The sequence below is a fragment of the Sorex fumeus genome, unplaced genomic scaffold (genome assembly GCF_029834395.1).
Source record: "Sorex fumeus unplaced genomic scaffold, SorFum_2.1 ptg000063l, whole genome shotgun sequence".
NCBI lineage: Eukaryota > Metazoa > Chordata > Mammalia > Eulipotyphla > Soricidae > Sorex > Sorex fumeus.
In genome coordinates this window covers 11,919,043-11,991,131 of record NW_026606120.1, presented here as the reverse complement: position 1 = coordinate 11,991,131, position 72,089 = coordinate 11,919,043, and the positions used below count along the sequence as shown (strand labels likewise).

Below are 72,089 nucleotides of genomic sequence, written 5' to 3'. Positions count from 1 at the left end.
ATGACCTCTTGTTACCAGATATGAAAAAGGACTTTCCAGGTGCCGTGTTGCACACTCAGGTAAACAGACTGGAAGCGTGATGTAGTCTCAGGAGAATAACACGGAGGTAGAGGAGAAACCTCGGATGCTTCTTGACTGAAATTCATATTGTGTGGAAGATCTCTTCTGAGCAAGTCACCTCAATGGTGTGTTGGTTCTACAAATGTTATATAAAATCACAAATACAGAGCTTTACAGAAATTGGACAGATCAGAATTAAAACATTGGTACATGTATAGTTTGTAGGCTGGTGTTAAATCAAATGTCAACCCCCAGAGCAACTGGTTAATCTGACCAAAGGAATCAAGTTGCTGTAAAAAATGCATTTCTTAAGTTTTTGCTACTTGATTTCTACTTTTCCAGAGGCATTATATGCAAAGGATGGCATGGATCTCACACAGATACAAACTTTCTCACTCAACGTGCATGTGATCAAAGGTAAGACATTCTTCAAAATCTCTTTCAACAACAAGTCAAGGATGATGCTGAACTGAAACAGCCTCAGCCATGGAACCAGGCAGCTCTCAGGTTTACATTCTAACATCAGAAAAGTCTGGTCCTTCTGTAATGGTTCTGGCAAAACAGACAATGATAATGCACATTCCTGGGTGTCAGGGAAAAGAGGAAGCCAGGGCAATAGATGAGTGTGCCCATCATTTAAGGTTAGGCCATTTGAGAGAGCCAGTTCCTCAGAGGTTCCACCTCCAATACCTCAAAAATCTTCATTTTTAGGTCACCAGGTGGCTTATGAGTCCAGTGGGGTTTGGTGCCTTATAGTTGTGACCTGGGCCTCAGAGCCTGCTCCCAGAAGTCTGACTGCATGGGGGTCCTCTGCAAAACTCCTTTCCAGTGAGGCTGGAGAATCTTCCTGAAAGTGCTGGGGATATCTCCAGGTGCAGTCTCCCTAATATATCCCCTGAAAGGACTGCTCTAGCTGACTATGGTTCTGATAGAAGATGTTAATCTTCAGATACCAATTGCAGATCAGAAGAAGAAGCCACAGTGGGGTTCCCTGGGTGCCCCATGATAGTTTCGAAGGCTGTTCAGGGGAACCAAAAGGAAAAATCTGAGTTTTAGAAGGATCAGAGGTCATTATTTTGTCCAAAGTATTGGAAGGTCTGAAAATTTTGCCAACTGCAATTTAATAATGCTATGGGTGTATTTGACTAAACAAGGGGAGTTAGAGTGGTAAGAAGGGTAAAAATATGAAACTGGGTAAGAGGCACCAACAGTCAGAGCACCTGGTCAATGAAAGGATGGGGAGGATGGGGGAGGGGATCCCCAGGGAGAACCACCTGTTCTGAACGGCTTTTGACCACAGAAGAGGCAGTTCATTTATTTTAAAAAGCTTCAGTTTGGTGAGAAAGGATATAGAATCATGACAATTTTGTATCCCTACCATGGATTACCAATGGTCCATCATCGAATAATCTGTGGGTCAATTTAAAGTGTCTAGGGAAATACATTTAGCCTCCCTTAGATGCTATTTTCAAAAGGGCATACAAATAAGCTAGGTACTTTTTGTGTCCTTACTAATTCCTCATCAATATTTGTCCACACATGTTATATTATCATTGAACCAATTGTCTAATTCAAGGACAGTGGTTCAGAGTGAAAACTTTAAAGTCTCTAGGGCTTATTGTTTAGTCCATAGAAGAGTTTTCTCATATCATCACACAAATAGTTATTGAGTATCCAATCACGTTGTCCCTACACTGGGATCAATTGCTGGCCCTCTGTGGAGACATTTTTGAAGTTATCATTTGGAGAAGAGTCTTCAAAAGTGTTCTATTACAGAGGTTTAACTGCTCTTGGTTCCTTTAAAAAGCAGCATTACATTTGGAAATTCCAGCAAGGTGGTCTTTAGCTCCCAGGCCCAATTTTGAAACACCCTGGAATCTTAGTAACAACCAAAGAAGTCTATAAAAGTACAACATTCAACAAGTCCTGAACATAAGGGCCATCTTAATGCTTGTCTCCAGCATTCTTAAGGCATGTGATACTTCAAAAAGAAGTCTAACAGTGGACAGGAGGCAGTTTTGTCTTTGCTAGGACAAAATTGGGCTTGTTGGACTACAGTTGCCAGCAATGGCAGTATTAATAGTGTCCTCTTATAGTTATCCAAAGAAGAAAGGGTCAGTTTGTACATTCATTCATGTCCCTGAACATGGGCATCATTGGTCTGCACCAAACTGATCTGATAACAGTTCTCTCATTGGGCCCTGGGCTTCTCTTATTTCAACTGAGCCTTACCTCCTTAGCCAATGGATAAACCAACTCTTTTCCTCTCCATATTATCACTGCCACTTTGCCACATAATAGGCAAACTGTGAGCAGGGGCTTGCTTGGACCTATCTCTTATCACCATATATTGGGGACAGGGATTGAACACTTGGTTTCAGGCAAAGTCACTGCCTAACCCTCATCTTTTGAGCAAAATCAATGCCAAAATCAACTGGGAATGAAAGGACTCTGTTTTGCCTTCTGGAGACTGAGCTGCCCCAACCAAACACCAGAGCTTTCTCAGTTGAGTACTGAAAATCATGTGTCCTCACAAGGCTGAACCAAGAAGATTTGGAATACTTGAACAGACCTAACACTATAAAGAAAATTGAAATGATAATCAAAAGTCTCCCTCCAAAACAAAATCTCAGGGACAAATGGATTCACTAGTGAATTCTTTAAAGCTTTAAAGAGGATCTACTTCAAATCCTTCTCAAACTTTTCCAGGAAATTGAAGAAACAGAAACACTCCCAAACAGTTTCTATGAGGCAAATATCACTCTTACCAAGAAGAGACAAAGACACTGAGAGAGAGAGAGACAGAGAAAGACAGAGAATTACAGGCTGCTATCCCTGATGTACAAAGATGAAAAGACCCTCAACAAAATACTAGCAAAAAGAATCCAACAATTCATCAAAAAGATCATATACCATGGCCAAGTAGGATTCACCCTGGGAATGCAAGGATGGGCTAACACACACAAGTCAAGCAACATAATACATCATATCAATAAAAGACAAAAACCATATGATTATATAAATATATGCTGAGAAAGCATTTGAAAGATCCAGTACCCATTCATGATAAAACTCTCAACAAAATGGGAAGTGAAGGAACTCTCATCAGTATAGTCAAAGCCATCTACCACAAGCATTACTATCAATGGAGAAAAACTAAAAGCCCTTCCTCTAAGATTGGTGATAAGAAAAGGTTGCTCACTCTCTCCACTTCTATTCAATATAGTACTGGAAGTACTTGTCATAGCAACTAGGTAAGGAAAAGATGTAAAGGGCATCCAGATAGGAAATGAAGAAGTCAAGCTCTCACTATTTGCAGATAATATGATACTAAAGTTAGAAACTCCTGAAGACTCTGAAAAAAGCTCCTAGAAGCAATAGGTTTGTATAGTGAAGTAACAGGCTACAAAATCAATACCCGAAAGTCCATGGTTTTCCTGTAGCTCTGTCCTCCTGTTGTTCATTGATTTGCTCGAGTGGGCCCAGTAACGTCTCCATTGTGAGACTCGTTGTTACTGTGTTTGCCATATCGAATACATCACGGGTAGTTTGCCAGCTTTGCTGTGTGGGCAAGATACTCTTGGTAGCTTGCCGGGCTCTCTGAAGGGGGTGGAGGAATCAAACCGGGGTCAGTCAGGTTGGCCGTGTGCAAGGCAATCGCCCTACCTGCTGTGCTATGGCTCCAGCCCATGGTTTTCCTATATACAAATAATAAAAGAGAAGAAAGATATTTTTTTTAAAAAATCCCATTCACAATTGTGCCTCAGAAAATTGTGCTTCAGAATCTGCTTAATTAAAGGTGAAGGACATGTACAAAGAAAATTACCAAACACTACTTCAAGAATTAAAAGAGGACACAAGGAAATGGCAACTATCTTCTGCTCATGGATCAGGAGGAATAACATTGACAAAATGACAATCCTCCTCACCCCCAAGCATTATACAGATTCAACTCAGTCCCTATAAAGATATCCATGACATTTTCAAAGATATAGATGAAACAGTCCTGAAATTCATATGGAATAAACCCCCCATGAATAACTAAAACAATCCTTGAGAAAAAAGTTTGGAGGCATCACCCAACTTCAAACTATACTACAACGTAGTAGTAATTAAAACAGCATGGCATTTTAATAAAAACCGACCTGCAGATCAATGGAATAGAGTTAAATATCCTGATACAGACCCTCAAGTATATAACCATTTAATCTTTGAAAAAGTAGCAAGAAATGTGAGGTGGAGCAAGGAAAGATTCTTCAGCAAGTAGTGCTGGGAAAACTGAGATTTGGAGATGACAGCTGGAGTAGAGCCACTGCTGACTGGATTCTGCGGGACATCAAAAGATCGCGCAGTACTTTCCATGTAGTACCACTTGTATGTAAGTTTCATGACTTCATCTTTTCTAACCACTACATAGTACTCCATTGTGTAAATGTACCAAAGTTTCTTTAACCAGTCATCTCGTCTTGGGCACTCAGTTTTTTTCCAGATTCTGGTGAGTCAGAAAGAGAGGGATAGACATAGAAAGATTGCATTCATCTGGGGAACATAAAGTAACAAAATAGGAGACTAACACCCAAGAATAGCAGAGATAAATACCAGGAATTTTGCTCCATGGCTTGGAGGCCAGCCACACATGCTAGGGGAAAAGGCAGCTCAGATAGAGAAGGGAGCACCAAATAAAGGGTGTTGGGAGGATCCTCCCAGGATGGGAGAAGCATGCTGAAAGTAGACTATAGACCTAACCTGATTGCCACTCAATGTTTCTTTTGCAAACCACAACACCCAAAAGGAGAGAGAGAACAGAGGGGAATGCCCTGCCACAGAGGCAGGGTGGATGGGGGGAATGGGGGGTGGGAGGGATACTGGTATCCGTGGTGGTGAGAAATGGGCACTGGTGGAGGGATGGGTATTTGATCATTATATAATTGAAACCCAAGCAAAAAATTTGTACCTCATGGTGTACCTGTACCTCATGGTGTCTCACTAATAAAAATTTTAAAAAATTAAAAAAAAAATCGCGTGGCCGCCCACCTATGAGATGGTCAGACTTCTTCGTCAAGACCCTGAACAATCGGTTTGAGGCTCTTCGTGTTCCTAGAAAGAGCAGATGCCATTGGGCTACACTAGCACGTGACAGGGACAAATGGAGATGTTACTGGTGCCTGCTCGAGCAAATCGATGAGTTAACGGGATGTCAAGTGATCAAGTGATCAAGTATAAGACTATTATCCAAGAGCAGTATAATCAAGGCCAGGAGGATTGGCCCATGGTTGGAAGCCTGCCTCAAGTTCTGGGGAAGAAGGAAGTTGGGATAGAGAAGGGACCACTATGATAATGATAGTTGGAAACAATCACTCTGGATAAGAACTGCATACTGAAATTAGGTAATGGAACAAACATGCTAACCTCTCTTTGTATCTGTATTACAAACCATAATGCCCAAAATGGGGGAGGGAAGGAGACAGGGAGCTGGGAGGGAGAGAGAGAGGGGAGAGAGAGAGAGAGAGAGAGAGAGAGAGAGAGAGAGAGAGAGAGAGAGAGAGAGAGAGAGAAGAAAATGCTTGCCATAGAGGCAGGCTAGGAGTGGAAGGTGGCTGGAGGAAACCTGGGGACTTTGGTGGTGGGAAATATACACTGGTGAAGTGACAGGTGTTGGAACATTATATCACTGAAACCCAATCATGAACAACTTTGTAACTATGTATCTCACTATGATTCATTTAAAACATAAATTAAAAAAATTAAAATGATAAAAAGAGACAAATTTGCCATTGAGTATGGCATTCACTCATGGTGCTGATGGTTGCCCTTTATCAGATTGAGAAAGTTCTGTTTAGGGGATGGATAAATAATACAGTGAGTATGGTGCTTGCTTCGCATGTGGTTGACCTGGGTTTGACCCCTGGCACCTCAGCACCTCATATGGCCCCCAGGGTACACTAGGAGTACTTCCTGAGTTCAGAGGCAGGAATAATTGAGCATTACTGGATGTGAACCTCACCCCAAAGAGTTCTGTTTATTCCTAGCTTGATAAGGATTTTATGCATTTTAAATCTTATGTGACTAAATGATAAATGTAAAATATGAAAACCAAAAACTTTTATGGTCAGTGGGAAGGTGCTTGGGTCATGCGGCTGACCAGAATTTTATCCCTGGCACCCCACATGATTCCCCAGCGATGCCAGGAGTAAGTCCTGAGTGCAGAGTCAGGAGTAAGCTCTGAGCACTGCTGGTTGTGGCCCTCCCCCCAAATCAAACCAAAACAATGTTTTAGAAAAATAATATGAAATATTCAGAATCTAAGATTAGGCATTCTTAGGGTTCTTAGATTATGCAAAAGTATGGTTCATTTAAAGGAAAAATATCAATAACTTGAACTTCATCAAAAGTGAAAACTGTTGCTCTGCAAGAGGCCTTTAAGAGAAAGAAAGCACATTCACACACTGGGAGAAAAGACTTGAAAATATAATCTCTTGCAAAAGGTTTGTATATAAAATATAAAAAAATAAGAACTCTTACATTTCAACTGTACCAATAAGATTGGAAAGTGAGCAAAAGACAGAAATCGACATTTCACCAAAGGATATCTACAAAGATAAAATAAGCATATGAAAGATGTTCAATATCAAGTGTCACTAAAGAAAAAGCAGTTTAGGACCACAATAAGTTGTAAGTACATTTATTTCAAAATGATTGAAATAAAAATAGTGACAGTACTAAATGTTACCAAGGATGAGATGCTGTATCACTCACACGATGTTGGTGTGACATAAAAAGGTACAACAATTAATGGTCTTGGGCATTTATCCTAGAAAAATGAAAATAGAAACAGGGTCAGAGCATTAGTACAGGGGGTAAGAATTTTCCCACATCCAGCCAAGTCAGGTTTGATCCCCAGCATCCAATATGACCCCCTGAGCACAGCTGGGAGTGATTTCTGAGTGCAGAGCCAGGATTCACCCCTAAGGACCAATGAGTATGGTTCAAATCCCCCCTCAAAAAAAGAAAGAAAAAAGAACACACATTCATGTTTACATAAAACCTATACATGAAGGTTCATCACAGTTTTATTCACAATAGCTCAACACTGGAAACTATCCATATGTTTTTCCACAAATGAATGGGTGAACAAATGGATATAATACAACAGTGGAGTACCATACAACAATAAAACAGAAAAATCTAAGGGTACAAGTCACAATTGAGAGGAATCTCAAAGAAACTATGCTGAATGAAAAAAAAACTATGCTAACCACAGAAAGATACAGGCTTTATAGTTTCATTTTCGTGGCATTTATAAAATAACAGAATTACATGGAGAGAACAGATTAGTGTTAGAGGCTCTGGCGGGAGGGTCCATAAAGATAATACAGTGAATAGGGCACTTGGCTTGCTGGCAGCCAACCCAGATTCAACCCCAGCACCCCATATGGACCCCTAAGCCCACCAGAAATGATCTCTGAGCACCGAGACAGTAGTATGTCCTGAGCACTGCAAGGTTTGCTCCCCTCCACCCCAAAAAAGGATGGGGCAGGAAGTGGACGTAGCATAAATAGGCCACTCAAGGGAGTCTGGTAATCAAGCACCTTGATTGTGCTTGTAGTTACACATAGCTACACAAGATGAAATAGATCTTCAGATTAAAAAAAAACAGATGTTAATTTCTTATGTTGATGTCATATTTGATGTTGACTATAGCCAGAATTCAACGTTGGGGGAAGTAGTATAAAACCCACAATGAACTTCTCTGTAACTTCCTGTGAATATAAAATTATTTTAAATTTAAATCTACAGTAAGATGTGGATACTTGGATTAAACTACACATAAAGCACATGAAACCTTGATGAACAGTTACCACAGCAAGGGATGGAAGAGCACACAGATAGACCGGGGATGGGATTCATCCACCAAGAAGAAATTCCACTGCAGAGCAACAGCTCTAACTGGGCAAAGATTTCTAAGAGAAGATATAAATCTTTAATGGGGTTAGGCTGTGCCAAACACTGGTACCACTATACTACCAAACTATACTAACAACACTGGAGCCGGACACAAGAAACTACAGGTATAAAAAGATGACAAATCACTACCATTTTGGTGACCTCTAGCATCCTATGGATGCCACACTGTACCCCAGTTTCCTTAGTAAGAAATTGCCTGCAGGTGGCATCTTGGTGTGCTCTTGCAAGCTGGCTGGTGCACTCAAACTGGAACACACTTCCATAGTAACAGACAGAGAGCAAATTCCTGAGGTGAGTTTCACTTACCCCAGTAAGGGACTGAAGAGACAGTATAACTGCTTAAGCCTATCAGGCAAACAGACACAGCTCGCAACAACCAGTTCATGGATCTTGGCAGACCAATTCCAAGCTACAGTTCACTAGTAATAACCCTAACCAGCAGCTTTGCCTATCTGCAGAGCTAAGTTAGGTGTGCAAACTCGCCAGGGAACTTGGTAGGTCATGGATTTGCCTGATTTGGACCCAACTAGTGAAGGGTTTTCTCAATTCTGGAGTCAAGTTTGCTCACACCCATCATGATGCTGAATTACAGTCCCATCTCCATCCCCATGTGACCAAAAGGGTGGGTGAAAACACTTTTAAAGCTGTGGCCATCTGTGTCCCAGAGAAGAGAAAGGTGTTGGTTCAACAGAACCAACAGTTTCAGAGTAAATCCAGTGGCTCTGTCGAGGCAGGAAATACAGTGTGAGTAGGCTTGAGTTAAGATAGCAAACAAATAGCTTTACTTGTTTGAGAGCCTTTGTTCCCACTGTGCCTCAGCTGGGAATCTAATTCATTACCCTTCTTATTACTATCACCTTCAGTCTGACCAGGGAACCAATTCACATAGAAAACTGCAGTCAATGAAATGTACAGTGACCCCTGAGCCCAGACTAGAGCCTGCAGCTCTACTGTTTACAGATCAAGACTAGTGGAATGCCCTGACCAGGGAATTCAATACATATTCAGGCCGATTCAGACTTTCAAGCAATATATTATGTAGTATTTGAATCCCAACCTGCTGTCCTGCTGATCAGGGAAGCTAAATTATAGCCTCATCTACTATTGGACATAGTAGTAGGTGCTGACCATCTTGAAAGCTTGACCACAGAATCCAAGAAACCACAGAACTCATCCTGTGGGCAGAAACCAACCCAGCCATTGTATCCAGCTGTTCTCAGTCAACCCCCATCCTTGCCCTCTGAGCCTAAACAGTTGCCTTGCCCCCACATAAACCACAATAACAGTTTTATATTCTGTTATAAAGTGATAGTAGTCAAGATAGTGTGGTACTGGAATAAAGACAGACCAGTGGAATAATAAAAAAAAAACCCAGAGAATCAAGATATAGATACTCAGGTATATGGACAGCTAATCTTTGGCAAAGAGCTAAAAACACGAAGTGATGCAAGAAATTCTAGCAACATAATGTGGAGAAAACTAGTCAGCTATATGTAAAAAAACCCCTCAAACCTCTACATGACACCATTACAAAAGTTAATTCAAAATGTGTTAAAAAGCCTCACATCAAACCTGAGTCTAAAAATAATACTGAGAAAAATACAGACAGAAACCCTTCATGACATTGAATCTAGATGCATCTTCAATGATCCAATACCACTCAAATTGTAATGCTCCCTGCCAGACACAAAATCCCCTTGTACCCAGCAAGTGTGTGGGAACAGGGTTCCCAAAAAACAGAAAGAAAAGAAATGATGACTAGAATAAAGCCACCCCACAGACTGGGAAAAAATATTTGCCTGAGTCCATGGCTCCCTGTCAGGTAGTGGGGATTAACTCCTGTGCCACATAGAATTAAGTGGGTGTCAGGTGAGGCTTGATGACTGTGTAGTGGGGCTAGTGGGACATGAGGTCCCACCAGTTTACAAGTAACATGTAGATATGTAAACTGTAACTGTAACTGTAGAGGATTCTGGCAGACTTTATTTAGTCCTAGATTTCCCAGCCGTTCCTGGGGTGGCAGAGGTGGACCTGGGGAAAGCAGCATTTCCATTCCTGGCTGCCGGCTCTCTTCTCTCCGCTTCATGTTAGTCACCCAGGGACTCCACTGGTGGGGGGTGAGGCAACAGGTCAGACAAAGCCCGTTTGGGCCCAGCACCAGAGGGAATGGCCCTGGAGGCTTGCGACACGGTGGCCTGGATGTGATCTCCAGCACCACAGGATATGAGCGCCACATCCACTGAACCACCTGCTTAACCAAGGACCATCAGTGGGGTTCACAGGACTCATCCTGAGCATTACTGTGGAGGAGGGGGAGGGAGAAGGAGAGGAAAGGGGGAGAGGGAGAGGGAAAGGGAGAGTTGGAGGAGGAGAGGGAGTTGGAGAGGGAGAGGGCGGGAGGGAGAGGGTTGAAGGGGGAGAGAGAGGGAGGGAGGGAGAGAGAATGGCTAAAGCAATAAAAAATATAAAGTTCCAATTGCCTATAAGAGATTCGTTTTAGACTTAAAAGACCAAGAGACTGGAGAGATAGTCCAGTGGGTAGGGTGCTTGCCTTGCACGATCCTCCGAGTCCTCCAGGAGTGATCCTTGAAAGCAGAGCCAGGAGTAAGCCCTGAGCACCACCAGGTGTGGCCCCCAAACAACAAAACAAAAAGAAAGTATTTTAAACAAACACAGGAGAAAGAAAGGAGGGAGGGACCCAATAAGAAAATATTGGAATAGTTTCTTGTAAAGTTCCTTGGCATGAGTCCTGGTAATGATTTTTTTTTTTTTTTGGATAAGACATCTAACGCACAAGAAACAACATATAAATGTGTGGAATGGAATCAAACAAAAATGCTTCCGGACAGCTTGTTCACTTTTCAACAAAGTGAAAAGACAATCTATAAAGTGGAAAAAAATAATTGAAAACCATATATTTGATAAGGGACTGGAATATGAGATACAGAGAGAGGCCAGGGAGATGGGAAATAGCTTAAGTGTCTGAAGCTCATGCCTGCTATGTGGTGGCTCCAGGGTAGTCTTGGGAGCTCAAGATTCTTGGGCATCATGAGGGCAGCGTCAGATTAGTATACAACCGAGTGTGGAGAACAGCTCCCTTGAGTACTGCTTGCAAGCGAGACCTCCAAATAAATATATACAACTAGATATAAATTATGTATATAATTCAGACAGTGCAACAGCTGAAAAAGAAAAAAAAGAAAGAAAATACCAGTTTAAAATGGGAGAGACCTGCATTGGAAATTTTCCTAAGCAATGTGTGTGTGTGTGTGTGTGTGTGTGTGTGTGTGTGTGTGTGTAAAACTAACAGATATTTGAGGTGTTCAATATCACTAGTCAAAAGGAAATGCAAGTTAAAATCACAGATGGATGAATACACTACACGCTATTATCTAGACCAAAAAAAGAGACAAACCTCAAATGAACAAATCCAACTACCAGTTTTCAGAGATATAGAAAGCTTACTAAGTAACATTATGGTGATATTCAAAATCCATATGGCATAAAACCATCAGCCAGATGACCAAATCTTAAAAATACATTCTCAAGAAAAAAATATTTTTAACTAAAAGAGAATTATAGCTAAAATCAACAAATCTCACTGTGGTGAACTTCGTTTGAATACTGATTCAAATACTAAAGCCTTATTAGGTGATTCTAGATTCAAGGGCTGCCTACATTTGGAGCCAGAGATAGTACGGTAGGTAGGACACTTGCCTTGCACATGGCCAAGCTGGGTTCCATTTCTAGCATCCCATGTAATCCTCCAAATCTACCAGAAGCAATTCCTGAGCATTGACCTAAGAGTAACCCCTAGGCACCTCTAAGTGTGGCAAAAAAAATCAAAGAAAAATAATTACTGACATTTATGCATGGTGATATTGTGATAATGTTCTGAAAAACACCTAGAGCTTTGACATGTTATGTTTACACACTATAGCACTGTCCTCCCACTGTTCATCGATTTGCTCAAGCGGGCACCAGTAGTGTCTCACAACAACTTGTGAGACTTGTCGTTACTGTTCTTGGCATTTCAACGTAACATATAAAATAGGAAAAGATGTGGGGGTATTCACTCCTGGAAATATATCCCAGAGAGGCAAAAAAGTATAGTCGAAATGGCAGCTGCACTTGCATGTTCATTGCAGCACAGTTTACAATAGCCGGAATCTGGAAAAAACCCGAGTGCCCGAAAACAGATGACTGGTTGAAGAAACTTTGGTACATCTACACAATGGAATACTATGCAGCTGTTAGAAAAGATGAAGTCATGAAATTTGCATATAAGTGGATCAACCTGTAAAGTATCATGTTAAGTGAAATGAGTCAGAAAGAGAGGGACAGACATAGAAGGCCTGCACTCATTTGCGGAATATAAAGTAACAGAAAGGGAGACTAACACTAAAGAGTAGTAAAGAGGATTGCTCCACAGCTTGGAAGCCGGCCTCACACACTGGGGGAAAAGACAGTTCAGATAGATAAGGGACCACCAAGTAATGGGAACTTGGAGGGCCCGCTTGGGATGGGAGATGCGTTCTGAAAATAGACTACAGACTGAACACGCTGGCCGCTCAATACCTCTATTGCAAACCACAACACACAAAATGAGAGAGAGAGAGAGCAAAAGGGTATGCCCTGCCACAGAAGCGGGGCAGGGTGGGGGGGGGATGAGGTGGGGATGGGGGGAGGCACACTGGCATCATTGTTGGTGGAGAATGGGCACTGGTGGAGGGATGGGTACTGATCATTGTATGACTGAAACATAACCATAAAAGTTTGTAAGTCTGTAACTGCAACTCGCGGGGATCCATTGCAAAAAAAAAAAAAAAGATGTGGGGTATTATACTATATCATGAGTTCATTATTTGGTTTACTTTTGAACATTTGATACTTTCTGTGGTAAAATTATTTTAAAAAATAAACAATAGTGGGCCGGAACAATAGTATAGTGAGTAGAGCACTTGCCTTGCATGTGGACATCCGGCTTTGATCTTGGAACTCCATAAGGTCCTTCGGTCCACCAGGAGTAAGCACTGAGCACTGCCAGGTGTGCCCCCGAAAATAAATAAACAATAGCAAAGATTATTAAGATTTTTGAAAGCCTTTTAATAATATGCCTAATGTGTAAGAATTCATTTTGATCCCTGTTACTCCTTCAGTCCCCACGTCCACCGAATCACCAAATTCTGTTTCTGATTTGCGACTTCTTTCTATCTGGGCACAAGCTCTGACTATTATACATAGTTCAACACTACTTTTACTGACCTTCAAAACTATAGCCACAGTGCTACTGTTTCTATCACAAATTTGGTCATTCCCATTCTCTGCTTAATCCCACTAATACTTTCACTGATTTCTCAATCTATTTCTTTCTTTTTTTTTCTTTTTTTCTTTTTTTTCTTTTTGTGTCACACCCGGCAATGCACAGGGGTTACTCCTGGTTCATGCACTCAGGAATTACTCCTGGCGGTGCTCGAGGGACCATATGGGCTGCTGGGAATCGAACCTAGGTCGGCTGTGTGCAAGGCAAACGCCCCACCGGCTGTGCTATTGCTCCAGTCCCTCTCAATTTATTTTAACCTGTGAGTTGCACCAGCTTCATTTTTGGGATGTTATCCCTTGCCTTTATAAACTCCAGTCACTTCTTGAACTTGTTATATTTATTCTCAACTCAGAGCATCACACATGCTTTCACCGCTGCCTGGAATAACTCCCTTACATGCACCATGTCCTTCAGATCTCAACTTAAATGCCCCTCTCATGGACTACTTTCCCATTATTCTTGTCTAGGTGAGGTCAAATACCTCATCAAAACAACCTGTCACAACTGAATTTGTTTTCATTATTGAAGTAATCTATTTTCAGTCTTTCCTGCTATAACATATTCTTAAGTTTAGTTAAATTTTATCTCCAACTGGCCTGGCATATAGTAGAAATAATAAATGTTTGTTAAGATATTAATGATTGCCTTGAAATGAATTTAAAATAACAGCAGTCTGGGAAGAAAGGGATTCTCATTGTTGGTAGGAATGATGATTGCCTTGAAATGAATTTAAAATAACAGCAGTCTGGGAAGAAAGGGACTCTCATTGTTGGTAAGAATGATGACTACCAACTCATTTTTGGTAGTCTTTTAAATAGAAAACAATATGGGCTTTCCTCAAAAAACTAGAAATTGAGCTTCCATATGACCCAGAAATACCAATCTGGGAATATGCCCTGAGGCCCCAAAAACCCACAGCAGAAATGCCACCTGCACTTCTGTATTCATTGCAGCACTACTCACAATAGCCAGAATCTGGAAACAAACCCAAGAAAAGATGACTAAATAAAGAAACTATGGCACATCTACACAATGGAATACTATGCAGCTGTTAGGAAAAAATGAAGCCAAGAAATGTGCTTATAAATGAATGGACATGGAGAGTTATCATGCTGAGTGAAATGAGTAAGAGGAGGACAGACTTAGAATGACTGCACTCATTTGTGGGATATTAAAAAAAAAACACAGTATGTGACTATTACCCACAGACAATAGAAATGAGGGCCAGAGAATGAGGACTGGCCCTTGGTTGGAAACTTGCCACAGTGAAGGGGCAGGGGAGAGTGCAGTTAGGATAGAGAAGGGACCACTATGACAATGACAGTTGGAAATGTTCACTCTAGACAAGAACTGACTGCTAAAAGTAGGTAAAGATATATTCATGATAACCTTACAGTACCTGTACCGCAAACTGTAGTGACCAAAAGGAGAAAGAGAAAGGGGGGGGAGGGAGAGAGAGAGAGAGAGAGAGAGAGAGAAGTGTTAGAAGGAGGGAAGCTGGGGACATTGGTGATAGAAAATGTACACTGGTGAAGGAACGGGTGTTGGAATATTGTATAACTGAAACCCAATCATAGACAACTTTATAACTGTTTATCTCACAGTGATTTAATAAAAAATTTTAAAAATAATAGCAGTCATATTTGACCAAATATTTGTAAAGTTTCCATGTAAATATGTTTAAACAAGCAAAATAAGAAAAATGAATTCATTTTGAATCTAGGTTATAGTGGTCAGACTATCAGGGGTTAAGGTTCCTGCCTTGCATGGGATAACATCTGTTAGATCCCAGCATCACATACAGTCCCTGTGAGCACTGCCAGGAATGACCATTGAGCACTAAGGAGTAGCCTCTGAGCACCACCAGATGTGGTATGCCCAAATACATGTTACAATTCTTACTCCAGAGGTACTTATAAACAAAGTAACTTAATATGTCATCTTCCTTTCAAAGGAAAGGCATACCCAAGTGAAAGAAGTCCTGATACAAGTTCCCAATATGTTCCTTAGAAAGATAACTCAGATCTCTGAAGGAGTAATTAAAAGTAAAGTAAAGTAAAGGCCCTCCCGTTGATCATCAATTTGCTCGAGCAGGCCCAGTAACGTCTCCATTGGAGACTTTGTTGTTACTGTGTTTGGCATATCGAATACATCACGGGGAGCTTGCCAGCCTCTGCCGTGCGGGCGAGATACTTTCGGTAGCTTGCCGGGCTCTCCGAGAGGGACGGAGGAATCGAACTCGGGTCGGCCATGTTGGCTGCGTGCAAGGCAAACGCCCTCTTCCTTTCCATGTAATTATTTAAAGCCGCATATATGTCACTATATAAACATACATATATGTGTATAAACACACACATATATATGTATGTATATACACATATATGTCTCAATGCTTTAAAAAAAATAAACCTCTTTAGAGAAGGCTCAGTGACCAGGGGCACATGCCCTGCATTTGTAAGGACTGCTCCTTAGTGCTCTGTGCCCTCCTGAGCAACACTGGTCGCAGCCCTGTAAATCACCCACGCACCTCCATGTCGACCTGGCAGCCTCCAGCACTGCTGAACCATCCAGCCAGCTGCCTGAGTATCTCCAAGAGTGGCTCTGCAGTCCTCTGAGTAGTATTTAGGAAGCTCCCCCAAAGTTAAAATAAATATAAAATTAATGAAAATGATGACAAACTCACAAATTGAATGATTTAAACTGTTATATTTTAGTGCATAGGGAAAATTGCATACATTTAAATAAATGTCACATAAAGATGCTAGCATATTGGGCTGCAATAGAAAATATCATTTTTACAACTCTGACTCACTAGTAAGTTTAGTTCTTCTGTGAATCAATGCACAGTTCGCTTAAATCAACTCTATCAAGGAACATCAAGTATGTTTAAAATTTGCATATTATTGCTTAATAACTTCTTAATAAGACTTTGAGTTTCTACTTGACTTGCACATAATGTTTTTTTCAATATATTAATTACTACAGTAGCTTTTCTTCTCAACTCTGGTGGAATAGATTTCACATCAAAATATTCAGATAACTTAGATCTCGAGTTATACAGTACGTTTATTACAGTTTCAATGTCTCCATTTTCACCACTGCTTTGTCCTAGAGGTATTGCCTCGGATTCATACATCTTTTGCAGTCTATGTTCTGCTGCCGCAGCTAGAGCAAGGCTTCGTTTTAAGTGCTCTCTGGCGGCTATAATGTCTTTTCTATATTGTGGCTGGAGGCTCTCAGAAACAGGGACCCGTCGCACCTGTGAACGAATATCTGAAATTTTTTTCAAAATCTCTTCATTTCTCAACCTCTGAGACTCAGGTGACATGTAAGTTCCTGAAAGCTGAGGAACATCTTCCAGCTCTGCGGCAGTATCCACATCAAGGGTGCTCCCTGAAGAGACAGTCTCTACAATTGTGGTTGATTCAATAACACTTCGTGTAGAACTTGGCTCTGGCTCTGGCTCTGGCTCTTCCTTTTCAATAAATGGCTCATCGGTACGTAAAACAACAGAGACATTGTTTGGTCTAACAGACCAGAACGCTGTGGTTTTACGTCTTTTCTTCCCTGTTTGCCATGGGAAGCCTGGTGTAAAGGGAGTTGTAGCATGACGACTGGTTGATTTCTCTTTCTCTGTTGAAACATCTCCATGTCTAGTTGCAGTATTTAATTTGGATATTTTAGGGTTTAGCGACTGAGCAGTAATTGAAGACGCTGATTCTTTGACAGAAGTTATCTCTTTAGTGGGAACACTTAATAACATGTTCTGTAAAACTTCTACATAATGATTCAAGTTTTGTTCTTCATCAGGTGTCACAGTTATGCCTTAAGGGAAACAATCAAACAATAAGTAATGTTTATAATCATATGACACATCAATAGAATATACTAGCCCAGATTTACTTCTTATATTATCATTTAAAAGTTGGAATAATAAACCAAGAAATATTGCACCCAATCCAGTCAACTCTTGCTTAAAACAAATTTTCAGTCTTTTAAAACAGATGAACAAGTTTAGTGGAACAAGTTATTAAAAAAGTATGCATTATCATCATGCTAAGTGAAATAAGTCAGAGAGATGGACAGACACAGAATGGCTGCACTTTTTTGTGGAATATAAAATAACCAAAGACAGTAGAGACAAGGGCCAGGAAGATTGCTCTAAGATTGAAAGCCGGTCTCATGAGCTGGGGCAGCTGAGATAGAGAAGGGGTCACTAAGTCAATGATGGTTGGAGGGATTGCTCAGGATGGGAGATTGTGTTGAAAGTAGACTAAGGACCAAACATGATGGACTCTCAGTATCTGTATTGCAAACCATAATTCCCAAAAGTAAAGAGAGAGCAAGAAGAAAACTGCCATAAAGGCAGAGGGTGGGATGTGGGGGGGGCGTGGCAGGAGGGATACTGGGGAAAGTGGTTGTGGAAAATGTATACTGGTGGAGGGATGGGTGTTTGATCATTGTATGACTGAAATTCAATCATGAAAGCTTTGAAGTTGTATCTCACGGTGATTCAATAAAAAATGGTATGCATCAGTACAATTATTAGTATATCATTCTGCTTTTGCTCTGTCATATAACTCATGTTTCACTAGACAACTTATTTTTTTTACTAGACAACTTATTAAAACAAATCTTGATTATGTTCTCCAACACAATAGTATGTTGAAATAGGTTCACACTCTTAAGAGCCACTTGATAGTAGGAGCATTTTTATGAGTTTTGTGAGCCAGATATTAAACACAGACATCATTAAAAGTTATCTTACAGGGTAATGCTTAAACCACATTTGATCCTAGGCTATAGGAAGGAGGACAGGAAAGGAAAGAAACTGAGGAGAAAGTAAGAAAAGGCGGACAGGAAGTAACAAGGGCAGGGGCAAGGGTCCTGAGCACATGAGAGGTATAGAGGCAGAATAACTGTACATTCAAATTACAGTGCCAACAATACTGAAAGTATAAGAGCCAACCTACAAAAATAAAACTTGAAAGCATGCTGGTCAAAGAAAGCAGGTGGGGGAGGGGGGTGGGGGGGTGGGAGGAAACTTGAGGACATAGGGGGATTGGTGCTAGTATTTGTATGCCTAAAACTCAACAATGAATAATTTTGCAAATCAGAGTTTCTTAATAAATTTTTTTGTTAACTTCTGTAGGATGTGAGAGACAGTACAGTGGATGAAACACCAACATTGCACACAACCAGCCTGGGTTCAAACCCCAGCCCCACATAGTGATCCATCACCACCTGAGTGATCCCTGAGTGCAGTCGGAACAAGCCCTGAGGACCACTGGGTGTGGCCCCCAAACCAAAAACAACAAAATCAAACCAAGATAACTTATATGAATTTTCAATTAAACTAAATTCAAAACAATGTAATATTGAAAACATACCATTTTACTCAATTTTTTTCTTTTGTAATTTTTAAAACTTTATTTAAACCCCGTGATTTACAAAGTTGTTAACAATACAGTTGTTTTGGGTTCAATATTCCAACATCAGTTCCATTTACTGTGGCTTACCTCCACCAATGTCCCTAGTTTCCGACCCCCTGCCCAAGCCTGCTTCCTTAGCAGGAACTAATTCATTTACTTTATATTTACATATCTCATAATGGTGTTGCTAAAGTCATGGTCTGAAGATTTACTGAGCTGTTAGGTGTGAGTTGGGCCCTCTGTGCTGTTTTCACTCATTGAGCTTAGTGGGCTTATACTCAATTTTCTCATCTAATTTTCTTGTTTCTCCTGGGCTGTCAATTCTGTGAAGTATGGATGTGTTGCATGGCCATATACGTGGCTGTTTGCTTCAAGGGCTTTGAAGCTGGGATGGTCAGCTGCAGGTGTCTCTCTAAAAATAGTGTTGAAGCTGGGCTGATTCTCTGTCAACGGCAGGAGCTATATACGGGTGGGCAGAGTTCTGGCCCTTTGGCAGGGCAGGGATTGGGTCTGTCCCCATCCCTCTAGGGTCCAGAGATCTTGGCCTTGTGGTGGCTGGGACTTGATGAGATTACTCAGTTGCTGGTGTCTCTGAAATCAGTCAATGAAGCTGGGCTGATTCTCTGGCAACAGTGGGAGATAAATCTATTTTACTTAATTTTATTATTACCTACTGAGGCTAATTATATCTACTGTATCTGTATGATAGGAAATAAGATCAAGATACCTGATATCTCATTATCTAATTATTATATAAATTTTAGAAATGTCGGTCAGTGGAAATAGACGAGGAAAGTATGAAAACTGGCAATCAAAAGGTAAAATTACGTGCAAATAACATAATTATAAATCTTCCCAAAAATCATTTGGAAAGTTATTATGAGTAAGAGGGAACCAGAGAGATAGGTCAATGAACTGGAGCACAAGCCCTACATACAGGAAATGAGTGTTCCATCCCCAACAACACAGTCCCCCAGGCACCACCACAATTAACCCTTAACCCAGCTGGGAGTAGTCCCTGAGCACTTTGAGGTCTAGCCCAAAACACAAACAAACAAGAGTAAAAGAATTCAATATAAAGTAGCAAGTATTAAATAAATACACAAAAATCAATATACAACTTAAAAACCACTTAGAAGAGAAACAACAAAGAAGAAGCTATTTTGGTAAGAAAAAAACTAACATAAAAACTTTTATGGGGCTGGAGCAATAGCACAGTGGGTAGGGTAATTGCCTTGCACGTGGCCAACCCAGGTTCGATTCCCAGCATCCCATATGGTCCCCTGAGCACTGCCAGGAGTAATTCCTGAGTGCAAACCAGGAGTAACCCCTGTGCATCGCTGGGTGTGACCCAAAAAACAGCAAAAAAAAAAAAACCTTTTACAACAAAATTTTAATACAGAATCTTATCAGGACATCTTTTTATGACATCTTATTATCTCATTCCTACTTTGGACAAACTTGCAGGCTATTGAATGTAGCCTGCCCACAGGGCAGAGTCTGGCAAACTCCCCGTGGCGTACCAAATATGCCAAATACCAGTAACAATGATGGGTCTCATTCTCCTAAAGAACCTTGAATATAATCTCAGGGCTAGGATGAAAGAGATGTTACTGGGGCCTGCTCGAGGCAATCGAAAAATAACAGGATGATGAAATGAAATGAAAAATAGTATGATGAATACAGACATCTAGAGATCAGTGCTAATCCCCAGACCTAAAATGTTAACTAATAAGAAGTGGAGAGATCTTCATGCATATAATTAGTTAAGGATCTTAACAGAGAGAATTATCAGAGGGAACCCATATCTTAATGAGTTCTAAAACCAACAACAAATATTCTTGTAAGACAGAGACACACAGATGTGAAGGAAAGAGGAGATTATAATGATGTGGCCACAAGACAAGGAATGCTGGCAGATTCCAAATGCAAGAAAAATACTGTCTCCTGAAGCTTCCATCGGAAACGTAGCTATGCTCAAAACCTTCATTTTAGCTATGTAAACTTGCTTTTAAACTTTTGGTGTGAGGGAATAAATTGAGACACCAAGTTTTTTTATTATGTGAATAATTATTGATACTACTTTCAAAATTATCTTATTTTTATTGTAAATGGCCTCCTAATTTATTAGTAGTAATAGTTACGAGTTGAAACAAATGAAACCTCTCTCTATCTTGAGTTGTTTTTCCATATGCAATTAGGTCTACTTCGGTATTTTCTGCTCTGTTCAATTGATCTATCTTTTCACATGCAGTACATATTTTAATAGTAAGGACCTTATGTTTTTTTAATCTAGTAAGGCCAGATCCTATTTTTATGTTTTTAATTATTTTTTCCAAATTTACTTTCATGCTATAGAAGTGGGCTGGAGTGATAGCACAGCGGTAGGGCGATTGCCTTGCATGTGGCTGTCCCAGCAGAGCCAGGTTTGAGTCCTCCGCCCCTCTCGGAGAGCCCAGCAAGCTACCGAGAGTATCTCGCCCACATGGCAAAAAAACTTTGAGACACCAAGACACAATACCAGCTACTAAAGCAGTCTTGCAAAAATGGCCAAACCTAAATATAGAGAACTTATATAGACAATAAAAAATTTAAAGTATCCAGAATAAAGCCACATATATATGCAAAAAATGATATAGAATATAATAAAAAATCCTCTGGGAAAAATGTAAGCTTCAACAAATGGGGATAAAATGCCCTCAAAAAAAAAAAAAAGGATTCAACAAGACTGTGTCTGTCTGTCCGCCCGTTGTTCATCGACTTGCTCGAGCAGGCACCAGTAACGTCTCCATTGTGAGACTTGTTGTCACTATTTTTGGCATATAGAATATGCCAAGGGGAGCTTGTCAGGCTCTGCTGTGTGGGTGGGATACTCTTGGTAGCTTGCCGGGCTCTCCGAGAGGGAGGGATGGAGGAATTGAACCTGGGTCGGCCACATGCCAGGCAAATGCCCTACCCGCTGTTTAAATGTCAGTGTCTTTCTGTTAATTTATACATTTATTATGCTCCTATAGCAAACACAAATACTACTGTCCTCCTGTTGTTCATCGATTTGCTCGAGCGGGCCCAGTAACGTCTCCATTATGAGACTTGTTATTACCGTGTTTGGCATATTGAATACGTCACGGGTAGCTTGCCAGGCTTTGCCATGCGGGCGAGATACTCTCGGTAGCTTGCCGGGCTCTCTGAGAGGGGCGGAGGACTCAAACCTGGCTCTGCTGGGACAGCCGCATGCAAGGCAATCGCCCTACCGCTGTGCTATCACTCCAGCCCACTTCTATAGCATGAAAGTAAATTTGGAAAAAATAATTAAAAACATAAAAATAGGATCTGGCCTTACTAGATTAAAAAAACATAAAGTCCTTACTATTAAAATATGTACTGCATGTGAAAAGATAGATCAATTGAACAGAGCAGAAAATACCGAAGTAGACCTAATTGCATATGGAAAAACAACTCAAGATAGAGAGAGGTTTCATTTGTTTCAACTCGTAACTATTACTACTAATAAATTAGGAGGCCATTTACAATAAAAATAAGATAATTTTGAAAGTAGTATCAATAATTATTCACATAATAAAAAGTACACAAACATTATGTACTGGAAAACACAATACCAGCTACTAAAGCAGTCTTGCAAAAATGGCCAAACCTAAATCTAACCGATCTCTCTAGATCTAACTGGCAAAATTAAAAAAAAAAATGTTGCACAGCAAAAGAAGATATAAAGTACACCAGGGGAATGTAATCAGCAAGACTTAGATCATGGAAAACTGTAGGACATATGGCTCAGCTACTTCAGTTATTGAGACGCAAAGAGAAAAATAAGAAAGAGGAAGAACTACAGACTAAGATTGAAAAGGGGCTAGAGAGATAGTACAGGGGGTAGGGCATTTACGTTGCATGTGGCTGACTCAAGTTCAATTCCTGACTACTCAGGTAGTCCCCTGAGTACCATCATGAGTAGTTTCTGAGAGCAGAGCAGGAGTAACCCCTAAGCATTGCCAGGTGTGACCACAACGTCAAAAAAATAAATGAAACTGAATGTACACTTATCAATGAAATGCATGTATGATTCTTATTCATTCAAACCCCTAGTTATTGAGCAAACTTGAAGAGAGACTGGCCAGAGATTTGACAATAATAAAAGATGCTATGTTTTTTAGATATTAAATTCACAACATTGTGAATTTTTTTAAAGTTATATTTTAGTGATTTATTTATTGAAATATTTATTGACAAAATTACATGGTGTCTGGAATTTAGTTCTAAAGAATTCAAGCCCAAGAAATTGGGACAAGACATGAGGAAGTAAATGGGAAAAGAATATGAATGAGACATTAATTAAGCATGACTATGTGTTAATAATAGTTGAACTGGGCCAGAGCAATAATTCAATGGACTAAGCACATGTTTTGCATATAGGAAGCCCAGATTCAATCTCCTGAACTGCAAGTCCTCCTGAGCAAAGAGTTAGGAGTGGTCTCTAAATGTCACTGTGTGTAGCCCAGAAAAAAAAATAGTTGAAGTTGTCTATAACTCTATGAACCATTATTATTATTATACTGGTATATATGTTTAAGTTTTCATAATAAAAATTTTTCAAAGATATCTTCTAAAAAAATTTAATTCTGGGCAACTATTCATCAATAAATCTAAAATCTACAAAGACTGAAATACTATTAAAATACAGTATTTAGATTACTGCCTGCAAAATACTCCATTTTAGTAATTTATCTTATCTCTTCTTGAAATAGAATAACTAGGCTATAATTAGGTTAGTGTCAGAGACCAGGAAAAGGAGATATTATTGGTAGTTTATTCCTAAAAGAACCCAAAGCACTCATTATTATATTATGTGGTTACTCAGGTAACACAAAAAAGCCTGCTCATGGGATAGACACAGAAAGATTGCATTCATCTGGGGAACATAAAGCAACAAAATGGGAGACTAACACCCAGGAGTGGCTGAGATTAGTACCAGAATTTTGCTCCATGACTTGGAGGCCAGCCACATGTGCGAGGGGAAAAGGAAGCTCAGGTAGAGAAGAGAGCACCAAATAAAGGGTGTTGTGAGTATCCTCCCAGGGTGGGAGAAGCATGCTGAAAGTAGAATATAGACCAAACATGATTGCCACTCAATGCCTCTCTCGCAAAACACAGGACCCAAAAGAAGAGAGAGAGAGAACAAGGGGGAATGCCCTGCCACAGAGGCAAGGTGGGATGGGGGTATGGGGGGTGGGAGGGATGCTGGGACCCGTGGTGGTAGAGGATGGGCACCGGTGGAGGGATGGGTACTTGATCATTGTATAACTGAAACCCAAGCACAAAAATTTTTAAGTCTATAACTGCTCCTCATGGTGTTTCACTAATAAAAAAAAAAGCCTGCTCATGACTGGCTAACAACAGCACCCTGCCTTCCATCTAGCCCTTTAGTCTCTATCATACTACTGTCAAATTTTCCCTCCTCCAAATACTTCCCACCTCCTGTTTTGTCCCCTAAAACATTTACATACTTCATATTGACTTAGTTCAGGACTGATTTGCAAATTAATTCAATTATTACAAAAATATCTGCAGGCAAGGAAATAAAGGTGGTCTAGTCTCATATACCCCAAGAGATATAGCCCCGATTACTGTAAAACCAAGCTTTTCTTTGTTCTTTAAAAGTGCTTAAAAAGATGAAAAACAAAATTCTAATGCTTACAAGAACCAGACTTCTCCATTATGGATATTTACTTTGGATATTTACAGTCTACATAGGTATATTTTAAGTTACCTGGGGTCTGGGTTGGGCCATACCCAACCATGCTCAGGACTTACTCCCGGTTCTGTGCTTGGGGATTACTTCCTGACAGGGATCACCAAGGATTAAATTCAGGTCAGTCATGTGCACAGCAAGCACATTGTCCTTAAAGTATCCTTATAGTTATCTCTGGCCCCTATACTCTATAATATTTAAGTTGGAATATATCAGTTAATCAATATACTGATGGCCCCCTTGAGAAACCATAAGGTCCTCTATTAAGCTGCCAGGCAAGTATAAGGCCCAAAATTTGCATCCAAGTGTTGGAGTACATGCCCAAGTTCAATTCTGAAGCTCTGCTGTTTGGACCTGCCAGGACTACATGGAGTCTAGTCTCTAGAACATACAACCCAAGTGTGTGTGAGCATCGTAACTAAAGTGTGTGCCCCCCAGTGAGTACTGAATGTAATACTGTGTATATGAGCACCACAACTAGAGTTTGTATTCTTGCTCCCCCAGTGAAAACTACAACTAAAAAGTATGAAAGCACTTGGATTCTTGGACATAACCTTGTTAAACCATCTCTGGGTAATAAAACATCAAGTCTTGTTTCTGCAGTTGGCAGCACAGGGGAGAATGACTTCCAGGGGAAGGGGCTGTTCTGGTCACATTGGATGTTGCTGGTTGGTTTGATGGGTCTCTGGCTGCGTGCAGGAACACAGTGTGGGTACTTCATTAGCACTAGGCTTCTTTATTAACATTTTACTAGAACGATTGAATAATTCTCTTAGAAGCTTATACTTTGTAACTGGGTTGCTTTATCTCATTTTCACTTGAACATTACAGCATTACAGGGAATGCAGTATTTTAATTGTAAATATGCCAATATCTTTTTGTCTTTTAAGAAATTTTCATTGCCAGGAAAGGCCAGATTAAATTTTTTCCTTCTAAAAAAATAGCCAATCAAATTGGAATGTTTTCTAACTACTAAGTATGGGTATAAGCTGTCAGTTATGTGGGTCGGAGACACAGAACACGCGGGAAGGTGCTTGCCTTTTATCTAACTGACCCCAGTTCAAATTCTCAGGTAGCACATATGGTGCTCTGAGCACTGTCATCTCTGCACGGAACCAGAGCAAAGCCTCTGAGCACCGTCAGTGTGACCCAAAAACTAAAAAGGGGGAGGGAAGGATGGGAGAGAGGGAGGGAAGGAGTGAGGAAGAAGAGAGGAAAGAAGGGCAAAAGGAAGGAAGGAAGGAAGGAAGGAAGGCAGGCAGGCAAGAAAACATGTTTTCAATGTCATTCATATTGTATATAGTTTATATACATTTTTATGCATGGATATATCATATTTGTTTATGAATTTGACAGTTGATGGATATTTGGGTTGTTTTGTCACTCTAAGTAATGTTACTATGAACATTCACAAACAAATTTTGTGTCAATGTATGTTTTCATTCCTCTCAAAACATATGTCTAGGAGTGGAACTACTAGGTCAGATTTTTTGTTTGTTTAGTTGCTTCTTTTAAGGGTCACTCTTAGGGGTTACTCCTGGCTCTGCACTCAGGAATTACTACTGGTGGTGTTCAGGGGGACCATATGGGATGCTGAGATTTGAACCCAGGTCAGCAGTATGCAAGGCAAGCGCCCCACATGCTGCTCTGGCCCAGATAGGTCAGATGTTTAACCAAACCTTCGAGAAACTGCCAGAGCAGATGCATTCCCAGTACTATGGGGGGGGGAGTTCCAATTTTGTCATAATTTCTTTCATTTTTCTATTATCTTTTTTGGTTGTTTTTCTATTCTTTTGCAATTTTACATCATTGTAGTTGTAAAGGTGAATCTCATTATGTATCTTTATCATGATTTTGACTTGCACTTCTTTAATGGTAAATGATACTGAGCATCTTTCATGTGCCTATTGGAGTAATGACTATTTTGATATTTTTTACATTTTTAATTTGTTTGTTGTTTTTGAGTTAAGAATTCTTCATAGGGCTGGAGAGACAGTACAGTAGGTTAAGGTGCTTGTTCTGCACAAAGTTGGGTTCAATCCCTGGCATTCTATATGGTCCCCGAGCACCACCCGGAGTAATTCCTGAGTATATATAGAGCTAGGAGTAAACCCTGTGGCCCTAAATCAAAAGGAAAAAAAAATTTCTTTAAATAAATCTTTTCTCCTACTTTGTGAGTTGTTTTTTCCCCCCAACTTTCTTAATGTTCCATTTCTTAGAACTAAAGTTCTAAAGAACTAAAGCACTCAATTCATCTATTTTTTAATTCTGCTGCTTGTGTTTTTCACTAATCCCTAAGAAGTAATTGCTAAATCTGAGAACATAAAGGCTTATAGCTACTTTTCATCTAAGAATTTTAAACTTTTGTCTCTTACATTTAGAACTAGCTAGAATTAAGGTTTTTTTGGGGGGGGGGATTCTGTTTTGTTTTGTTTTGTTTTTTGGATGACGCCTAGTGGTGCTCAGAGCTTACTCCTGGCTCTGGACTCAAGGATCACTCCTGACAGTGCTCAGGGGAACATATGGAATGGCAGGGAATGAACCCAGGTTGGTTACATGCAAAGCAAAACCCTCAATGCTACACTATCTCTCCAGCCCCTAGCTTAAGATAATTTTTATATACAGATGAGAAAAGGTTTCAAGTTCATTCATTTGCCTGGTGCAAAACCATTTGCAGAGAAAAAAACTATTCTTTTTCCCCAAAATATGTATTGACATCCTTGTTGAAATTCAACTGACAGAAAAGACAAGGAGTTCCTTTCTGAACTCTCAATAACTACAGCTTTAGCAGTAAGTTTTGAAGTAGGAAATGTAATTTGAACTTTGTTATTTTTATTAGGATTGTTTGGCTATCCTGGTTCCTTTAATTCCTTATGAACCTTAATATTAACTTGTTGATTTCTGCAAAAAAGGAAGCTGGGATTTGGTAGGAATTGTGTCTTGAACTTATATCAATTTTGGGAACATTGTCAATTTATACTTTTTTTCAAGTCTTTGGGACACTTTGGGTGATGTTTGGGATTTACTCCTGGCTCTGTACTCAGGGATCACCCTTGGAGGGGTTCAGAGGACCATATATGATACTGGAATTGAACCAAAGTTGGCTGTATTCAAGTCAAGAACCTCACCCACTGTCCTATCTCTCTAGTCCCAGTTTATACATTTTTAACAGTCTTCACAATTACATATTCTTTACATAATCAGAATCATGCTATAAATGCAATTTGGTCAGCATTTTATCAAAATATACCTCATACATTTTTTGATCATTAAATATTCTTGGCCTTAAAGCCACAAATCTTAAAATCTGAAACATGTATTTTTCATCTGAAGAATAAACAAATTATGTCTCATTTCATCCCCTAGGACTACTTAGTAAAAGTCAGATTTATAGAGCAACATTATTTTGGTAAAAGAAAGCAGACCTTGGGGCTATGGTGCCGCCAGCAGGTCAATCTGTGAGGTGAGAGCATCAGTAGCTTGATGGTGCCTTCAGACTTCTAGATACCCCAAAAGTGCTGCTGTGCCTTTGGCCAGACTCCACCAACTTAGGGCCAAGTGTATCAAGAAAGTAAATGGCCAAAAGTTAGGTATGCGGGAGACACACCCACAAACCACCTCTGATTTAGCTATATAATTGAAGGCATGGCCTCTCTGGTTCCTGATAAAACTGCTTAATGGCCATGATTCCAGAGACTCAGAAACAAATCTCAGAACCCAGCAGCTTTTGGCAGAAATGCATCCTGTCCCTGCAGTACGTTACTGGCACCGGGCCATCCCAGGTGAGAATAGGTTTCATGCTTTGGCCTGTTCCCCCTGGTGGCTCGGTGGCCGCCATCCTCCAGAGGCCACTGGACAGTCAGGTTTGGGCCCGCAGTGACGAGACACACGGGGCCTCACGAGATGGGGGTAGAGCCAGCCCTTTCCTACCCATCCCAACGAGACCCCGAGTCGCCGCCCAAGAACAGCCTCTCTGGCTCCTGATCAAGCTGCTTAATGGCCATGATCCCAGAGACTCAGGAACAAATCTCGGAACCCAGCAGGTATTGGCAGAAATCCTTCCAGATTTAATTGTTAAAATTTCAGAATTCCAAATCACACGGCCACTACTGTGGCTGCATGAAATCGTATGTTATTCATAACCAGCAACAGAAAACAAACTGTCTATAGTTGCCTTTTCGGCAGATCTGAGTGTTGGGGTAAAATCCCCCAAAATTATGGTGGTTCTGGGGTCGAAATATTAAATGAAATCAAAGTGGAGAGAGAGTAATGTGGAAATCAAATGCCCCACAGGTAGGCGGATGGTATGGGATGGGGGGTATACTGGGGTTTTTAGTGGTGGAAAATGGGCACTGTATGACTGAGACTTAAATCCAAAAGCTTTGTAACTGCTCTCACGGTGATTCAATAAATAAATTTATAAAAAAGAAAAAAAAGAAAGCAGATTTGATGTGTAAATATTTAGATTCTAAAATCATCTTTGGCTTTATTTTTTTATAGGGGGTACTGAAAATTGAACCAAGGGCCTCATACATGCAAAACCAAATGTTCTGCCTCTGAGCTATGCCACAAAACCAAATATTCTGCCTCTGAGCTATGCCCCTAGCTCTCGAACATCCTTGGGAATCTTTGTATCCACTGAATTATTTTTAAGGACTATTAAAAAATGCAAGTGAACACCCAAGCTCGCAAAACAGAGCAGAGAAGCGATCAAGGAAGATCTCAAAGACAGAAGAGCAGCAATGCTGGTAGATAAGGCAGAAGCCAGGAAAAGCATTAGTAATGCCCGCCTGTCCTTCACCAACTACAAGACCAAGATGACTGCCCTCTGACGTCCTGATGGATCTATCACATCTTCCAGAAGGGCAATGGAGAAGATTATCCATGACTTCTACTCAGATCTCTTCAATAGCCACGTCCACTTGCCCACTTACCAAATTCTTCAGGATGGATATGTCGTTCCCAAAGTTCTCCCTTCTGAAATCTGACACGCCATCTCATTGGTAAAGAAACAAAGAGCATCTGGCCCAGACAAGTCAGACCTGAACACCTGAAGAACCAACCATCAGTACTCATCAATACACTGGCTCGGTTCTTCACACGCTACCTGTCTGAATGCAAGGTTCCGTCCCAGTGGAAAACCAGCAGGACTGTACTACTATACAAGAAGGGAGACATCCACGACATTGGCAACTATCGCCCAATCTGCCTATTGTCTGTCATCTACAAGCTGTTCACTCGAGTCATCCTGAATAGGATTAGCAGAACACTAGATGAAGGACAACCATGAGAGCAAGCCAGGTTCCAAAAAGGATTCAGTACCATCGACCATATCCACACGATAACTAAGCTCATTGAGGTTTCTTGGGAGTTCAAGATGCTGCTCTATCTAATGTTCATTGATTTAAAGAAGGCCTTTGATTCTGTCGAAGTCCTAGCCAATTAGGGCATTCAAACTCAATACATCAGGATCCTCCATGAGCTGTATTACAGATTCACTACCAGGATCTCACCATTCTACAAAGAAGTGATCATCCATGTCAAGAGAGGGGTTCGGCAGGGTGATACCATTTCACCGAAACTCTTCAGTGCCACCCTCGAGAACATCATGCAACGACTGGAATGGGAAGAAATGGGAGTGAAGATAGATAGTCGGCAACTACACCACCTCCACTTTGCTGATGACATAGTTCTAATAACACCAAACATCAGCCAAGCAGCACAAATGCTGACCGACTTCAACCGTGAGTGTGGAAAGGTCGGATTACAGCTGAATCTCACAAAGACAATGTTCATGAGAAACAGACTTGTTCCTGACGTTCCATTCACTCTCAACGGAATGACCATCTCCGAATGAAACAGTTATGTATATCTAGGTCGAGAAGTCAACATGATGAATGACCTGGCACCTGAGTTGTGCAGGAGGAAGAGAGCAGCTTGGAATGCCTTCAAGAGCGTCGAAGAAATAACTAAGAGGATGAAGAACCTCCAGCTTTGAGCACATCTCTTCAATTCCACTGTTCTTCCTGCACTAACATATGCCTCAGAGACCTGGGCCCTACGAAAACAGGATGAGAATGCTATTCAGGTCTCTCAAAGAGGAATTGAAAGAGCTATGCTTGGAGTATCACGCTTCACTCAAATGAGAGCTAGAATCCAGAATTCCGACTTCCATCAACACTCAAGAATCAGGGACACTGTCTCGTTTGCCAAGCATCGAAAATCAGATGGGCTGGACATGTAATGAGATTTAGGGACGACCGCTGGACTAGAGCCATTACCAACTGATTCCACAGGATATCAAAAGATCACGTGGATGCCCACCTACGAGATGATCAGACTTCTTCGTCAAGACCCTGAATGATCAGTTTGAGGCGCTTCATGTTCCTAGAACAAGCAGATGCCATTGGCCTACGCTAGCACGCAGCAGGGATGATTGGAGACTTTACTGGCGCCCACTCGAGCAAATCAATGAGCAACGGGATATCAAGTGATTAAGTGATTTAAAAAAATCAAGGAATGAAATAAAGGTAACAACCAGCACGACTGTTAAATGCATCAACAAGCATATAAATATGAGGAAAAAGCAGAATCATATATGCTAAGCACATTAAAATCATGTATGTTAAGCCAGTTAAATTAACTGGCTTTGGAGCATAAAGTTCTATAGTTCTGTTGTCACTGTTGTGGTCTAGTCACCAGGGTCAGGTGGGAGGACCTCTTAGTATGCAAGGACAGTGTTTTTTTAACTTCTGAAACAACATGATAGCTTATCTTTTAATAAATAAATAAATTCTGTTGGTGTGTATGTAACATTTCAGAGAGTAACAACAGAGTAATGTAACTGCTCATAAGTATCATACAGGAAAATAGCACTCTCTTTTTGGTAAGTACTGATTTGCATTTGTGTATAAAAATACTTTTGTCTATTGTGGGAACATAAATATAAGTAAACATAAAAATCCAGGGAGATGGAAAAGGGACTTGAGTGCATGTTTTGCCTGTAGGAGCTCTGAGCACCACTGGGAACTATCTCTGAGAATCAAGCCAGGAAGAGCCTTTGAGTACCATCAGCTGTGGTCCAAAAACCAAGTAAATCAATGTAAATAATGTCTTTATTTAAGTAAAATTCATCAGAGTATAGTATTATTTAAAAAGTAATTCTTATAACTTTGCATTTCATTATGACTCAGACTTATTTTTTAGTCTTAACATAATCAGTTCTTTTCTTTTTAAAAGATCGTAATGTGGATCAGAGAGACAGTTCAATGAACTGAGTACACGCCTTATGTGTAAAGGAATGAATTCAACTTCTGGCACATGGTCCCAGGGCACCAGTGGCTGGAGCAGCTCCTGAGCACATCTGGATTTGACCCCCAAACAAAAAGAAAATAAAAGATCACAATGGAGCCATTAGGAGTCACTGTAAATTGTATCTTGTGTATTTCTGAATCTCTGAATTTAATAGCTGAACTTAAATTTGCTCTCCAGCAGTTACTATTGCTCGTCTCCCCCCCCCCATGAAATCAATAGCCATTTATTCTATACTTAAAATTTAAAAAAAATATTTACTATCAATTTTTTTTTCTTTTTGGGTCACACCCGGCGATGCTCAGGGGTTACTCCTGGCTCATGCACTCAGGAATTTCTCCTGGCGGTGCTCGGGGGATCATATGGGATACTGGGAGTCAAACCTGTGTTGGACATGTTGGCTGCGTGCAAGGCAAACGCCCTACCCGCTGTGCTATCGCTCCAGCCCCTACTATCAATTTTTAATTTTTAAATTTTATTTTTATAAATATTTCAACACCAATCCCACCACCATTACATCTTCCCACCACCACCATTATTTTGAAATTTCCCACCATCATTCAAGCCTGCCTCCCACAGGCAGATGCTAGATAATTTATTTTCTATTGCTTCCTATCGCATGTTTCAAGGAACAATTCTTATCGAGAAACAGCCTCGGTCCTGACGCTCCATTCGCTCTCAACAGAACGACCATCTCCGAATGCAACAGATATGTGTACCTAGGTGTACATGACAAATGACCTGGCACCTGAGCTGCACAGGAGGAAGAGAGTGGCTTGGAACGCCTTCAAGAGCTTCGAAGAAATAGCTAAGAGGACAAAGAACCTCTGGCTCCAGGCACATGTCTTTGATTCCACTGTTCTTCCTGCATTAACATACGCTTCAGAGACCTGGGCCCTACGCAAACAGGATGAGGACGCTATTCGGGTCTTCCAAAGAGGAATTGAAAGAGCTATGCTTGGAGTATCACGTTTCACTCAAATGAGAGAAAGAATCCGGAGTTTTGACCTCCGTCCATGATCAAGAATCAGGGACGCTGTCTCGTTTGCCAAGGCGTCAAAAATCAGATGGGCTGGTCATGTAATGAAATTTAGAGATGACCGCTGGACTAGAGCTGTTACCAACTGGATTCCACGGGATGTCAAAAGACCGCGTGGCTGCCCACCTACCAGATGGTCAGACTTCTTAATCAAGATCATGAATGATCGGTTTGAGGCTCTTCGTGTTCCTAGAACAAACAGACGACACTGGGCTACACTAGCACGCGACAGGGACAAATGGAGACGTTATGGGAAGTCAAGTGATCAAGTGATTGCTTACTATGAATATCATTCATTCTATATTTTATCTCACTAAACAAGATAAGACTGGTATTGTGGAATGACATTATTCTTGGGCTTTGTTTTTTTTTGTGGAGGGAAGGACCATACCCAGCAGTATTCAGGGCTTACTCCTGTCTCTGCACTCAGGGATCACCCCTGAAAGGTTCAGGAGACCATATGGGGTGCCAGAGATCAAACCTGGGTCAGCAGTGCAGAAGGCAAGTGTCTTATCCACTGTACATATCACTCTGGCCTTAGTTCTTGAGATACTTTAATCAACAAAACTAGAAAATACATATGTAAATATATCCTTGTTATTATTGTTGTTCTGTGCTTATACCCAGTAGTGCTGAGGACTTACTCATGGCTCTGTGCTCAGGGATCACTTCTAGCGGGGTTAAAGGGACCATATGGGGTTCTGAGGATAGAACCCGGGTCCATCAACTGAAAGGCAAGTGCTCTGCCTACTGCACTATCTCTCCAGCCCTGTACTTGTATTTTTTATTGATTTGTTTCTCAATGAAGAGTAAAAAAAGGAAAACACATGTATCATTAAATCTTGGCCAAATAGCCAATAATTTCTAAACTGTTTACTAATAGGAGAATTAAACCACTCCTACCTTTACTATTAAAGGGGGTGAGGCATGCTTTCAAAGATACATAATCGCAAACTAACTGTTTTGAGTCTACACTCAATGCTTTCCAGGGCTTATTCCTGGTTCCATGCTTAAGGAGCACTCCTGGCAATGCTTAAGAGACCTTGTGCAGTGAGAGGGATTTGAACTGGATTTTGCCACATACAGAGCAAGTGTCTTACCTCCTGTGCTATCTCAGGAGGCAGAGGCCCTAAGATTTAAACTTTTACATTAAATGTGCTTACTTTCAAAAGTAATAAAAGATGGGCTCATAATAAAAGTAGGTGATTTTAATAATTTTTTGTGATTTATTTAAAGCTATTATTTAAAACTTCAGAACAATATGTATTAGAAAACTTCAGTGTCTTTTTAAAAACGATTTTTGCAGAGAACTCATAGGTAGGGGAGGACTCTAAAGCAGTATCTGGGAGACCTGGAGACCCCACTGGCAACACCAACCAGCACAGTGAGTTAGAGCAAGGCTCAGGGTCGCAGTGTTGCTAGGAAGGACTGCAGTTTCAGGGATACCTGGCCACCTGGTGATACTGGAGACCTCCGGGGAATCTCCAGAACCCAGTGATGCTGAGGGAGGCCAAGTGGTGCCTAGACTATACTATCTCCTGGCCCCTAAACTCTTAACTTCTTGAAAAAAATATTGAATATGTTTCAAGTGGTTGAGTAGATATCACAAAATACAAAACTGGAAAATAAATGAAAGGATATTCAGATCAACAAAGAAAATGTATCCTTTACTTTAGCTATTACAAGCAGACTTCAAACTTAAACAATATATAGCCAAAAAAGCAGCTCAGTAATCTTGAGTGCATGCTTTGCATGCAGGAGGAGCAGGGTCAATCTCAGGCACCTGTGGTCCCCTGGGTACTGCAGAGTGTGACCTCTGAGCATAAACAGAGCAAGGTGTGGCACAAGACACAGAAACAGAGAACGTGAATATGGGATTTCAGTTGAAATGTGCTATAAACCAACAACCTAGAGTCTTAAAAATCGGTAATAGAGGGTATGGTGCCTCCAGCAGGTCAGTCTGTACCTGTGAGGCAAATGCATCAGCAGCCTGATGACACTGTCAGGTTTTCAGATACCCCAAAATTGCTGCTGTGCCTTTGGCCAGACCCCAAAGCCTTGGGACAAAGTTTACCAAGAAAGTAAATGGCCAAAAGTTAGGTATGTGCGAGACACACCCACAAACCACCTCCGACTCAGCTATATAATGGGAGGCATGGCCTCTCTGGCTCCTGATTGAACAGCTTAACAAGGCCATGATCCCAGAGACTCAGAAACAAATCTCAAAACCTAACAGCTTTTGGCAGAAATGCGTCCAGTCCCTGCAGTAGTGACGAAACACGTGGGGCCTCACGGGATGGGGATGGAGCCGGCTCTTTCCTCCCATCCCAACTAGACCCCGAGTTGCTTCCCACAAACGGCCTCTCTGGCTCCTGATCAATCTGCTTAACGGTCATGATCCCAGAGACTCAGAAACAAATCTCAAAACCCAGAGGCTTTTGGCAGAAATGTGTCTGGACCCCTCAGTAGGTTACTGTCGCCAGGCCACACCAGGGGGGAAAGGGTGCTATTCCTCTGCCTGCTTCCCCTTGGCAGCTCCGTGACCACCATCTGCCAGAGGCCAATGGACAGTCAGGTTTGGGCCCGCAGTGACAAGACATGCGAGGCCTCACACGATGGGTGTGGAGCCGGCCCTTTCCTTCCTGCCCCAATGAGACACCGAGTCGCCACCCACAAATGCCTCTCTGGCTTCTGATCAAGCTGTTTATGGCCATGACCCCAGAGACTCAGAAACAAATCACGGAACCCAGCAGCTTTTGGCAGAAATGCGTCCAGTCCCTGCAGTAGGTTACTGGCGCTGGGCCACCCCAGGTGGGAATAGGTTTCGTGCCTTGGACTGTTCCCCCAGGCAGCCCAGTGGCCGCCATCCTCCAGAGGCCACTGGACAATCAGGTTTGGGCTCACAGTGACGAGACACATGCAAATCTGAATGTTGGGGTAAAAATCCCAAATAATAATGGTGGGTCTGGTGTAAAAAAATTAAATGTAATCAAAGTATAGAGAGAGTAATGTGGAAATTATCTGCCCCACAGGTAGGGGGAGGGTGTGGGGTGGGGGTTTACTGGGGTTTTGGGGGGTGGAGAATGGGGACTGGTGAAGGTATTGGTGTTTCATTGTATGACCGAGACGTAAACCCGAAAGCTTTGTAACTGTTCTCACAATGATTCAATAAATAAAATTCTAAAAAATGATTTAAAAATTGGGTAATAAAAACTAAGCAATACTATAAAATCAGAAAAACCAATAAAAATTTTCCATTAAAATGTTATATGTGGGCTAAAGAAATAATAGTGTTTAAAGCACCTGCCCTTCAAGAGGTCAATCGTGAATCAATCCCCAGTACCACATATGGTCCCCTGAGACTTCCAGGGGTCATCCCTGAATATAGCCCAATCCTCCCCACCCCTCAAATTAAAATATTCTATGTGAGGCAGCTATTAGAAGCTCAAGAGGGACAGTGGGAAAATGGGGGAAGGATTTTGAAGCACTAAATGATGAAGAATCGATGTAGTCACAAAATAATGACTTCAATACTATTTTATTTGTTCTTGGCTACATCCAGTGTTGCACAACGCTTACTATTAATTCTGCACTCAGGAATTACGTCTGGCAGTGCTTGGGGAACCATATTGGATCCTAGGATCAAACTCAGATTGGCCACATATAAAACAATTGCTCTACCGACTTATTCTGGCCCCATGACTTCAATACTATAATAAAATACAATCACACTGTCACTGTCTTCCTTTTGTTCATTGACTTGCTTGAGCGGGCACCAGTAACGTCTCACAACAAATTGTGAGGCTTGTTGTTACTACTTGTTGTTACGGGTAGCTTGCCGTGCCGGCAAGACCCTCTCAGTAGCTCTCTGGGCTCTCTGAGGGGGTGGAGGAATCAAACCTGGGTCGGCTCCGTGCAAGGTAGACACCCTACCCACTGTGCTAATGCTCCAGTACAGTATAAAAATGTTATAAAATATAAAGGGGGGGTGAATATCTCAATTAAAAATTAATTAGTAATTTAAAATATTCTATTATAGTTTGTTTCTTTTCCTTTGAGGGAACAACACCCAGCGGTGTTCAGGGATTACACCTGGCTCTGTGCTCAGGGCTCACTCCTGGTGGGTCTCAGGAGGCCATATATACTGCCAAATCAAATCCATTTCAGCTGTGCGCGAGGTAAGTGCCTCACTAAACTATGTCTCCAGCCCCTCTATTATAAATGCTGTAATTGTCTGATAGTTCTTAACATTAGTTATATCTTGACACTAATTTTGTTATAATTCCTAACAGTATTATAGGCCTGTAAGCAAAGTATTTTATTTTATTTTTGCAACACTGGGAGTGACAACCAAGACTGGAGTAGGAGTAGCCCCTGAGCACTATCACGTGTGACCCAAAAGCAAAAAATAAATTCTTGAAGTCTGATACCAGATGGCTTAAACATCAAAAAGGATGTTGCCAGTAAGACACACTAGTTAACTGCCTTTTACAAACAAAAAGCTCTATTTCTATTTAACGTAGTATTAGAAGTCCTGACTGCAGCCATCAGGCAAGAAAAACAAATCAAAGAGATGCAAATTGGATCAGAATTCAAAATATCACTATTTGAAGATGACATGATACTATACATAGATGACCCTAGAGAATCCACAAAAAACCTCCTAGAAATAATAAACCAATACAGCAAAGTGGCTGTATTAGAAAGTCAATATACAAAAAGCAGTCATATTCTTATATACAAATAATGAAGAGGAGCAAGTAATCAAGAAGTCTATCCCATTTAAAGTATCTAGGAGTCAGCATAACAAAAGATGTGAGAGATCTATACTGTGATAACTTTAAACAGCTTAGGAAAGAGCTAGAGGAGACCTTAGAAAGAAGAAAACTATCCCATGCTCATAGATTGCAAGAATAAATATTATTAAAATGACTGTCCTACCTAAGCTATTATATAGACTCAGTGCAATCCCCATCCAATTTCAGATGACATTTTTCCAAGATTTAGAAAAATAAATAATAAAGTTTGTATGGAATCAGAAAAGAACACAAATAGTCGGAACTATACTGAAAAATAAGAAACTGGGAGGTATTTCATTACCTAATTTGGAACTGCATTATAAAGCTATAATGATCAAAACTGCATGGTACTGGAATAAACCCTATGATCAATCGCATACCCTATGACAAACCCCCATATAAATGAGCAGTTAATTTTTGATAAAGGAGCTAAGAACATGAGATACAGTAAATATTACCTCTTCAACAAATGGTGCTAGGACAACTGGATAACACATGTAAGAAATAAAGTTGAATTCATATCTTACATATCACACAAAAGTCAATTCAAAGTAGATCAAAGACCTTGAGATCCGGCCAGAAACTATAAAGTATGTTGAGGAAAATATAAACTGAACCTTCAAGATTTGGACATCAAAGGTGCCTTCAATTATCTGATACCATTGGCAAATGAAACTACATAAAGTTAAAAAGCTTCTGCAGGGCAAAAACCAACTAACCAACCAACCAAACAAACAAACAAACAACCCCCTCACCCACAAAAAAAATCCAACCATGAGCTAAAACCAAAAGTTATCTAACAATGAGAAAAATATTCGCAGTCAATATACATCAGATAAAGGTTTGATATCCATGATATATAAAATACTCACAAAGATCAACAAAAAGAAATTTTAAAACCCTATCAACAAATGGAGAGAGGAAATGAGTAGATACTTTTCACTCAGAGACAGGTGGATGGCCAGCAGGAACATGAAAAAAATGCTCAGCACCACTTATCATTAGAGAAATCTTAATCAAGAGGACAATGAGAACCCATCTCATACTAGTGAGAATAGCACAAATCAAAAATAGTAGGGGGGCTGGAGAGATAGCACAGCGGGTAGGGCGTTTGCCTTGCACGTGGCCGACCCGGGTTCGATTCCCAGCATCCCATATGGTCCCCTGAGCACCACCAAGAGTAACTCCTGAGTGCAGAGCCAGGAGTAACCCCTGTGCATCGCCAGGTGTGACCCAAAAAGCAAAAAAAAAATAGTAGGAAGAATCTGTCTTGGCAGGGATGTGGTGTGGTCACAAGTTCAAATCCCCAGTGTCTCACATGTGCTAAACATGGTCCAGGCAGCTTTGCTGTTTGAAAGTGGTAGCTCTGCTACGTGTGATCCCAGGTGCTGCAAGAAATTTCTGGACACACCACAGCCATGTGTGTGTGAGTACCACAACTAAGTAGATGTTTGTGTGCCAAGGTGAAGTGTGATCTGACAAGAGTGTGTATGAGTGCTGCAGGATCTCCCAGTCCGCACAACCATTAACTATGTGCCACAGTCAAAAACACTCCCCTGACAAACACCTACAAGAACCACAACTAAAAGAACACAAAACTAATACAGCACCTCAGGTCAGTGTGCAAACTCAGCTAAAAATGCCCATCGCAGTCATGATCATGGAAACAAGTCAAATTATGGACACAAGATGAACACTGAGGAAGTGAGGGATGAAAATAGTTGATTTGTATTATGTCTTAATACTTAAAAAATAAAAAAGACCAGAGATGGGCAGAGGTGGCGGCAGCGAATGGGAGTAGGTTGACTCCGTGCTGTTCCGGCACGGCACCGGCCAGAGTGATGATTCTGACATATGGGATGATACAACATTGATAAAAGCTTACAATAAAGCTGTGGCTTCATTTAATCTTGCTTTAAAGAATGGTGATTTTTCTGAATCTCCAAATAAACCAAAAAACACGCCTAAAAGAAAACCTAAGAAGAATAAAGGCCAGAAGAATAATGCCGCAATGCCCTCGAAACAGTGGAAAGTTGGTGACAAATGTACTGCCATTTGGTCCGAAGATGGCTGCGTTTACCCAGCTACCACTGCCTCTATGAAGAGGGAGACAGGTGTTGTGGTTTACACTGGCTATGGAAACAGACAGGAACAGACTCTGCCTGATCTCCTAACCCCCACCTGTGATGTTGCGCATCCCGCGGAACAGAATGCCACGGAGAATGAAAATGAAAGTCAAATTTCAACAGATCAAAGTGAGAACTCCTTCATATCTCCTGGAAATAAACCCAATCACGTCAAGTCAAAAGCTGCTCCGTGGACCTCTTTTCTTCCTCCACCACCCCCCAAGCCAGGGCCGGGGCCAGGGCTGGGGCCACAACCAGGACCGGGAAAGCCAGGTATGAAGTTCAGTGGTCCCCTGTCACCGCCACTGCTGCCACACTTCCTCTCCTGCTGGATGCCTCCACTTCCTTCTGGACCACCATTAATTCCCCCACCACCTCCCATATGTCCTGAGTCTTCTGAGGATGCTGAGACACTGGGCAGTATGTTGATCTCGTAGTATATGAGTGGCTATCACAGTGGTTACTATATGAGTTTCAAACAAAATAAAAAAAAGATGGAAGGTCTTCCCATTTCAATTAAAGAGAAGAGTTCTCCCCCAAGGAGGATAGCGGCAAGGCACACCTGGGTGATGGGAGCAAACATTCCTCCTCTTGAGTGCACGACTGTCTGCATTCCCTTCATGGTATGTGACTCGTGCTTAAGTGACCAGTCAGGTATTTCCAGGTCATAATGTCTTGGAGCAACTGAACGGTGGAAATGTGAATGATTCAGGAGCTCAGGGTCGCATGTAGCGCAGAAGACTCCATCTGTCAAAATCACAGTTGAGCACATTTGTACACTGTAACTTTCTTAGTACATTGAGTTGTTTTTTAATATCTTTAAAAATAAATAATTAAAAAAATAAATAAAAATAAAAAGACCATCAACTTAAGAATTTTGATTGAAAGAAATATCCATTGTGAACAAAAAAACTTTTTAGATGGAGGAAAATAAATCATTGTTGCCAGAAGAATTACCCTTAATATGGCTAAAAGGTAAATTAAATCCTAGAACATTGGTAAAGAAACAAATATAGAGGTAATGCAATATAACTTCAGGTGATCTAGTAGTTCAGTAAAGAAAGACGAAATTTTAAACTTCATATAAAAGCAAAAAAGTTTAAGTTTAAATAGAGGCTATATATCTGACCTCTGTTTTCACTTCAATATGGCAACTAGAGATTATACTTAAAATTTAATCAAGAATCATGAGTTCTCAGTTTTTCAGAGATCCACGTATAAGATAGGATTATCACCGAGAACAACATATACACAAGAGCTAAATCATTGATAGGTACAAAAGGTTATGACTGAGTGCACTCTACAGGAAAAAAATTTATTTTTCATTCATGTCACAAAGGGGCTGGAGTGATAGCACAATGGGTAGGGCATTTGTCTTGCAAGCAGCCAACATGGCTCACTTGAGTTTGATTCCTCCGCCCCCTCGGAGAGCCCTGCAAGCTACCGAGAGTATCTCACCTGCACAGCAACGCCTGGCAAGCTCCCTGTGATGTATTTGATATGCCAAACACAGTAACAATTGTCACAATGGAGATGTTACTGGGCCCACTCGAACAAATCGATGAATGGGAGGACAGTGACAGTGACATGTCACAAAGTAGACTCAGAAATAGTTTTCTCACTCTATAAAAATACTGCTCATATATTAACTCCTGAAAGTTAATGGTATGTATGAACACTTAAAATAGCAACAAAATTGGAGATGCAATAAGGTGCTTGCCTTGCATACAGTCAACCCCAATTCGATCCTTTGAGCATCTCAGTCCAGTGTGCAAAGGTGATTCCTTCTATACATTCCCAGAGAAAGAATCTAGCCAGGACTGATCTCTGCGCACAGAGCCAGGAGCAAGTCCTGAGCACTGCTGAATGGCCCCCCTCCAAAAAAAAACAAAATAATAAATTATGCTTTAAAAATAAAACAACTCATACAAAATATGTAGCACTGTCCTCCCATTGTTCATCAATTTGCTCAAGCGGGCACCAGTAACGTCTCACAACAAATTCTGAGACTTCTTGTTATTGTTAAATAAAAATCAAAGGTATCTCCAAGGCACCGCCACCTCCTTCTGCTGCTCGTGGTGCTGCTTGAGTGCTTGGATCCTTCAATGTGGAGTTTTTTGTGAAGTGACTGCTAAGGAGACCCCAGCAAGTGCCATGGCCAAAGGAACCCCAAGGAAGGAGTCAACACCGAGAAAAACGATCATATTAGTCTGAAGGTGGCAGGTCAAATGGTTCCATATGCAGCTTAGGATGAAGAGGCAGGCACCACTTAGTAAACTAATGAGAGCCTATTATGAACGAGAGGGTTTGCTAATTAGGCAGATCATTAGGCAAAAGATTCCCATTTTATAGGCAACCAACCAACACACAGGTGGAAATAGAGGATGAAGATACACAGCAGACAGGAGTTGTCTACTGAAACAGGAATCTCCTACTTTACCCCAGAACTCATTTTCTCCAGACTAAGAAGACATACACAATTAGAAAACTAGTTTGGTTCCTAACTATTAGAGTGTAGTTTTCTGTATTTTTTCATTCCCCCTTCCCTGTTCCTGAATTGTATGTACAGCAACTGGTCTTTGTGTACAAATAAATAAAACAAAAAACAGAAACAATTTCACACTAAAGTGAACTTATGTAATTGAGCTGACATACTTATAACTCAAAGTTGTAATCACTGTACTTTGTTAGTAGAGTACACTCAGATAACTGTCGCTAACGGAAACACTGTATCTTGCCATTCATTTAAGTTTTTTTTTTTTTTTGCTTTTTGGATCACACCTGGCGATGCACAGGGGTTACTCCTGGCTCTGCACTCAGGAGTTACCCCTGGTGGTGCTCAGGGGACCATATGGGGTGCTGGGAATCGAACCCGGGTTGACCGCATGCAAGACAAACACCCTACCCACTGTGCTATCTCTCCAGCCCCTCATTTAAATTTTACTACAATTTCTTCATTCAAGTTATTAGTTTTTTCCTTACAGATAAAACAAATTATACTATAGAAGTGTTCCAATTAAAGAACTGTAACCTTAGGGCTAAGAGAGAGTGGAAACAGAGAGAGAGACTGTGAAGTGCATACACTTTCAGCTATAAGACTAGTAAGGTCAGAGGGCTGGAAAGATAGTGTATGAGGCCAACCAGTGCTTCACCCCAGCATTCCAGATGGTCCCCTGAGTCTGCCAGGAGTGATCCCCTGAGCACAGAGCCAGGAGTAAGCCCTGTGCACTGCTGGGTGTGATGCAAAAATTAAGATGTATATGCCTCTCTATATATATTATTGGATAGTATCTTCCCATGCTAAATATGATTTTCCTTGGGCTACAGGACACAGATAGGTAAGAGCTTACATATGGAGGGCTTGTAACAACCCCTCTTGGAAGCAAGCTGCCAAGTTATAAAGACTGAAAGATGAGAAGTCATGTAGAAAAAAATCCTGGAGGATGAAAGTCCATGTTAGACATTCTCACCCTCCCTAGCGTAAGGGCAGTTGTATGAGTGACACAACAGCCACTATAATAAGGCACAACCATTGAGCTGAGTCCAGAAAAAAATTCATAGAGTTACTAGAAATAAAACTGAGTGCTGTATTTTATAATAGAGTTGCTTAATTTAATTACATCATTAAGTAAGGATAAAAACTAAGCTCTGGAGGTAAGCTAAATAATAAAAAAAAATAAATCCTATGAGTAGTATTAAAACTTGACTGGTGGCAGGGGTTAAAGTACCTGCCCTGGAGGCAGCTGCCCTCAGTTTGATCCCCAGCACTGCAAGATCCTGAGCACCCCTGAGTGTTGGGAGTGACTCTCAAGGACTTCGAAATGTGGCCATAAATCCTCCAAATATTTTAATTGAGAACAACTCAATTTCTAATTGAAACTCCAAAATCTATTTTTTCTAGTTCTGTTCAGTGAAATAAAAAAGCTATAACCCCTGTACATAGGCTGATGTGCACGGCACGTACTTTTGTTTATAACACCATGTTCTATATCTCCGTGGAGGAGGCTGTTCCACTCAAAACAGGAAGACACAAAGTAGGTGTCAAGAACCTGGTCAATCTCAAAAGTAAGAAGTCTTTTCAACAATGGCATCCTAAGAAAGATGGGATCGAGAGAAAGCTGAAAGCAATTCCAAAGAGCAGAAAGACAGTCATATGTTGTGCGTGCGGACGGACGCAGATGGACAGCTCTTGACTACTCCCTACAGTAGTGAAGGGTGTCCGATCCTCGGGGCCCTCCCAACTGCAGCAGCCTGAAACTCTGAAATAGCATAAAATGAACCTGCAGCACCAGAATGGGCAGGGTGCTTCTTACCTTCCTGTGTACCTGAGGTAAAAGGAAAGGATTTTCCTCTGAATCTGCTTGTGAATGGATTTGGATAAGGGCGGCGGCTACTCACTCCCTTGCATAACGATCAGATGCCGCAGACTCACGCAAGTCCCTTCTCCCAACACCAATTCAATAAAGGCGCGGAAAGCGAGCACACGCTTCAGGGCCTTTCTCACACTCGCTGCTTTGGCAAACTCGCAACTACGTTCTGCAGCGGACGCAGCGGCGGTGGCACCGGGGACACCCACTCCGCGAGAGCGCGCCTGGGACCCCAGTGGCATTCGGTCAGTGTCCAGCGGCTCTGAACTCGGCCTTGCTCGTTTCCGCCACCCACGGCAAGAGTAGAGCAGTCCGCCCTCTGAACGCTGCACCCCGCCACGCCCGTGGGTGCGCCCTGCGCCCGGACCCACACCCTGCCACGCCCCACGGGGGTCCGTGGGTGAGCCCTGCGCCGGGACCCGCACCCCGTCACGCCCCGTGGGTGCGCACTGCGCCGGGACCCGCACCCCGCCACGCCTCATGGGTGCGCCTTGCACCGGGACCTGCACCGGGACCTGCGCCGGAACCCGCACCCCGCCACGCCTCGTGGGTGCGCCTTGCACCGGGACCTGCACCCCACCACGTTCCGCGGGTGTGCCCTGCGCCGGGACCCACATCCCGCCACTCCCCTTGGGTGCGCCCTGCGCCGGGACCCGCACCCCGCCACTCCCCGTGGATGCGCCTTGCACCGGGACCCGCACCACGCCACGCCCTGTGAGTGAGCAGTGCACCGGGATCCGCACCCCACCACGCCCCGTGGGTGCACCCTGCACTGGCACCCGCACCCCGCCCCGCCCCGTGGGTGTGCGGTGCACGGGGGCGCCCGCACCCCGCCACGGCCTGTGAGTACGCGATTCACCGGGACCCGCACCCCGCCACCCCCCGTGGGTGCGCCCTGCGCCGCGGCAGACACGCTTTCTCCGGGGACCCCGGGTCGAGGGAGAGGCGCGGGGGGTTGAGTGTAAAATCAAACGAAATAAAACCCTTGCTCGGAACCACGAGGCGCGCGTGCAGCACGAGGTCACCGTCTGACCGAAGGCGGCACCCGCGGGCATCTCTGCTCCCTCCCCGGGGACCCCGGCCCCGGCCCCCGAGTCACCAGATGGGCCCGGGGCGCACAGAGCCGCGAGGCGTCGGGGCGCACCGGAGCGCGGGGCCGCGCCAGCACCTCGGACAGGGCCCAGCGGGCCGCCCCCGGGGCGTCGGGCACTCACGCCGAGGGGCCGGCACTGGCGAAGGCAACAGCAGCAGCGCGGCCAGCACGACCACGGACTTCATAGGCATCGTCCGCAGCACTCCGCCATGCGACGGGAACAGCCTGGGGCCACAGGCCGGACACCTCAGGGCCGACAGGAGGACGTCGGCAGGCGACGGCCCGACCTCAGGGCCCCGGGCGCCCCGCAACGGTTGTGCCGGTGCGCAGGCGCAGCCGGAGGGGTGGAGGGCGCGCGAGGGTCCAGGGCCCTCCCCTTCCGGGCCGTGTGCAAGGGCCCCGCCCTTTCTGGACCGCGTGTAGGGTCTCCCCCAGCCTAGTTCTAGGCCGTCCCTCCAAGGCTGCGTGCATAGCCTGTCCAGGTGAGCACAGCAGCTCCCTGGCTCGGGCCTTGGAACTTCTTGACGCCTGGTGGCTGTGAGGACTGGCAGGTGTCGTGATTGGGCCAGTGCAGGGAAACCATAGCCGCCTGAAACACTGTTCTGTGCTGATGCATGAAAGAGACAAAAGGCCTGGCCATTCTAACAGCATCATGAGGTGGGGGAGGGGGTGTCTTGCCAGGCACCAAGGAGCACGGTGCAGGGCCTCGTCACACAATACACCAGTGGGGGAGAGGGCCTAGGTGAAGTAAGCTTGGAACTCCAAGTATTTGATGAAAGTACTACAGCAAAGTCATTGTTGGAATTGAAGGGGAGAGGAATTTGTTCAGGCATCAAGCTACTTGAAGGGACTGGATTTATCTTATTTTAAGTGAAGATTTAAAATGATGGGTCTCATTCTCCTAAAGAGCCTTGAATATAGCACTTTCTTAAAAATCTCAGGGCTAGGATGAAGGAGGCGTTACTAGGGCCTGCTCAAGGCAATCAACAATAACGGGATGGTCGTGATTCGTGAAGTGAAGATTTATTTATTTAGTTAGTTTTGGGGGCCTCACTGGGGCTGTACTCAGGGCTTAGTCCTCCCTCTGCACCCAGAAATGACTCCACATGTGATGTTGGAAAATTAAATTAAATTAATTAAAGGGTCAGGGCATGCAGGGCCAGCCACCTACTCACTGTAGTCTCACTTCGGTCTCTGGAACTGAAGTTCTTTCTCAGTCTCAAAAGATTATAGTCCACCTTTCTTTTTTCTTTGAAGACTAAGGAGGATCAGAGAGAGAGAGAGAGAGAGAGACAGCGAGAGACAGCGAGAGACAGCAAGAGACAGAAAGAGACAGAGAGAGTACAAAACTAAGTTACTTGTCTAGCATATGGCTGAGCCAGAAGTCCGCAGAGTCTGGCCAGGAATGATCCCTGACTACAGAGCCACAAGTAAACCCTGAACACAGCCAACTGTGGTCCATAAACAAAAATACCAGTTATGGAGAATAAATGTATTGTCAGTTTAGGGATATGGTGGCATGACCAAAGAGATAACCTGAGGGAGACTTTTTGGGAGACAGTTGTGGTGTCCTCATTTTCTACATGTGATAAAATTTGTAAAACTGTATCCCACAAAGAACAATTTTTACTGCATGGTGTTTTGGGTTGGTTTATTTAATTCACAAACACCCATTCCTCTATGTTTAAAAGGATAAGGTTCAGATTTCACTCTGGAGTAATGGGAATACTGTAGGGTTTGGGGCTAGGAATGGTCGGATCAGATATGCATTATTCAAAGCAAGCTCTTTTTGCAGCATCAAGAAGGAGTAGAATAGATGCAAAATAAGAGTTTAGAAATTAGGAGACTGCTCTGCAACCCAGACTGGAATAATTGAAATGTTAACCCACGGTGGCAGGGGACAGGGGGCATTGGAGAAATATCTGGAGTTAAATCTAGAAGATAAGGGGCTGAGTAATAGCACAGCAGGTAAGGTGTTTGCCTTGCAGGCAACAAACCCAGGTTCGATTCCCAGCATCCCCGAGCACCGCCAGGAATAATTTCTGAGTGCAGAGCCAGGAGTAACCCCTGAACATTGCCAGGTGTGACCCAAAAAGCAAAAAAAAAATCTAGAAGATAAGAGATTGAATGAGAGGATATGATGCTCTTGTTTCTTGCTTGGGCACTTTGGCTTGTGAGATGAGGAACATCAGCACGGAGAGAGTGGAAGGAACGATAAATTCCATTTCGACACCAGTCTCTTGAGATGAGCGTGAGATCTCCTTCCTGGAGGGGGCTGTGTCATGGGCAATTGGACCTCACAGGGACCTGGAGAGAGCTGAGGCAGTGGAGGCACCAGCACAAAAAGTAAGATTGTCAACCTTTAAAAGATGCCTGTCAAGGTAGCACACTGAGGATAGGGGTATGTGGGAGCAAACCTGGGGCCCTGTGGAAGGAAGAAGACACTGGTGGTGAGATTGGTGCTGCAATATGGTGTGTAATGAAAGTCTTAACATAATACTATGAAATATAATACCAATGGGGGCTATGTCCTAGTATAACCATATTGGATAAGCTAGAATATAGTTTTCAACACTGTCACTGTCCTCCCACTGTTCATCGATTTGCCCAAGTGGGCCCAGTAACATCTACATTTTGAGACTTGTTGTTACTGTGTTTGGCATATTGAATACGTCATGGGGAGCTTGCCAGGCTTTTCAGTGCTGGCGAGATACTCTCGGTAGCTTGCCGGGCTCTCCGAGAGGGGCGGAGGAATCGAACCCGGTTCCGCTGGGCTGGCTGTGCACAAGGCAAACACCCTACTGCTGTGTTATCACTCCAGCCCATTGAGTTGAACATATGAATAAGAGAATGTCAAGTTGTGTGCATTTAGTTGGAGAATATTAGATAAATAATAAAGTGACCTCATGAAATGTATCTAATTAGGGAACTATTACATTGTCATGGGTTGTATTTGTTTCTGACACAAATTAGATCCCCAAATCCACATGCTCTCTCTACCACACCCCCTCCCAGCATCACTGGGTGTAGCCCTGGAAACTCCTAAGAACTTATGGGTGTGAGCTAGAGACCCCCAAGTGGCTGTGAATAGTATTGGTGGTCCCCAGAATCACAGGGCATAGAAATGCCGCATCCTCAGACACAGTCACTGAATGATGTACTGCCAGGGGTGACCTCTGAGCCCCCTTCGTACCACTTGGGAAGTCAAAAATTAAAAAGAAAATAAAACAGGCTGGAGAGATAGCACCGTGGACAGGGCACTTGCCTTGAATGCAGCAAACCCAGGTTCAATTCCAGGCACCCATGTGATTCCCCAAGCCCTGTCAGGAATCATCCCTCAGTGCAGAGCCCAAAGTAATCCCTGAGCACCTTTGAGCGTGGCCCCTCCAAAGGAAAAGAAAGAAATCTCTGGTCAGTTTATTGCACTTGTCTCAGATTAGAACAATTAGATTCTGAGAAGTAGAGAGAAGAACTGGAAGGGAACAGCCAAGTGAAAACAGAGCTTCCTTCTACAGCAGGAAAGAAGATTGGGCAAAGGGATATTCTGAAAGATGGGTTTACTTTTCTGTTGCGTGTTTAAGTGTGTGAGTGTGTCTGTGAATGTCTGTGAGGGTATGTGAGTATGTGACTGTGTGTGTGAGTGCATATGAATGTGTGTGTGAGTGCATATGTAGCAATTCCAATAATCAAACTCAGGGACTTACACATGCAAACTTCTTAGAAATTAGCGCTTCTGCACTAACCCCATCCTTAACCCCCAATTTTTACTTTTAACTCTAAATATTGTTCTTGTCCCTTGTGTTTTTCTAAACAAGTTTAAATTATTTTGTACTATGTACTGCCTATGTAATTAAAAATAAAATCAACATTTCTGCAATGTCTAGAAGCTTGGAGTAGTGGCAGGAATAGAAATTAACTTTATCTTACACCTCTGCTTTCTCCTACAACTTTACCAAAATATTTTTAGAACAAATTGTATTGACTTACTGCTGTGTTTGCAGTACTAGAAAATTCAGGGAATACAACCACAGACCTCTATAAATGTCTGAACCACACCCACCGCCAAAATCCTATTGCTGTCAGACCATCAAAATGCCCCCTGTGTCCAGGAGACAGGTGGGTGTGATGAACCATGATCACCCACCAATGAGCACAGTACTGCCCACAGCCTAAAAACCGCCTTTGTTATGTGCCTATAAATCATTTTTATTTGTATTCCACACGTGAGTGAAACCATGTTGCAATTGTCTTTCACCTCAACTTATTTCACTAAGCACCATTGTCTTGAGTTCTGTCTGATAGCTGAGTGTTCTTCTGTTGACTCTTATAGCCAGTCACTGTTTATGGGCATTTATGTTGATTCCACAGTTGGCTGTTGTAGATAATGCTGCTGTGGTCACAGAGGTGCAAATGGGTTCTAGCTTCTTAATCTAGGGTCATGAACATGGGGATTGTGAAGAGTATTAAAATTTTGTTTTAATACTTTCTTTGTGATTTATTATCAGTAAATGTTTGCACTGTATACCTATTTCATGTATCTGGGGTTCCAAAAAGATTTCTGGGGTCAAAAGGGATGGAAAAAGTTTAAGAAACCCTACTCTAGGTATTATGGATATTTTAACAACATCACTGTAGCACTGTCCTCCCATTGTTCATTGATTTGCTAGAGCAGGCCCAGTAACAGCTCCATTGTGAGACTTGTTGTTACTGTGTTTGGCATATCAAATACATCGGGGGTAGTTTGCCAGGCTTTGCCGTGAGGGCGAGATACTCTCGGAAGCTTGCTGGGCTCTCCGAGAGGGGTGGAGGAATTGAACACCAGTTGGCCAGGCTGGCCACGAGTGCAAGGCAAGCCCCCTACCACTGTGCTATCACTCCACCCTTTTAACAACATTAATTCTTCCAATCCATAAACATAGATTACCTTTCTATTTCTTGGTGGTGGGGGTGGGGGGGTGGCTAGGGGAACCATACCCAGCAGTCCTCAGGATTTACTCCTGGCAATGGTCAAGGGACCTTATGCAATGGCAGGGATTGAACCTTGAACCAGAATCTGCTGCATTCAAGGCAATATGTTTACCCCTTGACTAACTATCCACCCGTCTTTATATTACTTTGAGTCATTTATTTCTTTTAACAATTTTTTACAGTCTTCTGTGTATAGATTTTTTATTTCCCATTAAGTATACTTTCAGGTATTTTATACTTTTTGATACATTTGTAAATGGACTATTTTTTCATTTTTCTTTTCTCTGAAGCACTCGTTTTCAGCCTTTTTACCCTTCTGGTCCAACACTGGTTCACAGACTGGCACATTAAAAACTGCTATAATTAATTGTTCACATATAAAAACACAACATTAATTTGTATATATTTATATCCTACCACCTAAGTGTAAGAAGTTATAATTTTCTGTCTGTCACTGTCCTCCCGTTGTTCATCGATTTGCCTGAGTGGGCCCAGTAATGTCTCCATTGGAGACTTTGTTCGGCATATCGAATACATCACGGGTAGCTTGCCAGGCTCTGCCGTGCGGGCGAGGTACTCTCGGTAGCTTGCCGGGCTCTCCGAGAGGGGCAGAGGAATCAAACTCGGGTTGGCCATGTTGGCTGCATGCAAGGCAAACGCCCTACCGCTGTGCTATTGTTTTTTTTTAAATTTTGATTTTTTTCAATTTGGGCAGGGTTGGGCCACACCCAACAGTGCTCAGGACTTTCAAGGATCACTCCTGGTAGGGCTCAGGGAACTATCTGGGGTACCAGGGATCAAATTCAGATCAGCCACATGCAAAGCAAGTGTCTTACCCACTGTTCTATCTCTCCAGTTCCCTAATTTTTAGTAGTTTTATGGTGGTTTCTTTAGGATTTTCTCTGTACATTATCATGTCATCTGCAAAAGTGATAATTTTTATTTCACCTCTAATTTAGATCCTTTTTTTAAATATCAATGTCTTGCCTAGTTGTTTTGGCTGGTCCAAAATTATGTTAATACAGTAGTGAAAATAAAGGTGAGAATAGACAGCCTTGTCTAGTTCCTGGTTGAAAAAAAGAGTTTGCTTCCTGTTTTCTACCACTAAGTTACGGGTTTGCCATATAAGGCCTTTACTATGATTAAGTATGTTTCTTTTGTTCCCACTTTACTTCATTTTATCATAAATATTTTTCAGCATTTATTGATATTCAGCATGTAATTTTACTCTTTCCTATACTGATGCAGTGTACCACATAAATTGATTTGCACATACTGGAAGTTCCCAGCTATTACTTCTTTGGACTTCATGATCCCTTCCCTTTCTCTTCACTGTCTGCTCTGTGCATTATGACTCCTTGTCTCTTGAAGTCTGTTAGTGCTCAAAGGGCTGATGTTTCCTCAATCTTATTTCTCTCTCCTTTTGCAACTGGGTCATTATTGGAATCTTGTCTTCACCTTTTTATTTTTTAAATTTGAGGGGCCACACCTAGTGTTGCTCAGTGTTTACTCCTAGCTCTGTGCACAGGGAACACTTCTGGAGGTGCTTGGGGGACCATATGCAGAGCTGGAGGTTGAACTCAGGCCAGCTGTGTGCAAGGAAAGCACCTGAACCCCTGAACCATCTCTCCAACCCTGTCATCTTCCAGGCTACTGGTTCTTTCTTCTGAGATTGATTTTGCTTTCTATTTTCATTTTATTCATTGTGTTTGTCCTGCTCAGCATCTGTGAGATTACTGTTATAGCTTCAATCTAATGAAAGGTGTGGAGCTTGGTGATGAGCACTGGAGTAGATAATACCAAACCACCTTGCAAAGTGGCCCAGAAGCAAAGCCTCACAGGAGGGAGTACCTGGGAAACATTGGCAAGAACAGGGTGTCAGCCAGCACCAGGTGTTCGGCCTTGAGCCTCACTCGACCTCCTGGTCACATGAGCCCAAGACACAGAAACTGTCACGTGTGCTTAGTGAGTCATCATAACCGCAGCCTCTAGCCTTGATTGGGATTGGACTGCGGCAAATCAGAGTTAGAGAGGTTGCTGGGGTTCTCTTTGGGGTGGGGAGGGAAACTCAAGCCACCCCGCTCCGAGGTGCCCTGATAAAGAAAGCCTGGGATGGGGTCAGGAGATTCTGCCTAAAGGCGACAAATTGATACCAGCACAGAAAGATGATTTCAGATACAGAGAGACTGGTACCATTCTCATGGGTAAACACAAAACCAAAATCTTAAGCAGAGACAATTAGAAGAAAAACTGAACAAATTAAGAGAGTCACCAGGAAAAAAATGGAAAGGTAGATAGAAACTCATGGATAGATGGATAGGAAGCACAGAACATCAAGAGGGGAAAAAAGAATGACAGTACTTAAGCCCAATATATCAATAATCACTCTAAATGTAAATGGTTTGGACTCATCAATCAAAATGTAGAGTTCCTGTGTGATAGTTGAAAAAAGATCCGTATGCTTATAAGAAATATATCAGATCTAAAGATAAATCACGGTAAAAGGCTGAAGTAAGATACTTCAAGTCAACAAAACACATATTTGGTAAGCTGAATTTTCAGACAGAAATGGTAGTGAGACAAATATGAACACCACATAATGTTCAAGGAACAGCCAAACAAGAAGATGTAACTGTAATTAATAGCTGTGCATCCACACAAGTCCATCTGAATATATTAAATGCTTAAGAACAGATCTAGAGCAAAACGTAGACTGTAACATGGCAGTAGGCAATTCCAACACACCGCTTACACCATATCATAAAATTAACAAGGAAATGATGACCTTAAGTAAAATAATTTATCCGATGTATTTAATAGACATAGATTAAAATTTCCAAAGAACAGAATATACATTCTTTCTTTCAAGTGCATCACAATCTCAATCATCCTGTTGTTCGTCGATTGCCTCAAGCAGGCACCAGTAACGTCTCCTTCATCCTAGCCCTGAGATTTTAAAGTGCCATATTCAAGGCCCTTTCATTGTTAGGAGAATGAGACCCATCATTGTTACTGGTATTTGGAATATTGGGTACGTCACGGGGAGTTTGCCAGACTCTGCCCTGTGGGTTGAGTTAAGCCTGCCAGGTTGTCCAAAGTGAGAATAAGATAAGATGTCAAGTGCATGTGGTATCAAAATCAGCAATTCATAAAAAAATAAATAAAATTCAATACCTTTGATGCAAAGCCTGATTGACATTCCTTTCTGTGTTGGTTTGTCTTTGATGTACCATGATGATTCTTCTCATAATAGTTTCTCTAGGGCTGGAGGGATAATATAGCGGGTAGGGTGTTTGCCTTGCATGCATATGACCCGGGTTCGATTCCCAGCATCCCATATGGTCCCCCAAGCACCACCAGGAGTAATTCCTGAGTGCAGAGCCAGGAGTAAGCTCTGAGCATCTCTGCGTGTGACCCCCCACCAAAAAAGCAAAAACAAAACAAAAAAATAGTTTCTCTAAATGCATTCTCCTTAGGCTTTCATTCTGCTCAGGCTTTTCTTTTCTAGAGATTGGCTTCTGAGGAGTTTCCTTTCTCATTCACTGTGTCACAGGGTTTAGTCTCTTGCTTTGCTTTTCCAGTAGCAGTTGGTAGGGCTCTGCTCTGGGATACATTCTGCTTCCAGACCATCCAGGGCAGGAGAGGAGAGAGTCCCACTCACTCCTCTGTGGAGGACCAGCCAGGTATGTAAAGTCCCTCCCTATCATGCTCTTCTTGTACTACTAAAATACTTTATAAGTGGCTAATTTTTTATTTTTTGATTTTTTTTGTTTTTTGCTTTTTGGGTCACACCCAGCTATTCACAGGGGTTAATCCTGGTTCATGCACTCAGGAATTACTCCTGGCCATGCTCAGGGGACCATATGGGATGCTGGGAATCGAACCTGGGTCGGGCTGCGTGCAAGGCAAACGCCCTACCCGCTGTGCTATCACGGCAGCCCCCAAGTGACTAATTTTCTCTTCCCCAAAAATCTATTTTGTCTGTCTAGATAGTTTGTTGGCTATATGATATTAATCATACCATATTATTTAATGTTACTTTTTCTCAGGGATGCATTTTATACCCCCTTCATTGGACCGTATGCTTTATCTCACTCTGCACTTTGCTGGTGCTCAGTAAGACGGTCTAGTTAAATCAATGGTCATACTCTTCCCATTCAAAGTATTAGTATTTTTTTAGGGTTACTCAGAAGACCACATGTGGTTCCAGGGACCAGGGTCAGCTATGTGAGGGGTCAAGCACCTTTGCCTCTGTACTCTCGCTCCAGCCCTCTATGAGAGTTTTCAAAATTCACAAACCCCTTTCAGTTTGTAGTTGCAGAGACCAGAAAATCACACATAGAATTCAGTGCTGCACATTCAGTCACAGCTTGTGTCAATGGTCAAATGCCATCAGTGGTGCTCACACACATTTTTTTGGCAGTTCACAGTTCACACATTGCTTTAACAAGTGGAATCTCGATGACCAGGGCTCCTGGATCACATACATGTATGTATACATACATGGCAGGGCTGGGGACTAAACTCTAGATCTCAGACTGAAGAAACAGGTGCTTGGCCACCAGGATATCCTCAGGCTCTCCCTATTTTTTTAATTACTAGCATTTTCTACTATTTTGTTCTTAGATTTTCCATCTGCTTACAATGCCCATTAGTTCTTCATGTTATTTATTTTTTAATTTTTTTTGCTTTTTTGGTGTCATACCTGGTGATACTCAGGGCTGACTCCTGGCTCTGCACTCAGGGATCACTCCTTGGTGATGCTTGGTGGACCATATGGAATGGTCCATATGCAAGACAAACACCTTACCTGTTGTACTATCACTCTGGCCCCATGTTATTTACTTTATCCATCACTGCTCTTAGCATATTAATCATAGTTATGTTAAATTCATGACTTCATAATCCCAACATCCCTGCCACATCTGCTTATGACACTTGCTCTGCCTCTTGGGCTCTGGTGTATCTTATAGCTTTTCTTTTTGGTAGTCAGGTATGATGTACTGGATATTAAAGACACTGCTGAAAACTAAGATATCAGTAATATGAGCTGTGGGGGAAAGAAACTCTGTCATCATGTGCTTTGATCTTAGCCTTTCAGTGAAACTTCCCAAGCGTTGGGAAATTCCTAAGTGTTTTCTCTTTCCTGAGATGAGAACATCCAAGTGGGTTGAGTTTGTCATCCTGTTCTCCCACATGGAAAATGAGCTGTGTAGAACTGGGCACTTCAAGCAAAGGACGTGTAATACATGTCTTACTGTGAGGCCCTAGTTCGATCACTGGCACCATGGAAATTAAAAATACATAGAATTGAGTATTTCTGTTTCCCAGGGTGAGTTAGACTTTTTGAATACCCAGGTTCACCCTAACTAGTTTCTCCAAAGACTGAGTGCTCATCATGTACAAAAAGGTTATATGTGGACACTTTAATTATAGAGGTACAAGAGTAGAAAAGCCAATGAATATCCTAAAGCACACAGACAAAAGTGATAAAAAAAAAACGAACTCAAAAATTAAAATGACACATGAGAATGAATCCGCTGAAAACCTCAGGTATGCAGCTTTTGTGACTGAAATCCCCAGGCTCTCTTGGAGTTGGAAATAGGCGACTTCCCCTATTTTCTCTGTCTTCTCCAGAGCCTGGTGACTATGCCCACAAACCACATCCAGCGCCTCATAAACTCTTTAACGGCCATGATCCAGAGACTCACAAATAAATCTCACAAGAGAGCCACAAGCTACAAAGATGCTTAAGATCCCAAAGTTATCTCTAGCTGTATCACCTGACTTAAAATTTCAGAATTGGGGTTGGAGTAATAGTACAGTGGGTAGGGCATCTGCCTTGCATGCAGCCGACCCGGGTTCTATTCCCAGCATCCCAAATGGTCCCCTGAACATCGCCAGGAGTAAGTCCTGAGTGCAGAGCTAGGAGTAACCCCTGAGCATCGCCAAGTGTGACCCAAAAATCCAAAAAAACCAAACCAAACCAAACCAAACAAAAAACAACAAAAAAATAAAGTTTCAGAATCCCTGGAGCACAATTTCTGACCACACGAATTTTTATACTCTACTCTACAGATGTACCAAGAATGGCATACCACATTTGATGGGATTAAGGTAGAGGGCAACCAATCTCAATCCCAAAATAAACAAATAAATATCAGCACACAAGGCTCAACATGCAACATGCAACAACATATTAGTAATCTCTTAGACAAGGGTTTAATGGCTCTAGGGTGGGATTCAACAATCTTCACACTTTTTCCTTTAAGGAAGATTTTTTGAATCATTTTTAATGCATTATTCATAACAAGCCATACAAAACAAATTATTTAGGACCTGCTTGTGTGACAGACTTGGGTGGTGGTGGTATAACTGAAATAATGGTGGTGGGAAGGTGTTATGGTGGTGGGATTGGTGTTGGAATATTCAATGTAATAAATTACTGTGAACCACTTTATAAAAATAAAATTGGAAGAAAAAATTGGAATAAATTCAACATGGTATTTCTATATTTCCCCCCAATTTCCTTCCCATCATCCTTGTTTTACTCTTTGTAAATCTCTATTATTTCTCTATTACTATTTGGCTAGATTAAAGAAATGAAGTCTTTAAAAATGAATGAAGGAGGCTGGAGAGATAGTATAGTGATTGGGGTGCTTGCCCTGCCTTAGTCTGACCCAGATTCAATCCCTGGCATCCCATCGGTTCCCCTGAGCCCCACCAGGAGTCATCCTTGCCCACAGAGCCAGGAGTCAGTTCTGAGCACTGCCAAATGTGGCCCCAAACCAAAATGAGCAAAAAAAAAATAGCACAGCCTTGCATGCAACCGACATGGCCAACCCGAGTTCGATTCCTCCGCCCCTCTCGGAGAGCCTGGCAAGCTACCGAAGAGTATCTCGCCTGAGTATCTCACCTGCACGGCAAAGCCTGGCAAGCTCCCCGTGATGTATTCGATATGTCAAACACAGTAACAAGTCTCACAATGTTACTGGGCCTGCTCGAGCAAGTCGATGAACAACAGGAGGACAGTGACAGTGACAAAAAAGGAACAAAGTGCTCTTGGTCTAGGTATGTAGCTCAGTGGCAGGACTTTGTTTGCCTTGCATGTTTTTTGCAGCACCACAATAAACAAACAGAAACAGAATTTTCTGCATGTTATTTCCCATCCTCTTCACCCTGCCACTCCTGCCAGAGCTGGAGAGGTTCCCCTGACATTTACTGTGGGACTCTGGTACGATCCTAGCAGCAGACTCACAGCACGGTTGGTCCTGCCAGAATTTACAACTCAGCGGCGGCTGCCTGCGTGTGTGTACAGAAGAGGCATCCGCTATTTACCACCTGCAGGGCAGCTAGCAAGGTTCACTGGTCCGTTTTGTTAGTCCTGGAGGCAGCCTTTGTTCTGTCCTCCACCAGCTTTAAAGATTCAAAGGGCTGCTGTTTTTAGGTGTATTCATGTTTTCACTTATTTTCAGGACAGACTGATGTCTTCCAAGTTCTTTACTCCCAGAACCAGAGATCAGAAGTTCCACTGACCTTCTAACTCAGAATCTCAAGGTTGAGAAACAAATGGCAAAGACCAATCCCACACAGACAGAGAAGGCCCTTGGCCACCAGGAGGCACCCAAAGAACACCAAGAGCTCCAGGAAAACGCAGCTACTTGGGGATTCTCTCTCAGCTACTTAGGGATTGATTCTCTCTGCTCTATAAACCCATCTTCAGTGAAAAGTTTAAATATACAATCTTTCCTCCTCCTCCCCCTGCCCCTCCTCCTCCATCCCCTCCCTTCCCTCCTCCTCTTCCTCCTCCTCCTCCTCTTCTTCCTCCTGATCCTTCTTCATAGAATACACACACACACACACACACACACACACACATACACACACATACACACACACAGAAGCAAAGTCTATGAATAGCGAGTGATTCAGTAAGGAGTCGTCCTTGCCTTGTGGGTGAAATACGTGTCGCTGTAGGGCCTTTAAACAGCATTTCTAAGTAGATAAAGGACCAAATGTGATAGCCTCTCAGTATCTATATTGCAAACCCTAATGCCCCAAAGTAGAGAAAGAGTATGGGGGAAATTGTTGGCCACAGAGGCAGGGGGAGGGTTAGGAAGGGTTGTGGGGATACTGGGAACATTGGTGATGGAAAGTGTGCCCTGGTGGAAGGATGGGTGTTCGATCATTGTATGACTGAAACTCAAACATGAAAGCTTTGTAACTGTATCTCATAGTAATTCAATAAAATAAATAAATAAATTTCTAAAGGTTTTCATCAGGTGGGGTACAAGCGGGCAGGATACTTGTCTTGCATTCAGCTGGCCTGTGTTTGATCCCAGGTACCACATATGGTTCCCTGAGGCCCACCAGGAGTGATCCTTGAGCACCGAGCCAGGAGTTGGCCCTGTGCACCACTGGGTGTAGCCCCAAAACCAAATAAAATAAAAGTTCCCATCTGAGAGTACAGGAGATAAGGTGCCTGCCTTGCATGTAGCTACAGTGGTCCAAGCCCTGGCTCAAATCCTGGCACCACTTGCAGAGCCTCTATGCAACACCAGGGCTACTCTCAAGAGCCTGGAAGAGTTCCTGAGCACTGCAGGATGTGTCCCAGCGACCAAAATAATAAAATAAAAATAACGGTTAACATGTGTGTAGCTTGATCTTGGGCTGAACCTGCCTTGTAAGGTCAAGTAAAAGCAAGAAAATGGGAGCTGTGGAGATAGCACAATGATTAAGGCACTTGCCTAGTGTGTGGCTGTGGCTGCAACCTGAACCACATACCTGCACCCCAACCTGTACCCCAAGCACTGCCTGGAGGTGGCCCTGAGCAGTATCCTCCAAAGTAAAACTGTTTAAGCAAGAAAATGGAGCGAACCCTGGAAACACAAGGGAGAAGGAAACTCGGAGGGACCACTGTCTCTTGCCGAGCCTTAACTGGGCTCTGAGGCGACCTGTTCTATTGGGAAGGAAAGTCTCGGGAGCAGCTGCCCTGAGCATGGATTGGCTGGCACCCCTTGCAGGGCTGGGAGCTGCCCCAACTCTGCGTCCAGCTTTAGTGATGTGACCTGGAAGTTGAAGGCCAAGTTCATTAGCTTCAAGTTACAGTCCTGCAGGTTTGTGTCTTGATAATAATTTTTCTTTAATTTTTAAATTTTTTATTTTATTTTTTTGCTTTTTGGGTCACACCTGGCGATGCACAGGGGTTACTCCTGGCTCTGCATTTGCATTCAGGAACTATTCCTGGTCGTGTTCGGGGGACCACATGGGATGCTGGGAATCAAACCCCAGTCCGCCGCGTGCAAGGGAACCGCTTGACCCGCTGTGCTATCGCTCCAGCCCCAGGTTGTCTTGAATGCTAGCTGTCACCTTGCAGATGGACACACTGTGCCACAATGCCCAGGTCAGCGCCCATTTCTTCAGGGCTTCCAGCTCCCTGGACTGCGAACGCCACCCTGCAAGGCAGCGATTACCATCTTACAGGGCGGAAGCCTGAGGCTCAGAGCAGTGGGGGTGTCTGCCCAGGCACCCCGCATCTGCGGCTCGGAGGCTGTGGGTACAGACGATGAGACAGACCTGGGGTCCAGTCCCAGCTGCACTCATCAGGCGGTGCGGACCGGGTAAGTTGGGACCTCACTCGCCCTCCGGAGGATGACCTATGAGGGAGAGCAGACGCGGGACAGGAGAGCAGCTGCGACACGTGAGCTGCAGCGGCACTGCCCACCCACGTCCACCCGCCAGTCCCTCTTCCTTCCCGCCCTTCCTTCTTCCCAGCCCACCCTTCACTCCTCCGGAATGCTCCCAGGGTACCACTAGGTGGCGCCACTTCCCTCCCGCTTGGCCAAGAAAGTCCGAGCGTCAGTAAACGCCTGGACCAAAGATGAGTGCTGAGGTTCCCAGATGCTAAGTGTCCCGAGGTACTGAGACGCGTTTACTGACGGCGGAAGCTTTTGCCCAGGAAATTGCAGGTTTAATGTCCAAAGGTAAGAGGGGAGCCAGGACTGCAGGAAGTCGGCATCTAAAGTGCTCCCCTTGCAAGCAGCCTAAAAGAATTTGACACTTTTTTTTTTTTTTTTTTTTTTTTTTTGCTTTTTGGGTCACACCCGGGGATGCACAGGAGTTACTCCTGGTTCATGCACTTGGTGCTCGGGGGACCATATGGGATGCTGGGAATCCAACTTGGGTCGGCCACGTGCAAGGCAAAAGCCCTACCCGCTGTGCTACTGCTACAACCCCTTGACACTTCTTTTAACTGACCTCATCTCTTTTAAATGATGCAATTTAGTGCACATCCCAGGAATTAGCATTCTGAAAGAAAGAGTTGACGTCATACCTAACGGAAGATAGAAACTTTGCCGCTTAGGGCTGGAGAGGGTTGGGAGGGCTGGAGCTCCCTCACGCGGTGCGAGATTGAGCTGAGTTGGTCCCTGGAGCCTCCTGGTCCCGGAGCACCGGCCCAGCACCGCAGACGCTTCATACACCCCACTGTGGTTGATTTAAGACATACATAACTTTGGGGGCAGAGAGACAATGCCTTGCATGCAGCCAACTCCCTTTCATCCGCATCAACGGGTGTGACCCAGGATGACTGGGAGTGTCACTGTCTCCTGAGCACTGCTCAGGACCATCCCCACAGTTCATGAGCAAATGAATCTTTAACAATCAAGCTGTTTTTGTTTCGTTTTATAGTTTTGGGGGCACAGGTGGTAGTGCTCAGAACTTACTCCTGGCTCTGCACTCAAAAATCACTCTTGGCAGTGCTCAAGTCACCATATGTGGGGTGCCAGGGATCGAACCCAGGTCAGCCACGTGCAAGTCAAGTGCCTATCTGTGTACTGTTCTCTGGTCCCCAGTCAAACATTTTCATTCTTCTATCTCCTTGAACTCAGAATTTTACAAATAGCACTTTACATCTCTCTGCTAAATATAAAAAAAATGCTTTGATCTTAACTCATTTGATATTTAAATAAGATACAAGAAAATTTGGTTTATTTTCAGTGGGTTTTTGTTATTTTTTTCTTTGGATTTAATTTTTTAATTCCATGTGACTAAGAAGCTCTGAATACTTAAAAATATTCTACATGGAGCTATTATAACTTTGATAGAAAGTAATTAAATATCATTATAAACATGAACATTTAAGAATAAAATATAAATTATATTAATTATATTATATATAAATTACATTGTATCATATATTTACAGTATTATATTATATTTAAATTATATAATTATCTTTTAACTAAATGACTAGGAATTTTGGTTTTTAACTCATGTAACTGATATACATTATTTATTAGAGTAATAATAAATATTATGCTTATTGTTCATGTCATGAATAGAATTTGTTCAGCAAAAACTATTCATCCTTCCATTTGTATATATATGAATATTTATAGATATGATTATTACATATTAGTAGGAGAGAATAGAAAGAACCTTGTTATACAATTCCATTCAGCTTTAATATTCTTGAGTTATATCCCCAAAAGAATTCCCACAGTGGTCAAATGCCTTTAGGCCTTAACACATACATGCCTGTCTTACCAACGAAAAGCACAAAGACTTGCCTTCAAGTCTTGTCATGATTAATGTTATTCTGTAATATTTCAGAGTTCCTTAATTGGGTGCTGCAAAAGCAAAGAAACACAACAGGAAATCAAATGGAGCCAGAGTGATGGTTCAAAAGACTGGAGCACGTGCTTTGCATCTGAGAGTAGCTGGATTTGACCCCCAATACCCAATACTACATGATCCCCCAAGAATTGTTGGGAGTGCTCTCCACGCCCCGCTCCCTTAAAAAAGAGGTGAAATGAGCAAGTTAGGCAACTTCTTTTTGAAAATGAGAGAAAGAGGATTAAAAGGAAGATATAAAGGGAAAACTTCATCCTGCTTAGGCTGAATTAATTGCCAAGCAGAGCAGATATAAGGGTTTCTTCTTCCTGTCACAGAAAGTTGTGTAAATGTGGTCTTGCAGGGACCAGAGAGTTGAAACAGCTTGGAGGGCACTTGCTTTGCTTGAGGCTGACCTGGGTTCAACCCCCAGCATGACACATGGTTCCCAAACACCACCCAAAGTGATCTCTGAGCACAAAGCCAGGAGGCAGCCCTGAGCACAGCCAACAGTGGAGTTTTCCATCTTCTCTCCCAACCCCCAACAAAAAAAAACATGTTCTTGTAATATGTCAAGCAAAAGTGGACACAAATGCAAGAATAGACAAATCTGTCACTACAATAGAATATTGTGTATGTTTGTCTGAGTAATGAAGAGGACGAGATTCCAGGCACCGAACGTAGGACCACCGGCATGCATTGAACCATGGAGCTGTATCGCAGCCCCATTCTCCTTCCATGTCCATTTCAAAGTCTTTCCTGTCAATGATTCCTCCCCCAGCTTGCTGAGATATAATTGATATATGCATCATTTAAGCTTGAATATCCAGCTGGATTCCATACGCTGACATATTGTGAAATGATGACCATGGTAGGGTCAGCCTACACTCCCATCACCTTGCATGACTATCTTCTCTTATTTGTCATGAGGACACTTAAGATTGACTCTTCTGAGAGTCGATTCCTTCTTGCTGCTCCACTGTCAGGTCCAGGTGAGCTGTTGGGAGTGCAACTCTCTGGGTCTTGGCATAAGAACAAGGATGTCATGCCACCAAAGCCCCAGGCAATCTGAAAAGTCACAGGTGAGAAAGGAATCAGGTGAGGGCTCTGGAAGCAAGAGGGTCCTTATCACCCTGACACACACATCCCTGACACACACCTCGCGGAGTGGCCTGTTCTCAGGGAGAGCAAGAGATCAACCTAGGTCTCATGCGTGTGAGGTATGTGCTTTGCCAATAGGCCACATTCCCAGATCCTCAAAATAAAACAGGTGCATTTCACACAGCTGATGCCATACTGAGTCACTCACCAGCCGTGCTATAGCCATTCCTGACTGAATTTCTCAGAAGATGCATGCCAAGGAGCTAAAATTTATGGAATCCATGGATAAGGAGGATTAACATTATCAAAATGGCAATACTCCCCAAAGCACTATACAGTGCAGTCCCTCTAGGGATACTCATGACAACCTTCAAAGAAATAGACAAAACACTTCTGAAATTCATATGGAACAATAAACCCCCACCAATAGCTAAAGCAATCCTTGGGTAAAAGAAGATGGGTGACATCACCTCCCCCAACTTCAAACTGTACTACAAAGCAGTAGTAATTAAAACAGCATGGTATTTTGCTAGAAACAGACCAAGAGACTAATGGAACAGAGTTGAATATTCTGTCATATATTCTCAAATATATTCTCACTTAATCTTTGATAAAGGAACAAGCAATGTGAAGTGGAGCTAGGAAAACCTCTTCAACAAGTGGTGCTGGGAAAACTGACAGCTACCTGCAAAAAATGAACTCTTACCTCTGTCTAATGCCAGGAACAAAAGTCAGATCAAAGTGGATTATAGACTTCAATATCAGATATGAATCCATAAAGTACGTGGAGGAAAATGTAGGCAGAACCCTTCATGGCATTGAAGCTAAAAGCATCTTTAAGGATGAAATACCACTGACCAAGCAAGTGAAAACATACATAAACAAATGGGACTATATTAAACTAATAAGCTTCTGCGCCTCAAAAGAAAATACAGTGAACAAAATACAGAGAGAGCCCATGGAATGGGAAAGAATATTTACCCAATACCTGTCTGATAAGGAGTTAATAACCAGAATATACAAGATACTAGTAGAATTGTACAAGAAGAAAACCTCCAATCCCATCAAAAAATGGGGAGAAGAAATGAACAGAAGCTTCCTCAAAAAAGTAATACAAATGGTCAAAAGGCACATGAAAAAATGCTCTTCATTGCTAATCATCAGGGAGATGCAAACCAAAACAGCAATGAGATACCATCTCACACCACAGAGATACCATCTGTGGTACCACCACAATGAGATACCATCTCACACCACATATCAAAAAACCCAAAAACAAGAACAACCAGTGCTTACGCAGATGTGGGGAGAACAGGACTCTTTTTCATTGTTGGTGGGAATGCCGACTGTCCAGCCTTTATGGAAAACAATATAAGCATTCCTCAAAAAACTAGAAATTGAGCTTCCATATGACCCAGCAATACCACTTCTGGGAATATATCCTGAAGATGCAAAAAAGCACAGTAGAAATGACATCTGCACCTGTTTGTTCATTACAGCACTGTTCACAATAGCCAGAATCTGGAAACAACCCAAGTGACTGAGAACAGACTATTGGTTAAAGAAACTTTGGTACATCTATACAATTGAATACTATGCAGCTGTTAGGAAATCTGAAGTCATAACATTTGCTTATAAGTGGATGGTCATGGAGAGTATCATGCTAAGTGAAATGAGTCAAAAAGAGAAGGACAGACATAGAATGACTGCACTCATTTGTGGAATATAAAATAACATAATATGAGACAAACACTCAAGAGCAATAGAGACAGGGACAGGAAGATAGCTCCATAGTTGGAAGCAACTATGCCTTATGAGCTAGGGGAGAAGGTAGCTGGGATAGAGAAGAGATCACTAACTCAATGATGGTTGGAGGAAATGCTTGGGATGGGAGATGTGTGTTGAAAGTAGATAAAAGACCAAACGTGATAGCCTCTCAGTACCTGTATTGTAAACCATAATGCCAAAAAGTAGAGACAGAGTATGGGGGAGATTGTCTGCCATGGAGGCAGGGGAGGGTGGGAAAGGGGGGTATACTGGGAAGATTGGTGGTGAAGAATGTTCACTTGGGGAGGGATGGGCGTTCAGTCATTGTATGACAAAACTCAAACATGAAAGCTTTGTAAGTGTAGCTCACGGTGATTTAATTAAAAAATAATAAAAAAATAAAATTTAAATTATAAATTAGAAGCTGGAGAAATAGTACAACGGATAGGGCATTTGCCTTGCACATGATCAACCCAGATTCTATCCCTGACATCCCATATGGTCCCTCAAGCACCATTAGGAGTAATTCCTGAGTGCAGAATGAGGAGCAAACCCTGAGCATCGCTGGCTGTGGCCCAAAAAGGAAAAAAAAATTATAAATTAAATTATAAATTTACCATCCTTGGAGAGCCCAGCAAGCTACCAAGAGTATCCCAACTGCACAGCAGAGCCTGGCAAGCTCCCCATGGCGTATTTGATATGCCAAAAACAGTAACAACAAGTCTCACAATGGAGATATTACTGGTGCCTGCTTGAGCAAATTGATGAACAATGGGAGGACAGTACTACAGTGCAGTACTAATGTAGCTAATTTTAGTATTAACTCTAATCACCATACTATATATTAAATTCCAACACTAATTCATCTCCTAACTGAAAATGCTCACCCTGTGACCAACATCTTCCCACTTCTCCAAAGCCTTTGCAGCTACCATTCTAGTCTCTATTTCTATGATAACTGGGGTTTTTTTTTTTTTTTTGCTTTTTGGGTCACATCCAGCGATGCTCAGGGGTTACTCCTGGCTCTGCACTAAGGAATTACTCCTGGCAGTGCTTGGGGGACCATATGGGATGCTGAGAATAGAACCCAGGTCAGTCACGTGCAAGGCAAGCACCCTACTCACTGTGCTATCACTCCAGCCCCGATAACTGGGGTTTTTATTTGTCTGATTTTGGGTCACTCCTGGTAATACTCAGGGGTTACTCCTGGTGGTGCTTGGGGGAACAAATGGGATGCCAGGAATCGAACCCGGGTCAGCCACATGCAAGGCAAATGCCCTACCCACTGTACTTTTTAACTTGGACCCCAGTAATTGGTTTTTTAAAGGCTTCACATATAAATGGTATCATATAGTTTATTAGTTTGAGGCCAGATCCAGCAGTGCTCCTGGCTCTGTGCACTTAGCAACAGTGCACTCATGGAGAGGCTTGGGGTACTATATGGGGTGCTCAGGATTAAGCCTGGGTCATCTGCATGCAAGGCAAGCACCCTACCCACTGTTCTATTGCTCCATCCTTATAATTTTTTTTCTTAACACAATGCTCTCAAGGTCAATACATGGCAAGACTTCCTTCTTATTCATAACTGAATAATAATATGCCATTTGCTTATTTTTATCATATGATTCTTATCTTATATGTTTACATATCACATATATTTAACCAATCACCCATAGATGAACATTTATGTAAGTTCCATGCTACATTATAAATAATGCTACAATGAACATGGGGCTAGAACAATAGCACAGCAGGTAGGGTGTTTACCTTGCACATGGTTGGCCCAGCCCAACCAGGTTTGATTCTTCCGCCCCTCTCAGAGAGCCCAGCAAGCTACCAAGGGTATCTTGCCCGCACGGCAAAGCCTGGCAAGCTACCCATGATGTATTCGATATGCCAAACACAGTAACTGTCACTCTCACTTCACTGTCCTCCTGTTGTTAATCGATTTGCTTGAGCAGGCCCAATAACACTGTGAGACTTGTTACTGTGTTTGACATATCAAATAGGTCACGGGTAGCTTGCCTGGCTTTGCCGTGCGGGTAAGATACTCTCAGTAGCTTGCCGGGCTCTCTGAGAGGAGAACACAGTAACAAGTGTCATAATGGAGACGTTCCTGGGCCCGCTCTAGCGTATCGATGAACAACGGGAGGAAGTGACAGTGACAGTGAACATGGGTGCATGGATATGTAACTTCATGTCCTTAGGAAATATGCTCAGACATAGAATCGCTGGATAATATAATAGTTCTATTTTTTTAGGACCCCCAATCTTTTCCCCATGGTGGCTTACAATGGACACTCTTAGCAACAGTGCACGAGGGCCCCTTCTTCCACTCCTTGCCAACACTTCCCTCTTTTCTGTTCAATGCCAAGCATTCCAACAGGTGTGATGTGATAGCTTGTCGTGGTTTGGATTCCCTGACTAAACAACTTTTCTTTTACTTGTTGGTCATTTCTGTGTCCTCTTTGAAAAAGTATTTATTCAAAATTTGTCCATTTTTGGGTTTTGTTGTTGTTATTGTTGTTTGTTTGGGCCCTCATCAGATGGTGCTCAGGGCTTACTCTTAGCTATGTGTTCAGGATCACTCCTGGCAGGGCTCGGAGGACTATCTGTGGTACCAAATATCAAACCCAGGGATTTCCCACATGCAAGGAAACTGGCTCAATCCCAGTACTTTCTCTCTCTGGTCCCAAGAGATATTTTTCTTTAGGTAGATATTCATCACTATAAACCTTCTTAAAATTGCTTCTGCTGGGACTGGAAAGATGGTACAAGGATTAAGATGTTTGCTTTGCACTCAGTTGACCCAGGTTTAATCCCTGACACTACACATGATCCCTTAAGCACTGCCAGGAATGATCCCTGAGTATAGAGCAGGAGTGAGCCCTGAACACACAGGGTATGGCTCCAACCTAATGCCCTGTCTTTCCCCCAATACTGCCTTTGCTGATATCATAGATTTTTGTATGTTGTAGTTCCACTTATATTTTGATGCTTTTTAATTTTCCCTTTTGATTTGTTAAAATTATTGATTTTTTCCAACAAGCATTAACTTCCATGTATTATAAATTCTCCAGCTTTTCTTCTAGTATTGATTTCAAACTTTAAATTATTGTGGTCAGAAAAGATACTTGTTATGAGTTGAAGTTTCTTAAATTTGTCTTTTGTGACCTGCCTATTATGTTACCTATTCTGAACGCCCTATGTGCACTTGAAAATAATGTGTATTTTGCAGCTGTTAGGTGGGATATTCTGTACAAGTCCTTTGGGCCAATTTAGTCTATCACATAGTTCAAGCCCAATTTTTCTTTATTGATTTTATTTTTTTCTTTCTGTTTTGGGACCACACTTAGCAGTATTCAGCCTTGTACCTGGAAGTACCTGGCTCTGCATTCAGGGATTACTTATGGCAGGGCTCAGTGGACCATATAAAGTGCCAGGGATTAAACCCAGATCTGCCATATGCAAGCTAAGAGCCCTGCTCACTGTTCTATCTCTCCAGTCACCAATTTTATTGTTTTCTAACTGGATATTTGATTCAGTGTTTTAAGTGGTGTATATAAACTACTTTTATTGTTGTCTTTTCTCCCTTCAGACGTGTTAGCATGTTTAGTGCTCTGCTATTAGATACATAAACATTTATTATTGTCGTCATTGTTATTATTATATAACCTTGATAAATTGGCCCTGAGTCATCATAAAACTATCTTTATTAGGGTCAGAGCAATAGTACAGTGGGGAGGGCATTTGCCTTGCACAGGGCCAACCCGGGTTCGATTCCTGGCATCCCATATGGTCCCCAAAGCACCGCCAGTAGTAATTCCTGAGTGCAGAACCAGGAGTAACCCCTGAGCATCGCTGGGTGTGACCTAAAAAGCAAAAAAAAAAAAAAACCAAAAAAACCCCACAAAAAAACAAACTATCTTTATCTATAGTTATAGTTTTTTGTTACAATTTATATTTTCTGGAGTGGTGAGATAGTTCAGGGGTGAAGGAGCTTGTCTTGCATGTGGTCAATCCTGATTTCATCTCTGGTACCACATATGATTCCCTGAGCACTGCCAGGAGTGATCCCTGAGCATAGAACAAGGAATAATGCCTGAGCACTTCCCCTGTGTAATCTAAAATCCCCCCAAAATTTATATATTCTGGGCAAGAGAAATAGCACAAAGGGCTGTGTGCATGATTTGTATGTAGGAGGCCACAGTTTAATACCCTGCACCATAAGGTCCTCTGATCAAGATCCCTGATCCAGAAATAACCCCTAAGCACCACTGTATGAAACCCGAAAATAAATAAACAAATAACCTTTACAAAGACTACACTTAACCCCCCAAATTTGGTGCAGTATTGTATGTCCATATCGGACATGCTTGTTTAGCACATAATTTATGAGTAAGTGTATAGTTGATACCAGGTCATGAGCAAAAAAGTTATGACAGTGAGTTATGATGTTTTTTAAAATTTTTTTGATGAGCAATCAAAACATATGTGAATTGTTTTTCAATGTTCCTTTTATAAATCAGCAGGAATTCATTATGTGGCATGTTTTAGGATCAGAATCCTGAAAAACGAAATCACCAGATAGGTAAATTACATACTTAGAAACAACTTAAATCTCAGTATCATGAAATATCTTAATACCCCTCATGTTTTGCTGCTTGCTGCCCTGATCAGACAACAATATACTACTCTGAGAGAGGTGCAGCAGATCAAATCCAAGGCCTCATGATGCAATCCATGGACTCTCCCACTGAGATGTACTCTACAACCCTTCCCAGCACCCAGCTCATAATGTCATGTGACCAGATGCCACTATTCCTCCTTTACAGCCTGTCAGGGCAAGAACGACACCTCTCTCCCAACTTGAAAGCCTGTAGGTTATGTGGTAGATGGTCTGGAGCATTCTACCCAAATGTGGACAAGTGTCTGAAATCCAAAAGATGCTCACAAATACAGATTAGTAAAATGCATTAATTTATTAGTAAATTTATTATTTATTGGTAAAATGCACTAATTAATTAGTAAAATGCATTAATTAGTGGCACCGTAGCACTATCCTCCTATTGTTCATCAATTTGCTTGACTGGGCACCAGTAACGTGTCCATTGTGAAAATTATTGTTACTGTTTTTGGCATATCGAATACGCCACGGAGAGCTTGCCAGGCTCTGCCTTGTGGGCGGGATACTCTCAGTGGCTTGCCAGACTCTCTGAGAGGGAAGGAGGAATCGAACCTGAGTTGGCCGTGTATAAGGCAAATGCCCTACCTGCTGTGCTATCGCTTCACATTAATTAGTAAAATACATTAATTTATTAGTAAACGTATTATTTATTAGTAAAATGCATTACTTAATTAGTAAAGTGCATCAATTAGTAAAATGCGTTAATAAATACTAATGTCTACAATTATCAGTGACTGGGAGATGTCAGGGAAGAAGGAAACTGAGCTCATGCATTGAAGAACTTCATCTAGCCATACGGAGGTGTGGGCCATGGTGATGGTTCTGTGAGGAAAAGACCAGCCTAGGCTCAGGCATGAAATATCTGTGGTGTAAGGGGAGAGTAGCCATGCCTACCCCCGCATATTAAATTGTAAACTGAGGGGAAGGGGATGGAGAGTTGGTACAGGGGTTAAGCCATTTGCCTTGCACGGGTTAACCTTGTAGGATCAGAAAGATAATATAGGGAGGGAGGTGTTTGTTCTGCATATGGCCAACCCCTGCCTAATCCCTAGCACCACCAGAGGTGACTCCTGAGTGAGAGCGAGGAGTAAGCCCTGAGTAAATCCCGTGTGGTTGAAAACTAAAACAAAACCAAATAAACAGAAACAAGCAAAAATCCATCTTTCCCACTGCATTTGGTTTCCTGAGCACAGTCAGGAAGATACTTGAGCACCACCAGGTATGACCCAAACACAAACAAACAAAAATGTGAGCTGTGGGTGATTTGGTGGAAGCTCAGTGGAAGAGCACGTGGGTTCACTGTGAGCCTGTCCAACTCAAGCCTGTGGCCCAACAGACCTAGTGGTAATGAAAGCCTTGTGGCAAATAAGAAGGTTACAGAGAACATTAAAGTTCCAATAAAAGACTCATGGCACAGTCCCACAGGGTTTTGCGGCAAAGTTGTTCCTTCCTGTGCTGATAATTTTTCTTCCTTTGAGGAGAAGGCCCTGGCATGCCTTTAGGACTTTAAAAATTTTTTTAACTTTTATTTGTGTTTGGGGCCACCCCTGGGTGTGTTCAGGGCTTACTTCTGGCCCTGCTTTTAGGAGAACCATGTAGTTCTGGGGATCAAATAAGGCCCAGCTGCACACAAGGCAAGTGCTCCACCCACCAAAGTACTTTTTGAGGGTCTAAACACTTGACTATTGGTGAAGTTCCTCATGAATCCAACTCTGACCTGAAGACATGAGCTACTGTGAGGGAGCGAGGAGGGCTGGACTGAGCAGGGAAAGACCGGAACTATGATGCCATGGCAACACAGGGCTCAGCTCTCCCTTGGAGGGCTCAGAAGATCCTGTATGCTGTTTTGCCTTGAGGATGAAAGGGGGCCAGATCTTGCCACACCAACTAGATACCAGATGTGAACTTCCCCCCAGGGAGCAGGAATAACCTTGACACAGGCAGTTGCTGTTGGCTTTGAGAAATTTCCAGCCGGGGGCACATCCTGCTGCTCCTTAGCTGGGGTGAGTGAGTGTCTCCATCCTAGATGGGGTGATTTAGGTAGAACTCAGTGTTCCCCATACCCTGCACTCTGGGACTTGAGATTTCCATGAGTGTTCTCTGTTCCAATAAGCTGTAAGATTTGTTGCATGCAAGGAGAGAGAGAGAGAGAGAGAGAGAGAGAGAGAGAGAGAGAGAGAGAGAGAGAGAGAACAGAAGGTAAGGCCATTAGCTCCAACCCTGGTTGAATCCCCAACATTACACAGGATCCCCTCAAGCATCAGCAGGGGCCACGGCTTCACTCTTAAGCACAGAGTCAAGAATAGCCCCTGAGAATGCCCTGTCACAGAGGCAGGGTGGGATGGGGGGGATGGGGGAGTGGGAGGGATACTGGGATCCGTGGTGGTGGGAAATGGGCACTGGTGGAGGGATGGGCATTTAATCATTGTATAATTGAAACCCAAGCACAAAAATGTGTAAGTCTGTAACTGTACCTCATGATGTCTCACTATTAAAAATTAAAAAAAAAAAGAATAGCCCCTGAGCACTACTGCATGTGCAGAAAAAAACCTCTCATCAAATGAATGCATTATCTGTGAGATCAGTTTTGAATAGATGTGGATGGCACAGGCAAATTATCCTATGACCTTCTGCTTTAGTTGGTTCTTCCTCAACTCACATCTCTACCTTTATAAGA

The 72,089-nt window shown here is 42.4% G+C and overlaps 1 protein-coding gene and 2 pseudogenes across 1 annotated transcript; 2 read left to right on the top strand and 1 right to left on the bottom strand.

Moving 5' to 3' along the window:
* Positions 1 to 16,077: 16,077 nt before the first annotated feature.
* Positions 16,078 to 45,581, bottom strand: SPESP1 (sperm equatorial segment protein 1). Its single transcript, XM_056127498.1, has 2 exons — positions 45,398 to 45,581; positions 16,078 to 17,173 (listed from the first exon to the last, which is right to left on the bottom strand). The coding sequence occupies exons 1-2, from the start codon at positions 45,465 to 45,467 to the stop codon at positions 16,215 to 16,217; spliced, it is 1,029 nt and encodes a 342-aa protein (XP_055983473.1). The 5' UTR covers positions 45,468 to 45,581; the 3' UTR covers positions 16,078 to 16,214.
* Positions 39,459 to 40,636, top strand: LOC130035668 (survival motor neuron protein-like; annotated as a pseudogene).
* LOC130035813 (small ubiquitin-related modifier 2-like) lies at positions 40,437 to 42,235 on the top strand (annotated as a pseudogene).
* Positions 45,582 to 72,089: the final 26,508 nt, after the last annotated feature.

Coding starts and splice junctions, on each gene's coding strand:
- SPESP1 (XM_056127498.1), bottom strand. CDS start 45,467: ATGCCTATGAAGTCCGTGGTCGTGCTGGCCGCGCTGCTGCTGTTGCCT. Junction 17,174..45,397: donor GCCAGTGCCGGCCCCTCGGC/GTGAGTGCCCGA, acceptor GTTTCCCTTAAG/GCATAACTGTGACACCTGAT.